Consider the following 57,399-nt stretch of genomic DNA (forward strand, 5'->3'; position numbering starts at 1 on the left):
TAGGTAAGTAGATAGACAAGTGGGTGAATGGATGGATGGATGGATGGATGGATAGATGGATGGATGGATGGGTAGGTAAGTGGATGGATGGGTAGATGGATAGACAGGTGAGTGGGTGGGTTGGTAGATGGATGGATGGATGGATGGATGGATGGATGGATGGATGGATGGATGGATGAGGAAGTAAGTAGATACATAAGTGGGTGGAGGGAAGTATGGTAGGTAGATGGATGAATGAATGAGTGACTGCTGGACTGGTGAACAGACCAGGAAATGAAGGGATAGGATGATTGCCGAATCTAAGGGAAGTACTGGACATTTCCACAGGTTTGCCTTTGGCGGTTTGGTGAATGTTTCCAGCCGAACAATGTCTGGCTGTGAAATGCCTCTTCTATTCCTGAGGAAAACAGCACTTCTTTTTTCTTTCTTGCAAGTGACACCAAACATTTCACATAGCCCCAAACAGACCTAGCACCTAAAGGTCAGGAGCTGGGAACTTCTCCAAACACGCACAATCATTAAAGTCCCCCTGCAATTAATGTTACCCCCATGTTGTGCCTGTGAATAAAGCACTAAACAAACACTGAGAGGAGAGAGCTCATTACCCAAGATCGTTAACCAACGCAGGAAGACTGTAGCTACATTTGAAGCCAATTAAGACGTCTCACACTGGCTGTCAGCAGCCCACAAGGGACTGGCGCATGCACGAGCTCAGAATAAGCACCCCATAAAACACATCATCGGGGTCAGATTAGCAGGCTCTGCCAAGGGCCCTGTCCCTAGGCCACATGCAATGTGACTTCAACACTCAGAATCCAGGACCATCCGTGAACACAGAGCAAATCGTCTGAACCGCTGATAAACACCAACATTCGGTTCTTTGTGTTTATTTCACAAACATCTTCTTGGTACTGATTAACCCAGTTCCTCACCACAGCAGCCAGTAGGGGAGGAGCGACTGCCATCCTCCCTTTACAGAAGAGGAAACTGAGGCACAGAGAAAACACAGTGAATGGCGCAGCCAAGACTAGGAACAGATCACTCAGCTCCACATCACATCCGAAGTGACCGCACGCACAGAGGCAGCCTGGAGCGTTTGCCACACCCCAGTCCTGTACGTGCGCCCTGTCTAGTCCTCCCACGCCGTGACACGGCCATCTGACCATTGAGGGCGCTGGGGGGCAGCAGCTTAGGAAACTTGCCCAGGATTCGAATCCAAGTCTCAGAAACCAGTGGGCCTTACAGCATGTGACCTCCACTCCCCGGGGCAGGTCCAGGGCCACACTGTCTGGGGCATTAGCCACCTGCGGCCACCTTGGAGCTGCACCCATGCCACAAACAAAATACATTATTAAAGTTAAACAAAATACATTAAACCAAATAAGTTAAACAAAATACATGATTAAAATTAATTTCACTGTTCCGCCTGAGTTTCCGCTTCCTTCCCACATCCCCAGCCCTGGAGGCAGGGACTCCAGCTTCCGGGTTGCTCTCATTGCCAGCCGTCGGCAGCCACCCTTGGCTCCATCCTCAGAGCTCCCACAGCCTGGGCTCCCCGCCACCCCCACCAGTGTGTGGTGTCCGGTGTCCGGGGTCTGGGCCGGCACCTGTCCCATCAGGAACCTAAGTAAGAGCGGACTATGGTCCTTCCCCGCCCCAAGGGCCTCCCAAGCTGTCCTCTCAGCCTCCACCCCTCGAAGTTTGGCCTCACTGCAGCCTCACCGTGTGGGGGGTTGGGGCAGCCTCCTGCGGACCTGTACCCCACCTGGCTCTCCCTGCCCTGCACTTCCAGCTGCCCTCCTCTCCCTCCACTCTGAGCCCTCCCTGGGCTCCCCTTCAAGTCAGCTTGTCCCACCCATCTAGCTGCCCTCGCTCTGCGCGTCTCACTGGACGGCAAGATCCACTGGCTCACCGTGCGAGTCACCTTCTCCTGGTTGGGACACAATACTCCATGCTGGAACATAAAGGACGGGAGGTTTATGTTGGCTCGTGTGTCAGTCCATGGTCTTCCGGCTCCAAGGCAGACCGGTGTGGCAGAGTCGAGGAGAGCTGCTCAAAGCGTAGTGGGCAGGAAGCAGTGCGTCAAGGGAGGAGCTGGGAAGGGAGATATACACTTCCGGGTCATACTCACACGACCCACCCCTTCCCATCAAGATCCACCTCCTAAGAGCAGTCAGCTATAAGCCCCTCATAGCCCAACAGCCTTCTATAAGTAGGAGACATCTAAATATGGGGGCTGCAGATTTAGCTCAGTGGCACAGCGCCTGCCTAGCAAGCGCAAGGTTGTGAGTTCGATTCCTGGTACCAGAAAAAAAACAAAAAAGAAAGAAAAGAAAAGAAAAGAAAAGAAAAGAAAAGAAAAAAAGAAAGGAAAGGAAAGAAAGGAAAGGAAAGAAAGAAAGAAAGAAAGAAAGAAAGAAAGAAAGAAAGAAAGAAAGAAAGAAAATAAAGAAAATCCACAACACCCCATACCGTCCTCCCGGGTTCTGCAGAGCCAGGCCTGCTGGGGAGGACAGCAGTGCCCACAGATGCGCACCTCTCACGCCCCAGTTCTGTTGACTGATAAACACAGGGGCCCAGGAGGCCCTGGCCCTGGCCTTCCCAGCTCACAGAAGCTGATGGCTCGCAGGCCCGCTGCCCTAGAGTGTGACGTGCTTGACACTTACTGACTTTCCACATTTCACCTGTGCCATGGCCGCCTCTCAGCCCAGCACTGGACACCCAGGGGCTCCTCCTGCTCCAGACAGGGAGACTGGGGAGGCAGGAGCAGAGCCTGGGGCCAGGCACATCTTGGCAGGAGAAGAGGAGAAGATGCCACAGAGCCTCTGTGCCCCTCAGGCTGACAAAGCGCAGGAATAGGGACCAAGCCCTGGGGCCTGACTCCCATGTGCGCACCTTCGTCTTCACACACGCACAGACAGCGGGGACAGGCACAGCCAGAGACCCCGCACACACGCCCCAGAGGCTCCCACAAGAATGGGCGGGCGAGGACGTCATTCCTGAAAACTCCCTGCACAAGGCTGGGCTGCACCGCGGGGCAGACAGCATTAAAAAGACACCGGGTGTCAGGACGGATCCCCGCTGCCCACAACCCCACTGGGCCCGTGCGGCCTGGAACCCACGCGGGCCTGAGCACTGCTGTGAAGCTAAGGCAGGCCTGCTCTGGCCATCAGCTTCCCTGGCTGCAAAAGCTGCAAAAGAAACCAGGTACCTTGGGGTGGCTGTAAGCAAGGCCCTGGGGCAGATGTTCATCATTCAAAACCCTAACGCCCCATTTCACAGCCTGCATGAGATCGTAGATCAAGACCACAGTCAGCAGATATTCGAGCCTCTCAGTGCGGCTGGCCCTTGGGTCAGGAGCCAGTCACAGCGTTGGAAGTGGGGATGCACAGCATCGGGCCATCACCCTGGCCTGAGACAGGAAACAGCTCTGCAAAATACGCCTGGCCCCCGGGTGTGGGCCAAGCCTCTAGGCCACAGTGAACATCTAGGAACAGGGAAGGGAGAAGAGCCCCGAGGTGCTGCGGATACCTTTTAAAATCTTCGGCCTTTTGTAAAAGGTCAGATACACAAACCTGTCTTCTACGTAAACTGCTTTCTGGAACCAGGAGGGCACCACGGGCAGGGCCGAGGGGCTGTCACACAGGTGAGAGACTGCTCAGGACGCTCCGAGGACAAGTCTGCCGGACCTGGCCAGGCACCCTGAGCCCGGAGCCCCGCCCCGAAGCCCAGGCTGTAGGTGACATGCCGAGGGAATGGGGCAGCTCGCCCGCGGCCGGCGTGCAGTGGGGGCTGGAATCGCCCTGACCTGGGATGTCTGGAAAGGACACGCTTGCTGGCAGCTGCTGAGACAGCAAATCTCTCCCCACTCAGGAGCACCAGGCTTGGCGCCCCCGCTGCCAGCACCGGCCCTGTCCAGTCAGCCTGGTTTGTTGTTTCAACAGGAAAACGGTGCCCTCCAGGGGCAGGTCCTCAGAAAGGGTGAGAGAGAGGACTGGGAGTTTCCGGGTGCTCTCCAATCCCCAGCGGGTGCCCCCAAGAGGAATCAGTCGACACTGAACCCCGACACCAAGCTCCGGGAGAGTCGCTGGGCAACAGCCCCGGCCGCCAGACATCACTGGCTGGCCACAGAGCGCCCCCACCAGGGCCTAGGTGAGAGTGATCTCACAGTCAGACGGCATGGCTGACTCCACTGAAATGAACCAACCCGCCTTCCTCTGGCAGGGAGATGTGGGAAGGAGTTGGAGGAGGCAGCTGGAAACACGGAAGCCATGGAGTGTGGTCAAGGGCAGGGTGCCCAGGTGGGATGCAGCAGGGTCCTGCTTGAGTCTTGCTGTGCGGCCTGGGATGTGGTATTGTCCTCTCTGGGCCTCGGCACCCCCATCCGTGAATGAATGAGGTGGTTGGACTAGGGGTCCCCACAGTCCCTCCCAGGCCCACGACTCAGCACAGAGGTACCGGCTGAGCTTGTGGGGGGGCCGGGCCGTGAGAGCAGTCAGAGGAGCCCCAAGGCCAGGGCTGGGCAGGGGCTGGGGCTGCAGGCATCGAGTGCAGGCCACACCTGCCTCGTCCCTCCAGACGGGCTCACCCCACGGGCATAGGAGCCACCCTTGGGCCCCCAGTGGTGCCCAGGCAGAGTGAGGCCGGGAAGTCACTGCCTCTCACCCGCGCAGCACGGCGCCTCTGGTGCCCAGCCCTGTGCCGAGCGGAGGCACACAGGCCCAGTCCAGCGAGGTTATCCAGCAGCAGACAGAGACACAGAGGGCATGGGCCGGGGTCCCGGGGACCACAGTCAGGGTGGAGCTACCAGGTGCAGTGAGTGTGACCCGGAGCCATGATGGCAGCAAAGCTCTTGACAGGGCTTGTTGGAATCGGGGTCCTAGGAGGCCACAAGAGGGGGTCTGGGACCAGAGGGCCTGGCTTGGGCCTAGCCCTGCTGGTTACCAGCCCTGTGACCCACAGCAAGCGGTTTGACCCCTGTGGGCAAAGCCTCCCCCCGGGCTGTCCAGGTAGGAGGAGTGCAAGGCAGTGCAGCCAGCCTCCCGCACTGGCCCAGCCTGGCTCTGTCCGAGCAGCTGTGCACAGGAAACCAGCGCCGGAGCTCCCTGGGGCTTTCCTCCCCTCCCCGCTTCCTTCCCTGCGGCCCGACCCTGGGGATGGACCCACGGCCACCACACAGAGCCACATCCCAGCCCTTTTTATATTTTGAGAAGAGCTTCCAGTACTAAGTCTCTAACTTGCCCAGGTCTGTCTAGAACTTGTGACCCTCCTGCCCCCATCTCCTGGGCGGGCTGACAATGCATGCACCAAGCCCCCACCGTCCTCTCCCTCCTGGGGGACACTGAGAACAGACAGCACCCCACCTGGCAGTGATCACGGTGGGAGAATAAGCACATCTCCAAAGGGGGCGCAGAGAGGGGGACAGCAAACCGAAGGGTGAGGACAGGCGAGGAAGGCAAGGACAGGTGAGGACAGGCGAGGAAGGCAAGGACAGGTGAGGACAGGCGAGGACAGGTGAGGACAGCCAAGGACAGGCGAGGACAGGCGAGGGGCTTGGCCGCCTGTAGGCCCGAGGGGCAGCTGAGATTGATCCTCACTGCGCCACCAGCTGCCTGGGCCATTCCCAGCACAGCCCTCGCCATCCCCGCACAGCCACACAGGGGCACGGGGCAGGCACGAGGCCGGCCTCAGAGCTGTGACAGGGTCGACAGAACCTTAGGAGACTGCTGCGTCCTGAGAGCTGGGCCTGAGCCCAACCCTGGGCAAAGAAGACCCCGGCTTGCCACTCTCCAGCTAGGGCTGGGTCTCCCTGCAGGGAAGGAGCCCTTGGGGCAAGTGGCACATATTCCACTTCTGCAGTGAAACAGGCGCCAGGCCGGTCTGGAAGGGCCAGGCCCACCGGACATGCCCTGGCTTGGTGGTACCGGGCACCAGAGCGGGAGGGCTCCATCGCTGCACCTGGGGCTGCGGGTGCCTCCCTCTGACCATGAGAAGATACGCGTGGGCAACTACAACCCAGTGACCTTTTTAGGGGTGCGAGTGTGCAAAGCATTCGTGCACAAGTGCGAGACCGCAGAGTCCCATGGACACGGCTGCGCAGCAGGTGCAGGCGGCTGCTGTCTGTGGAAAAGAGAAAGTGCCACATTTTGATTTAGAGAACGGAGACCTGAGGACGACACCCACTCCTCTAAAACTTCAGTCCTGGGCCCTGCAGCCGGTGGGTGCCCCGGGAGTGGGAGCCCTGGACGGGGAGAGAAGGGGGAGCCCCCCAGTCGGTGGTCCGGGATGCACAGAGGCCCTGCTCAGACGAAGCAGTTAGGCGGGGGCAGGGTGGGACAGGTGTCCTGCTGTGTGTGGCTTGGAGGTACCAGGTCAAGGCCTCCGTGATCACAGGTCAGAGACAGAGACTGAGGAGGCACAGAGCAAATGGGGCCGGGGATGTGCATCCGGGGATGTGCCCTGCTGTCCCTCTCGGCCCAGCCCTTCTCTGGGGAGGGACCCAGGCTGGCAGCCCTGGTGCCATGTGCTGCCTCTGCAGTGGCCCAGGTGGTGCCCGTGGTGCCCAAAACACAATCACAGGTTCTCAGGGCCCAGGCTGGCAGTGCTGAGGAGCCTGGACCCACAGGGGTGGTCCAGGGGACACGGAGCCTTCTCCTTCCCTGGTGGCTGCTGCCTGCCCCCCACCCACCCAGACCCCACCCAGTGCAAGAGCGCCACCTGAGAAGCCTGGGGTCTGGCCCACAGGGCCTGGACTCAAATGCTGCCTCTGGTGCACGTGAGCCCCGTGGCCCTGGGCAGGTTCCTTAACCTCCCTAGCCTCAGTTTCCCTCACTGGCCACATGCGGCTTTCTGTGATCACAGAGGACCCGCAGACAGGGCTGGGCTATGTGGTCACTGCCCACTGTAGGGTTAGGACAACAGGGGACGAGGTGGGTGGGTGGGCGTGGGTCGCCGCATGGCTGGTGGTTGTGTAGGGAGGTCAGAATTTCCGCACTCCTTGAGTTCAAGATGCCTGGGAGAACAGGAGCATCTTTCACGGACCTCCTTGGACAGCTCCTCACGCCCACTGCATGGAAGGCTTCAGACCGCGCCCTCTTGTGGCGCCTCAGCTTCCAGAGGATGCGTCAAGCCCAGGACCCCGGCGGTCTGTGACCCAGTTTGGACCATGGTGACATGACCACGTTGTTTACCAGGACACAGCCTGCAGTGTCACTCCAGGGACACAGCTGGACAGCTTTAGAATGGCAGGGCCGCACGCTCCGCACACAGCCCACGGCCACACGCCATGGTGCGCCCCCCAGGTGTGCTGCGGCCAATGACAAGTGTGACACAGCCCACTCAGCCACACAGAGGACGGAGCTCGGGCACACAGGCCCCAAGGACGAGCCTGCCATGCACGGTACGGAGTCGCAGATGCCAGGGACGCACGGCCGTGTACCACACAGGCCTGCCACAGTGGGCAGGTCACAGAGACAGAGCAGGGAGCAGAAGAGGGGGAAGGACTGCTCAATGGACGGGGTTTCCCTGTAGGAACACAAAAGTGCTCGGGGACAGACAGTGGTGATGGCTGATCCACACGTAAATACACTAAAAACCACTTAGTCATGTACTTTTGTTTTTTTTCATCTTTTTGAGACAGGGTTTCACTATGCAGTTCAGGCTGGCAATGAACTCACTTTGTAGACCAGGCTGGCCGCAAATTCACAGTGATCCTCCTGCCTCAGCCTCCCAAGTGCTGGGATTACAGGCGTGCGCCGCCACTCCTGGCAGTCATGTACTTTAAAGGGGTGAATTTTATGATATGTAAATAATATATGTGCTTTACAACTTCAACTGACAATTTTAGGCTACTTACAGTGAACCCCTTGGCTGGGTTTGGTGGCATATACTTATAATCCCAGCATTCAGTAGGCTGAGGAGGAGGATTCCCGGGAATTGGAGGCCAGCCTGGGCTCCACAGTGAGTTCAAGACCAGCCTGAACTACATAGCAAGACCTTGTCTCAAAAAGAAACAAAAAGTGAGACCCACCTGAAACACTCTAAAATGATTCCCGGCACCTCATCCAGTGACCTGCTTTCCCTTGGCGGAAGGCAGGAACACACAGAAGGTGCCCCTCCCCCAGGGCCACAGGGCTGGAGTAGGAATCCCGCCCCACCACAGGAGAATCACAGGCACCACTAAGCAGCAGCCAGTGTACAGGTTCACAGAAAACATTTATTCACTGCGCGCACACCAGAACCGTGCCCATGTCCACGCCCACACAGCTACGGCTAAGAGCCGCCAGGCAGCAGTGCTTGGGCTGAGCCCCGGGTGTGAATCCATCCTACGGGAAAATAGTGGTCATCACAGGCTCCTCCCACCAAGGCCTTTCACTGGGGATCTTGACCGCGCCTCACGTTCCTACTGATGTTCTTGCAGGTGGGTGCAAATGGTAAAGTCAAACTGGAAATGCCTGGCTGGAAGGCAGGGAGAGGAGACTGTCCCCGGGCCAGGACCCCACCCTGGGCGCACCCTTCGCAGGGAGGGCGGGACCATGCACCCCCAGGCACCAGGCTCCCCTCTGCACTCAGGGACGGGAGGCCCAGGCTGGGAAGAAGTCCAGTGGGGACCCGGGCACATCACTCAGCTGGCCATCCACTCCCTCCGCTGCAGAGGGATGAAACCCCTGCCAGGCAGAGCTGAATGGAAGGGCCCAGAGCTCAGCCTCTGTCTCAGGGCAGCACAGGGCAAGGCGAACTGGGCCAGACGAGACGGCTCTCGATGCCCAGAGGATGTCCGCACCTGTGGCTGAGCACTGGGCATGGGCAGCTACCAGCTCCAAGTCATGGGCCTGCCAGGCTGTTCTGGACAGGGTGTAGATGAGGGGGAACGGCAGGGCCGTTCCCAGGGACCAGGGCCAGGGGCAGGGGTGGGTGGACACTGCTATGCCCGTTTCCTCAGGATCAAAATGCCTGGGGAGTGAGCGATAGGCCCAGGCCACCCACGGCGCCCACTGCCCCCTGCTCACCGAACGACCGTGACGACACTTGGGCGGAGGCTCACAATGCTGAGGCTGAGGGGCTGCCCGCCCTGGGGCCCGGAGCTCATCCTGGGGAAGGGCCAGTAGCTGCCCCTTGAGCAGCTGTCCCCATCGCAGATCTGCCGGTGGCTGTGCCGGGAGCGTGAGTCCAGGGGGCGCCTAGGGGCAGCGGCACGGTGTGAGGACAGGGCCCAGGAAGCAAGGACCGCGAGGCTGGCGGGCCTCTCGCCCTGCCCACCAGGACGGAGAGCGCTGCCGGTGTATTTCCGGGCCGGAGAGCTTCACGGGAGGCTTCTCGGCCTCTCTCTCGGAGCGAAGCACGGAAGGGCTCCCAAGGGCTCCTGGAGACGCAGTGTGGAGCTGCGACTGGTGAAGGGTGAGGGAAGCTTAGATGGAACCAGACTGAGGTGTGCAGCCGCACGGTGGGCCGTGGACTGGGCCGCTGGCACTCTGCGGGGGAGCAGGCACACGCCCGCAGCGACGCTCCTCGGCAGAGGCCACACCGGCAACACCAGTCCCACAGATCACCACTGTGGCACAACACCTCCTGCGCAGCCGTGGAGAATTGGGAGCCGAGCCTCAAACCATCTGCCACACGCTCAGTTTGTCCTCAGGATTTTCCACTCTGAGCACTTTGCATCTTTAATAAAAGTCCGTGCACGGGCCAGGGATGTAGCTCCGGGTCCGGCAGAGGACAGGGCCGGAAGAGCAGTCTCATTGGCGGGGGGAGTGGGGTGGAGGGGGGCGCCGGGGACTGCCTGGCTCAAGGAAGGCAGCTAGATTAGACCTGGCTGTAGGGGGCTGGGGATTTAGCTCAGCAGCACAACACCTGCCTGGCAAGCGCAAGGTTGTGAGTTCGAGAGTTCGATTCCCAGTACGACGGGGCGGGAGTCGGGGGAGACCTGGCTTTAAACGGCCCCACCCAAAGGCCACGATCGCGTTACTCGATCGCCTCACCTCCATGGCTGGGACAGCGCTTCCTTTACACCACCAAGAGGTGCACGTCTCCCGAGAACCCTTCCCCCGCACCCCTGCGAATCCCGCTCACACCGCCTTCCCCAGAACACCAACCCCACAATAGTCACTCCTTCACAGGTGCCCTCTCAGAGGCCTTGCTGCGCAGAGCTGGCACAAGGCTCCCAGGCAAGGACAGGACACCAGGCAGAATGGGACACATCAGCCCCAGCAGAGACGCGCCTTCCAGGTGCAGCCCAGCCCACCTGTGTTAGAGAAGCCACCCCGGGGCTGGGGATTTAGCTCAGCGGCAAAGCGCCTGCCTGGCAAGTACAAGGTCGTGAGTTCGGTTCCTGGTACCGGAGAAAAACCAAAAAAAAAAAATAAAAAAATAAAAAAAATAGAGAAGCCACCCCTGGGGCGGGTGCCATGAGCGTGAAGGCCTGCGCATGGTGAGTGTACGGTCTGTATGAGTACTGTCCTCGAAGACACCAGTGCGAGCCCCAGGAAAGCCCCCAGGCTGGAGGCACCAGCCCTGGCAGATCCCAGTGGCCCTGCCCTGGAACACCGTTGTGGCAGGGCCTCCCCTCGCAGGTACCCCCTCTGCCACCTGTGCCAACCATGGAGAGGTGCAGAAGGCCATTGGGGAGGGTCAGGGCCAGGCGAGGGGGAAGGTGTGGAGAGGGCAGCCAGGTAGGGGAGCAGGGAGGAGGAAAAGGAGCCGGAGAGGAGGGCGAATAGGGCAGCAGTGCGGGTGCCAGAACAGCCCACAGCCCAGGGAACAGGGCCCAGGCAACTGTCTACCTCACGCCGGCCTTCCCGCCACACAGCACCCCACTACCGCTGTCGGCAACCCTCCTGGCTCTGTGGGGAGGGTGCCGGCCGCCTGTGCCCCACCGCCTGCGTGCCCTTCCCTGTTCAGTGCTCCCCATCCTTGGCGCCTCCTTCTTACCTTCTTCTGCGACCTCAGCCCCCGGGGGACCCAGTAGGGCATCACAGCCTGGTCCCTGGGCACCGGGAGCAGGCCCCCAAAGCGATGGCATGGGCAGAGGCAGGCCTTGGCGGGTGTGGAGACACGAGGCTGGACCATCTTCGGGGCCTACCAGAGGGAGGGAAGAGAAGGTTCAAAGGGAGTGGGGCCCGGCCTGGACCACCCCAGCTAAGTGCAGCATCAGGACGCCCCACAGGGCTCCTCTCGGGTCCCCTCCGCAGACACGCCCACCGCCCAGCTGAAGGAACACAGTCTCCCTACCATGATGGCCCAGAGGTGGGCGACACAGACCTCAGGGGTCTGCCTGGCCCAGCACCTGCAGCGTCACTGGCATGGCACCACAGCAGGCCACATGGGCTGGGCTTGGGAGCACAGGCTCTGTCCCAAGCCGAGGCTCCAGGTGCGGCCTCAGCGTGCCTGGCTCTGCAGAGCCAGGGGCCAGCAAGCCCCTTCTGGGGACACAGCCCACGAGGACACCTCTGCATCTACAAGGGGCATGACTGTCCGCAGTGCCCGAGCAGCCTGGGTGCCCATCACAAGGAGCAAGAGATCACTTCCCTCCCTCTGCACCCTCCCCACCACGGTGCCAGAGGGCCCTGCCTGGGCTCCTGTGGCCCTGACGGGATAAGGACAGCCTGGATAGCTCCGTGACCAGCACGCACTAGGCCCGCTCTCCCGGCCGCTGCTGCGCTACCGCAAACAAGACACTGTCCTGCCGTGGGACCGCACTGCCCAGCGTGTCCAGCAGAAGAATATGCAAGCACGGGGGATGGGAGAGCACCTGAGCTGAAGTTTTCCCCGAAATCATCCCTGAGCCAGATCAGAGGGAGCTGGTGTGCTAGAGAGGCCGGGAGGACGGCGCGCACCCATGTGAGACCCCCAGGATGTGGACACCAGAGCGGATATCACTGTGGGCAGGCTGTGTGTCACCCACTGGGCAGGCATTTCTTGCCCCATCCCCCCTAAAGAATGCAGTTTTGCTCAGGGGGCAAAGCGCCCCGACCCAAGTGAGAAGATGGCACATCTCAGTAAGATTCAGGAAAGATAACGCTGACAGATTCAGCATTATCAGAATGTAAAACCCCTCTTTGAAAGGCACTGATAAGATAAAAACAAGACAAGCCAAAGACATGGAAAAATAAAACCTGAACATCTGATAAAGGAACAGCATCCAGAATACTAAAGACCCCTTAAACTCCACAATAGAAAAAAAGCTACTTGTTTAATATGCTCATATTAAACAGGCACTATGGGAAGTAACCCTGACAGAAAACTTTCAGTATCATCAGTCATGACAGACATACAAACGAGAACCACAAGAAGATAGGGGCACCTCAGGAAGAAGACAGATAAAATTTAAAAGATTATTTATGGGGCTGGGGATTTAACTCAGCGGCACAGGGCCTGCCTGGCAAGCTCAAGGTCGTGAGTTCGATTCCCAGTACCGGAAGAAAAACCAAAAAAAAAAAATTTATTTATTTATTTATTTATTTATTTTGGTTTTTTAGACAAGGTCTTGTGATGTAGCCCAGGCTGACCTCAAACTCCTGATATTCCTCCTGCCTCAGCCTCTTGAGTACTGGTATTATAGGTGTGCACTACCACGCCCAGCCAAACAATTTGATTTCTTTTTTTTTTTTGAGGCAGGGTTTCACTATGTAAAAGACTGACCAAAGCAAGCCCTGGAGAAGCTGTGAAGGAAATGGAACTTTACACACTACCCATGGGCGTGTCAGATGGTGTGACCACTTTGGAAAGCAGTTGGTAGTATCTTAAAAAAAAAAAATGTCAAACATGCACAGACAATTCCACGCCTAGGTATTTACCCAAGGGAAACAAAGGCAGGTGTCCTTCCAAGACTTGTACACAAATGCTCATAGGGGCTTTTATCTACCACAGATGAAAAGTGGAGACAGTCCCGGTGCCCTCCTGCACAGACAGGTAAACGCCATCTGCTCATATAACAGAACACTGAAAAGGAGCCTCTGAGCCACATGGGTAACTCTCAAAATAATTTGCTAAGTGAAAGGAGCCATACAAAAAGAACACACAATATGTAAGACTATTTACATAACATTCTAAGAAATGCTAGATAAGCCATAGAGGCAGAGAGCAGGTTGCCTGGGAATGCCAGAGCACTGCCTGGGGGCTGAGAGAACAGATGCTGAGGTGGAGCTACAAAAAGTGGCACAAGGGAATCTTTAAGGGCCGGGCGTAGGCCCGTCATGTGGATGGTATTGTGGTTTTCCCAGGAACGTGTTTGTCAAACCGTACCATAATGTACCCTTCCATATGTACAGTTATCAATGTCAATCATGCCCCCATAAATTTTTTTTTTTGACTTGTGATTTTTTTTTTGGTACCGGGAATCGAACTCAGGACCTTGCACTTGCCAGGCAAGCACTTGTGCCACTGAGCTATATCCCTTGCTGAGCATAAATATATTTTTTAAGAAGCACAAACTGTCTCCCAGGAATTCTAAACTATCATTCACATAATGCTTGTAATTCTGACGTACACCCTGGGCCCCCGGTGAAGACCCTTGGCAAGACACCTACCTGTTTTTGGGGTCTCAAGGACAGAGGGACCCAGTAAGGCAGTGCTGCCTCGGCCTTGGGCACAGGTAGGTGGCCCCTGAACCTGGCACGGCACTTACAGCAGATGTGCTCTTGGGAGCGGCCCAGCTTAGGCAGCAGGTTGGAACACTAAGCAAGATCCAGAAAAGACAGGATTAAGTATTTTGCAGCACTTCTAGTGTAAGCCAAGGAACTGTCTGGAATCAGTGGCCACAAGGAGAAGCAGCAGAAGCCCAGCTCCTACTGTAGGTCCAGAAAAGGCAAAGCATGTGGCTGGTAGTGAGGCACACGAAGCCTGCAGGCCGGGTGGGGGGTGTTCTCAGCCACACAGTGCTGCCCTGTGTGAACAAGTCCCAGTTCCCCTCTGCCAAGGCTGGAGCTCAGCCAGTGCTGGAGGCAAGTGGGGAGCTGAAGCCCTAGGTTCACCGGTTGTTCCTCACACCGCACTTAAAAGCCGCAAAAGAACTCATCCCCTCTAGGGGGAGATGAAGATGCTCATGCCCAGACCTACACCGAGGGGCTCTGCTGCCTCCCCTGGACTCAGGTGTTCTAAGCACCTACACGGACTGGGGATCGGTGATGGCCCCTACAACCACACTTCCATGTCTGTGACCCTTTCATGAGACACAACCTCTGGTCCCACATCCTCCACGACTCCCACCCCACAGAGCTGGGACAAAGAAGCTGAGTTTGTTTCCTTACTGGACGATCTGTGAAGCACACTTCTTTCCTGAAGGTTTGAAGTGTGCTCTCCCTGGAAAAGAAGAACAGGGAGACTTAGAACACTCCCAGCTTTGTGTTTATTGGGGGCAACCTGCTGGGAGAGCAGGTCCTGCCCTGCTGGACCTGACTCTTGGCACAAAGTCCTGCGAGGCAGGGCCATCTTTCTGAGGCCCAGAGGGGCTGAGGGTGACAAGCCGGAAGAGGGCTCACACACGTGCCACAGCCGGGCTCCCAAGTACTGGCTGCTATGGACTCCTAATTCCCCAGCCAACCCCCTCCAACACACTGCAGCTAAACTTGTGCCTGGCCCATCAGGAAAGACTTGAGAGTTCTAACCTGGTGAGGGCCTTCCAAGACATGGGGCTGCCAACCACCCACCTGCGACACTTGATCAGATTCCCCCAAGTTTACTGGCATACTGGAGGGAAACGCCCTCAAGCTGCACAGAAGAAAGTCCTTCCAGTGTAAAAACCTGAGTACTTTTGTCTCTAGGATAACAAAGCGTTTGGAGCTACACAGACTTGGTCATGCATCCCCATTCCTTCCCAACAAACTGCTACATCGTTGGCCATAGAGCCCCCACCAGGTATAAAACACAAAGGAGAGCCAGCTTCCCTAAAGCGAGTTAGTAACAGGGAGACTGCAGACTTTATGACGGAGTGTTCTGTTTGGTTTTTGGTACAGGGAATCAAACTCAGGACCTTGTGCTTGGCGGGCAGGCGCTTCTGCCACTGAGCTATCTCCCCAGCTCAGCGTTCTGGTGTATCGTACTCAGTACTGCTATTTTACCTAGAGTTGCAGCTTCAGGCTGACGCTTGACTGTGACTCCCTCCCCCGCGCCCCCCGGGGCTGGGGATGGAACCCAAGGCTACATCCCTCGCCCTTGAGCTGATGCTGAAGGCCTGGGCGGAGGTGGGGGCGGTTGTCCCACACAGAGCCCCCCCGCCCCCCAATGACAGCGCGCTGTGTTCCGGGAGGCGGGGCCGCACCATCTCAGCCACACACTTTAGGTGGGGCGGCCCGGCACTCCCAGCCCGGGAGGCGAGGTCGGACCGCTCTTGGAATGGTGTCCGCGCAGTGGCCGGCCCTGCCCGCCCCTCGATCTCCCCCGCGGGGCTCTGTGCCCGAGTCACGGGGGGGAGACACGCTTGTCCCGTGTTAAGGCGCCTAATCTGACCGCGTGGAAACTCGAGAGATCGTGGCGATGCTGCCGCACAAGCGAAAGGAGCTCAGGACGGAGAGAGGCCGGGGCGCCCGCGGTGCGCAGGCCTGCTCCGGCCTCCGAGGTCGTGTAAACCCTAAGCTGCCTTTTCGTGCCTCGCTCCTGCGGGCTCAGCCGCCGCCGCGCAGGCGGCCCCGGGGCTCCCGGCGCTCGGGTCGTCCCGCGTCATGACGCGCTTCGGGGCGAGCGAATGCTACGGAGCCGAAGCGCCTCCGCAAGGGTCTGGGCCTTCGCGAACTGCATCGTGCGGACCACAGCGAAAACGAAGCCCAGCTCCCACGCGCGCCATCTCCCAGGGCTCGCAGCAACTTCCGCGCCACAGCCTTCAGCCGCCTTCCCGGCTTGCACCTCGGCCTCAAGCTTCCTCCGTACGCGCCACTGATTGGCCCGCGCTCAGCCATTCAGGTGACGCCTTGTATGGACGTGCACTTAGCTGGCAATTGATTGGTCCCTCGGGCGGGGCTCGGGGTCCGCGGGGCAGAGCGGACCGCTGGACTACGGGCCGGTCGCTCAGCGTTCTGTCGCGGTGGCCTTTCCCTAAGCTGCCTCCGCGACGGCGGCTCTGGAAGCCCCCCGCCCTCGACCTGACTGACTCACCATTTCCGACCGACGGGCCTGCGCACCGGTGGGGCGCCCCAGCCGGGGTCTTGGTCCCCTGCAAGGAGAGGAAAACATGGCAGCAGCCCTGCTCGGGCGCGAGAGGGTTGGGAGAGGAAGGGCGCGTTGGGAACGCAACTAGGTGGTCAGGTTTGTTTTGTTTTTTTTTTGTTTTGTTTTGTTTTTCTTTACATACTGAGAAACCCAAAGTTTTTGCGTTGAGCTACATTCCCAGCCCCTTAAAAAAATTTTTTAAATTACTACCTTGAGACAGGTTCTCCCTGAGTCACTTAAGTTTTCCAGGCTGGGCTCCAACTCAGGATCCTCCTCCCTCAGCCTTCTAGGGTGCTGGAATTACAAGTGTGTGCCACCAAGCCCTGCTAAGGAACACCCCTTGGGGTATCTCGGACATGAGTATATTCGGTCAGTCACTCTCTGAAATTCATTTTCATGCGCTAAATCTGACACCCCTACCAAAGGGCTTTGTGACCTTCAGGGAAATGTGTATTTCTTGAACAACGTTGGGGTTAAGGGTCGTGGAATTCAAAACAGCTGCCATCTAGTCTGGTGCTCTTTGAGCCCAGAGACCTCTAGCCGGTTTTTCCTTTGTTCCTTAGTCTCTCTCACCCCTCGTGTGTGTTTGGGCAGTTGTGAGATGGAGTCATGATGTGTATCCACATTGTAGTAAAACTCGGTGCTCTCTGCTTCTCGTTTTAGTCTTTAAATTATCTCAAATTGCACTTTATACTTCTTGGAAATGGTTGGGGTTCTAAAACTCTCCATTAATGTTGGTATTTGCCAAAACTCTTAAAAGCAACTGTGAGCAGTCCCCCCCTGCACTGTATTCCAGTCAGAAAGCCAAGAGGATGTGTCCAGGTACTGCTGGGATTTCTTGGCTCCATTATTTAAACATTAGGGTTTTGCCCTGCGTGGTGGCGCATGCCTGTAATCCCAGCACTCAGGAGGCTGAGGCAGGAGGATCGTTGTGAGTTGGAGACCAGCCTGGGCTACAAAGTGAGCTCAAAGCCAGCCTAAGCTGCATAGCGAGACCTTGTCTCAAAAAGACAAAAAAAATAATAAACATTAGCGTCATGATCTGTCAGGGCCAAGCTTCCAGCCACTGCACACAAGCATGCTTTACTGACCAACACCTGCACTGAATGGGAGGTGCCCCTGCCTTACTAGTGCTGAATATTTCAGCTGTCACCCATGGGTGTCAGGATGTGTATATGGCTTCTCTGTGTCTCCATTTTCCTCCTGAGGCCACTGAAACATCAGCCTAGATTAGCAGGGCATAGAAAACAGACTCATGTGTCTCTGGAAGCTCTGGCCCTCACCACTGAGACACCCCCTTGTTTGATGTGAAGAGTACTCTATCACTATCCTCACCCACCCAAGAATGGCTAAAATTAAAAAGAGAATGCCAAGTCTGTCAAGGATGTGGCAGCTGGAACCCTTCTTGTACATTGCTCAGTAAATTAATAAAGCCATATGGGCAGTATTTATAAAACCTAAATATGAACCAACTAAACCTAACCAACTGACTCTACACTTCACATAGGACAAATAGCTTAAATACACCAGCACATGAACAAAAATATCAACAGCAGCTTCCATAAGTTCCAAGCTGGATATCTGTCCTAGATATCTACTCTCTGGAGAGAAGATTTGTGAAAGAAACGATGGCATAGTCACACAGAAGCACGTGGTGGTGGAAGAGGACAACTGCAACCCACAGCAACATGGATGAAGAATGCAGGCGAAGAAGCAGGGCCCCAAACATGCATCCAGTATGCGTGTGTGACATTCACAACGAGGAAGGAGAACCCACACAACACAGGCTGTGCTCCGAAGGACACTCCACCCTCCCTGCCCCTGGAGGTTCCCAGTCCTCACTTTGCCTCTGAGTCTGACGCAAATATCAGGCAAGTTGCATAACTTCAGAGCCTCAGATTTGTATGTAAAATAATGATAATCCTAGAACTAATCCCAGGCACATTTTTTGTTTGTTGAATTTTGTTGCGTGCTGGGGATGGAACCCACAGCCCCCCACACACTGGGACTGGTGCTGTGCCATAGATCTACATCCCAGCCCCCAAAGCAGTTACAGAAGCTCAGAGACAGATGGAAATTGTAAAGGAAAGCCAGGACATTGTGAGGGTTCAGCACAGGTCAGTTTATCCCGTGAGTGGCAGGTGAGTTCATTCTCTCTCAACTCCTTCCTGAAGCTGGTTTACTGCCTCAGAAGAGGGAAGCAGGCTGAGAGAAGCCTGTGGCTAGCAACTGTTCCTCTTCCAGATGCTGTTTCCAAAACCCCCAGGTCAGGGGAGCAGAGAGCCAAGAGAGTCCAAGAGTCATGAGGACCCAAGCCATGTGAACAGAAGCTGCTTGAGCCCAGAGAGGAACAGTCCTAGGTATCCCCTACCACCCTCCCCAGGCACGCCGTCAGCCTGCGCTCGCCCGGAGGCAGGGCTGTTGGACACAGCTATGCAGTTCGTTCACCAACCGAGGGCCCCTGGCTGACAGCACAAGTGTAGTTCACCTTTGCCTGGTGCTCAGCTTGCCGCAGCACACACCCTGGCCCGGGCTGGGCCTGCACCCAGACCTCCCCAGAGGGACCACCGTGTCAGTCTGCACAGAAGCCCCTTGGGCTACGGGTGACCCTGCAGCAATGGCTGAACCTGCACTGTGCAGCTTCCTGGCTTGACAGGGAAGATGTGTGCCCGCCAACACGCACCTCTGCACACCCAAGGCTGCCAGCATATGTCACCGCTTTGCCCAGCCCACATCTGGATGGAGGAAGCCCTCAGCAAGGACAGGGAAGGTGGATAAATGTTCCAGCAGCTTCACACCGTGGCAGGATAACTCCAGAGCAGACGCTGCACCTGCTCCCGGTGCTCTCGTAGGACCGAGCTCCAGCTGCCCACACTGCTGCCCTTCCTGACACCTTTGCTGGCTGCTGCCGTCCTCGTCCCGTCTCTCAGATCACTTCTCCAATAAACTACTTGCAAATCTTCATCTCAAAGTCTGCTTTCAGGAGCCCAAACCCAGACACCCCCCTTCCCACCACCTGCCAAGTCACGCTTGCTGCGTGGGGCCTTGTTCAGATTTGTAAAAGCCCATGTGCCCCTCTCTGTGTGCTGCAGGCCTGTGCCAGAGGCCAGGGCTGGGGCCCCTATTCACCCACAGGAAAGAGCAGTGCCCTTTGGAGACCTGCTGGGCAGAGGTGACAGTCAGTGCCAAGGCAAGTGCTAACGAACTGTTTGGGGAAGAGCTGGACAGATGCAGTGCAGCCAGCAGGTGGGGAGGTAACAGCAGCTGCGCTGCAGTCTGCAGCAAGATTGCATCTGGAGTTCCCGAACTGCAGGAAGAGGAAGACAAGGGACATTCCTTCCCCAGCCCTTGTTTCAGACAGGATACTTCTGAAGCATTTGAAGCTTCCCGGGGGAAAGGCAAGGACTGCCATCCACTGCAAATGAAGACTGCCCTCCGAGCAGAGCCGTGGGTAACGCCCTCTGCTGGGTTTGGGCGTCTACCAGGAAGGCACAGTGTCGACTCCATACTACCATTCGCCAAAACAGAAGGCCCCAGCTCAGCCGCAAGGCCCTATGGGTAGACAAGCGCAGGGAAGAGACACCCACCCTCGGGAAGGGCACCCTCTTCAGGGCGGCCTGCAGCAGGTGCCTAGACCCCTCCACTTGCACAGAGCAGGAGACCTGAGGTGGAGGCAGCCAGAGCACGCGGCCCTGCACCGGAGCCTGACTACCACATCACGTGTCTGCACGGGGCAAGCAAGCTTCGGAAACATGCAGACACCCCATCGCTAAGCAGCAGAGAACTCAACCTCTGTGGTTTTGTTCTGAAGCTAGTTTATCACTCCAGGATAGCCTTGCCTAGGGCTGGGGATATAGCTCAGCAGCACAGGCACCTGCCTGGGAAGCACAAGGTCCTGAGTTCAATTCCCAGTTAAAAAAAAAAAAAAAAAGATGACCTTGCCTAATCTGACCAGTGATGAGTGTAGAAAATGAGCTAACTTAGCCCAAGAGCTCTAACTTTTTAAATTCCATTTCCCTCATGGGAGACAGTGTTTGGGTTTCCCCGGGTGGGGTTTTGAGCATTCTACTTGGGACCACAGGCGTCACTGACCTGTGTGGGTTTGCGTTCCCTGTCAACTGCCCCCCCCACCTGATCCACTTTCATCCAGACTGCCCTGTGCGTTACACGCCTGCCCCCGCTAACAGCAGCTCTGCTGGCTTACGCCCTTACCCTCTCCTTTCGGGATCTCTGACGTCATCTTCTCCCCTTATTCTCTCCGTGTCTCCAACAGTGACATTTTACAGTTCTCTTCTTACAGTCGTAAGACACGGCACATCCTGGTCGTCCTTCACTTTGTCCTGCTGCAGCCTGCGCCCGCGGGGACACTATGCCATCCTTCTCCTCCTACCTCAGAGCAGTAAGAAAAGGGTGCAGCCTGCCACGCCAACCAGGGTCTAGGACAGTGTGCTGCCTCCCCGTGCTTGTCACCCCACCCCCTTCACAGCCCCGAGAACCACGTCCCAGTGCTCTCTGAAACCGTGAGACGCACCCTGGGAGGAGAGGCTGCCCACCGGCCGAGTGCCCTGTACCCACGGCACCCTGCACACGCTTGCCTCCCAACAGAACTGCGGAACTCTGGCAACAGAGACAAGTTCCATGGCAATTAGGACACCCGCCGTGCTCAGGCAGGTCAGTCTTGAAGGGGAGTAGAGACCCAGGAGCCTGAGGAGAGGACAGAAATTAGGTCTAGTTCTGTGCCAGGCTTCCTGGATCCACAGTCATGCAGCTGCAGCTTCGGGGGGCCGTGCACCATGGGGCTCAGAACACGTTTACCCAGGTGGGGACAGCATCAGCCCTGAGCTGGTCTCAGCACTGTCACGATGACTTCGCAAGGCAGGCTCCCCCTGGGACAGACACTCTGCCATTCACGGTGGCAAGTGGGCACCTGGAAGGAGGCGTGGCCACCCACAGGGAGTTTCTGCCACACACCGGCCGGAGGGGCTCAGAGAGAGCACACGGCTGGTGAGGCCTGGGCCAGCAGGAACTCTGCTCCTCTGCGGGTGGGGAAGCAGGGCAGGAGCACGGGAAGTCTCTCGTGCCCGTGCACGCACCACACACACGCAGTCCTGCAGAAGCTGCCTGTGGGTGCTTTTACGGCTGTGTCTAGACGTCCCCCCGAAGCCTCGGGAGTCTCAGGGTGGGCTTTTCAGAGGCGGCTGATGCTGGACTGAGGGCGTGTGACTAGTGGTCAGCCCACTCAATGGCCTGGCATAGTGTGGCTAGGGTCAGGGCAGGGGCCGCGCCTGCGCGAGGGTGGGTAGCTGCGCACAACCTAAGGGGCCGAGTCCTGTCTGCCTCACTTGTTGCTTTTGCTGCCTTGCGGTCACCATGAACTGTTCTCTGTGAGGTCCCTCTACCAAGCCGCCCTGCCTTGGAGCAGCCCGCTATGGACGGAACCTCTACACACTGTGAGCCCAAGAAACCTTCCCCCTTTAACTCGGGGTGTCAGGTATTGCACCCCAGCAATGACAGAAAAATAACACAGATATTGGTAAGGACTTGGCTCATAAAACGTCCAATGGAAGAAGTTGGTGCCCACGGCCAGGACCGTGGTAAGCACACTGGTGCTGCACGCCGCGGAGCACTAGCCAGCAGCGGAGGAGAGCCCCACACACGTACACACGGCAAGCCCCGGCTCATGGACGGGGCGACACAGACCTTGCCGTTTTCCAGTACAAAGCACAGGACACAGACAGGAGGTAACAGTGTGCCCGCGGTGTCAAAGTTTCAAGGGGTAGGAGGCAGGGAACTATCCCTTGGAAAGGGTGATCGTGAAAAGACGGCTGAGAAACTTGCTGCAAGAAGCCAGGCAGCGCTCGCTCTGTGGGTCTCCAGGCTGGACCTGTGTAAGAGGGGAGCTCCGAGATGGAGGTCGAGGAGGAGTGGGGCATTCTGTGTCTGCCCTGTGTGCCGGCTTACACTGCATCAGCTCAGAAAACTACACAAAGGTCAGCTTCCCTGGCTGTAGACTATACATCAAAACCAAGCAATGTTTTTTTAAAACTCCCTGGCTGTGTGACCTTGGGCATATTACTTGACCTCTCTGAGCTGCTGTTTGCCACCTCTAACGCGGGCTGATCTTAGCCAACCTGCACCTCCCAAGGTGTTACAGGAGAACACCCCACAAATGCTTCCCTGGTGGTGTTCAGCACAGATGGAAAGCCGGGAGCCTCTCCGGGGCCTGGGGACTCTCCGGGGCACGCAGGCCGTGGCTGCTCAGAGGCCGTCACGGCGGACACACTGGGATCAGACTAGGTCGAGGTGAAGCGTGAAACACGTGAGCCATCGTTCCTTCCAAGGCGGCAGAACAGGTGCCCACAGGACAGCCGCTTCCCAGGGAGGATGGAGACAGGCGCTTTCAAGCCAGAACAAGAGGCTCTGCAAACCATCCAAATGGCTTTTCTTTGCCTATTGCAGGCTGGGTAGAGTCCTATGCAGAGGTCCTGCATGCCCGCTAGAGGTCACACTACAAAGAGACGCTCCAGGGAGACAAAGGGAAGGTGCAGGGCACACAGCGCTTGAGTCGAGTTGGCAGAACACAGAGGAGCCAGGCTGCGTGTGGCAGGTGACCGGCCGTGACCCCACCTCAGCTCCACTCTGCAGTACAAGCTTCAGCCCACGGAGGTTGGACGCATGGCCCCGGGGCACCCCCAGCACTGTCCCCATCAGAGCGCAGTAGATGGAGAAGGAGGCCTGTTCAGACTCACTAGCCTTAGGACAGATCCCAGGAATGAGGCCACCTGCCCAGCTGCAGCAGGATGGGGGCGGGGACGGCAGCACGGGCCCGCCCTGCCTCCCCAAATGCGTCAGTCACCGGACACACTCCCAGGGTGACACAACACAGCCACTCATCCTGCCGTCAGCCTGCTGCTACTCCCAGCTGTGGCCCACGTGTAGTCAGGTGACTTTCCAGTCCCTGGTCATCAGGACAACACGCACATTTCAAAGATCACCCCAGAGCCCCACAGAAAGGCCCAGAACCCTGGAACCTGGAGCTGACCTGATGGTAGAGAGGCAGGCACCACTGCCGAGGGCCGGGAAAAGCCCAGAGACCGTCCTCCATCGGCCCACCGCCTCCCCGGGCAGGAACCACAGGGCCCCAAGATCCCAAGCTGCACCACCAGGGCTCTTCCTCGGAACCTGTAAGACCCAACGTCGTCAGCCATCTGGATTTTTGCTTTTCACTATAGGAGGCTGAGTCCGGAGCCCTCACACTGAGCTACATCCACAGCCCTTCTTTATTTCTTCAGACTTGGTCAGGCTAAGTCACTCAGCTGCCCAGGCTGGGCTCAAAATTTGCAATCCTCCTGTCTCAGCCCCCCAGAGTGCTGGGGTTACAGGTGCGCACTCCCACACCTGGCTTCACGTGCCGTGCTGGAACCTCACCTGTAGCAAGTGGCAGGGTTTGGCTGGGGGCCACTGGTGTTCAGCTGGCATATACAGAATCTGCCCCGTGTAACTGCAGGAAGTGGCAAAGACACACAAGAATGGAAAAAACAAGCTGCGTTCTCCAAGGGACGGCAGCACCCTCGCGGCCAGCAGGGCCGGGCTGTGTAGACGGCCAGACCTCCCCTCCGGACTGCTGGCACTGCCTGGTAGCATCCAGGTCTCGCACACAGTAGGACAGGCCCACACCGCCCCACGGACTCACCAGAGCCTTGGTTATTTTGGAAATTATTAGTAGAAACCATTTAAATGCCCAAACACTAGAAGCAGGCTGCGCAGTTTAGATTTGAGCATTTTTTTTAATCAGAAGTACTTCTCTTCAATGTGCTCTGTACAACGCTGAAGGGATTCCTCCGATGGAGAAAGGTCCCTTAGAGCAAGCCGCAGGCTCTGAGTAGAAAATGCGTTCTCCTGAATTTCTTCCAATAGTGGTGAAACTTACAAAACCATACCCTATGCTCCCAACTGTCCTTGGTCTCCACTGTCCTTGCAGCTTCGTGGTCAGGGTAACCAGCGTTCTTGGGCTGCCTCATCTGGCAAGGAAGTGACAAAGATGTCAGGCTCAACCCTGCAAAACCTGCTAGAAACTGGGGCCAAGCCCTCGAAGCTCGCGGGAGGTCCCTCCAGAAGCACCCCGGAGGGAGAGCCCGGGGTGTCTCTCCTCGCAGGTGATGGACCCTGCTCTGCCCAACAGGGTGCCCGCCTTCTCCACCTGCCTCTCTGCCTCTCCACCCATCTCACAGCGCCTGCCAGGGCGGTGTGCACACAGGGACCCTGGCACCGAGCTGCTCAGCTCTGCCTCTGGGAGTGAACGGAGTTGCCAGTGAACAGAAGTTAGGACCGTGGAACTTTTGTTTAAGGCCAGTTAGGGAGAGATTAATTAGAAAACATTTCACAGGACGTCACCTGTTGATCTCTAGGCAGAGGCATCACGTGACTGCCAGGGGCTCTCTCACCAGCAGGTAAATCCTGAGCGCCCAGAGGAGGGCTCAGAGCAGCCACCAAGGGCCAGCAACCAAAAGGGGGAGGTGCACACCGCAAGTCCACTGAGGGCTGAACAAGCTACAGGGCAGAAAGCGTGACAGACGCCAGGAGGTCGGTCCTTCCAGAGAGCACTGTTGGGAAGATCTTAGCTGGGGGTCTGCAAATGCAGGGTTAACCGCAAGGGCACGATGCCCGAAGACACAGTGGCACTCGAGATCTCCATGCCGCAGGGTCCTCAACAATCCCGGCCTCTGCAGTGCACACAGCCCTGTCTGGAAGGCTGTGCTCTCACCTGCAAACGGCTTCCCAGGGGACCTGTGTGGCCACACTGGAGAGCTACACCTGTGCGCGCTATGCAACGAGAGGAAAGCAGCATCGGGCCCGCCCTGTGCCCCGGAGACTGGCACCCCGTGAATGCCAGGCAGCTGGGTGTGGAGCAGGTGCAGAAGACGGGCAGGTGGGGTGTGTGCACAAAACAGCACGCACCAGGAGCCAGCCCCGAGGGGCAGTCGTGTCAGGAGCCTCGGCTCTGAAGCGCAAGCGTGGCCGTGCAGACAGCTGCCAGGGAGCCGCACTGGTGTCGGGTGTGTGTCTGCAGGGACATCCCTACTGCCTGTACCGCCAGCCTGATCTCACTGACAGGGAAAGGATCAGGGTGAGATGCCTCTGCCCGAACCCTGAGAGAGTCATGGGAGAACTGGGAATTCTATCCAAGGTCTTGACCCCAAGCCTCAGGTTCTGCCGACTCCCAGGAGCTCTGTTCTGTGCACACCGTCCTCTCCACACCTGCCTAGGCGGGACCTTTTCCTCACCACCTCCTGGGCCCTCAGAGCCCATGGGCGCTTCTGTTCCACGAGTCCAGGGGGACAGCTGGAGCAGGGCTCCTCACACATGCTCATTTTACCTGCTCAGGGGAAGATGCCTGGCTATTGCACCATAATCCCCTGCAGGAGGGTCCTGCTTTGCTGGAAGACAGCCAACTCGCCAGGGCCAGCTCCCCGCTTCTGTCCCCACAAGCCCAGAGCCGCCACTCTAGTTCAGATTCACGTTGCTCACTCACTCACTCCTTCCTTCTCTGTTTTACATGCTCAGCTCTTTCCTTCATGGCTACCAACTATGTACAGGAACACGTTACACGCGATACAGAAAGTGTCTCGGGGGCCGGGCCAGGAGCCTGACAAGGCGGTGCGCTCCAGGAAGAAGGCTGCGTTTCCAAGTGCATGCTGCTTCCGTTCGCAGAGGCAGGGCCCGACCCGACCGGGGCACCGGGCGAGCCCGTGGCAGGCATGGCAGTCAGGACGTGAGGGACTGGATGTTCTTGAGCATCTCATCGAAGGCCTGCGGTGATGGCGCGTCTGCATTCCGGAAGGCAGCCTGCACCCGGCTGTACAGGCTGAAGGACTTCAGCTCCAGCCAGATGAACCCGAAGCGGTCCTCGTCGAACAAGACAAAGACGCCCGGGGTACGCTCGGGGCTGGTGAAGCCATGGCCGGCAATGAGGCCTGTGCCATAAAAGCTGGGGAGATAAAGAGGGACAGCATGAGGGGAGGGAGGCCTCGGGCATGGGCAGGTGCCCTCAGGGCATCCCGGAGCACACTTCTTGCCAGGCTGGTCACTACTGTGTGTGCCAGGTGCATGCCAGCAGCGTCCGAAGAGGACCTGTCTCTGCAGGGGTAGCTGGAGGCCTGTTGCCCTTCACTGAAGACCAGCTCGGCCAGCGCCCTGCAGGCAGAGGCCTGGGGATCTGCACCACCTGGGGAGCTCATGGGCCACAGCCCAGGGTTTGCTCAGATCTGGGCCCTTGCTGACCACCATGTTCCCGCCTCCCCCAGCTGCAATAAGAGCCCTGGGCAGGCACACGGGAATGCTGCTCCAGGAACACAGCAGGCCATGGAAACGAAGATCTAAACTTCTGGGATCATTATATCCCCTGTGAACAACACAGACATGTGAGAGATGGCGGCTGCAGCTGACACTTACAGAGACCCACTGACAGCTGAGACCAGGGTTAGTTTAAACTAGAGCTCTGTCCCTCTTGCGAGACCTGCATGGCCCTGACAGAAGAGGGGTCGGGGCTCCCACTGATGCCACAGCTGAGGCTCTGCAAGACAGGGGAGGGGAGCACAGCCCTCTGGTTCAGAGGCTTCTCAGCTGGGGAAGGAGATGCCCCGCCCATGCAGGCCAGGCAGTGGCCACTGGCACAGAGAAAACAGGCCACGGGTATTCCCTGCACAGGTCGCAAAGCAGTGGAGGGGACCGGGCACATCTTTCTCCCAGGCTGGAGAACCACCCTGCACCCCACGAGGGAGGCGCCTGGCAGCCAGGCGGCCACAGCATGCGTGGGACCTGCCAATACTGGCCTTGGGTCCTGTGAGTTGTGAAGTGTTTATAGAAATAGCAAGGCTCTTTGCCTTTGCAGTCACTCAAGTTTTTCAACAGCTGGAATCACACTGGACACTCTTTACAGGCCTCCCTCTGCAGAATCCAAAGTCAGCCCCATCCTCCTTGGTAAAGAAAATGATATTCCCCATAAAGCCCCATCCAGCTGCCTAGATCCTCTCTGAGATCGGCATGGGCACACTGCGCTGTAACACAGGCCTTCCTGGGAAATGCCCCACAAACCACTGCAGGCCTGGGATAGCAGCCACCCAGAGGCAAAAGGAGAGGGACAGATAACAAAGGCAGAGGCCAGGGCCCAGGACTCCAGGAGACGGATGGACGGCCCTGACTGGGCCGCAGTGCCACGGTGCCCACTGTCCCACACAGCAGCCACAGGCGAGCCAGCCAGTCAGCACTGAAACGTGGCCAGCGTAGCACAGGAACTGGGGTTTTCATTCCGCTCCATTTCCACAAACCTTAGCCAGCCCCAGAGTGCAGGGAACCGGGGAACCAGAGCAGGGGAGCAGGGCCCAAGGCAGCAGCTGAGGCCGGAGCACAAGAGCGACGTCGAAGGAGGGCAGCTGGCCTCTGGCAGGTCATCCACCCAGCCCTGAGCCCGCATGGAGGGCAGGGTGCCAGCAAGGAAAGTGAAAACTAGCAGAGTCGGGTGGAGGAGGAGCAGCAAGGGTGGAGGGGACTCACGGGCCACGTCTGGGTGCACCAGCACCAGCAGACGGCGGACACACAGAGAACGGGACAAGCTGCAGACAGAGCTGCCGCGGGAAGGGCCCCGCCCCTCGCTGTCCACCTGCCCAGCTGAGGGTGTTTCAGCTCGTCTGCCTTTACCTGGCTAACTCTGTAGTTGCCTTGGAAGTAACACTGTGCTGTCACATGAGGGATCCGGAGGAGCCACGGCTCCGAGCCAGCTGTGAAGCCCAGGGCCCAGCACAGCCGCTTAGGTGCTAGGGCACTTGCACCGTGCCAATGACGCCCTGTGGCCTCAGGCCCACCCCGCCCTCACGGCCCTCACCACATCCGGCAGGTGCGGGGGTAGTCCTCGTTCCTGGAGCTCACGCCCATGGGCAACACGAATGGCTGCCCCTTGCCAGACTGCGCTGCCTGCTCAGCTGCAGCCGCTCCATCTTCAGGCTTCCTGCTGTCCTCGGCAGGCACCGCCTCTGCCTCCCGGGCCGGCTGTTCCTGGGCCAGGGCGGGGCCCTCGTCAGCCTCCTGCTGCTGCTCCTGTCGCACCTGCTCACCAACCTCCAGGACGATACGTGAGAGCTCGTTGAAGTTGCGGAGATTCTCAACGTCAGGCAGCGGGATGCGGTACCTCAGGTCAATCTCCACAGTCTGCTGCCCAGCGGGGATGTTGGGGTCACCCTGCAGAGCAGGCAGGCAACAGTGAGAGGCCCTCAGACACCCAGAGGCACCGCACAGCCTCCGGGCCAAACGCGCCCGGCCCCATGAGCACACACTGGCGCTGCCTCGGACGCGCAGCGATGCCTGTACAATCAAGTTTCAGGCGCCCTTCCCTTGGTGGCCCCACCTGTGGTCTGTGAAGATAGAATGGCAGTGCCGATGAGCAACACCAACAGCGACCAGGCAGCCTGCTGGGCTCTGGGTGCCACGCATGTTCACACCTGTGCTCACCTGTGCTCAAACCCTCGGGTGGGAACCAGGGACTTGCCAGGGTCTGGCAGCAGGGCAGCCGGCAGCTGGCCCACAGCCAGCCCAGACTTGTGTGCCTGGCAAGTGCAGCTCCCGAGCAGCCCTGCCACAGGGACACCCAGCCCTGCAGCTTCATGGGGAGAAGTAGCCAAAACCTGGACCGGGAAACACCATACCAGGCCCAGCCCCGGCTCCAGCCACGTCCCACTAGGACGGTCAGCTGCCCAAGCGGCACAGAGCCCCACCACGCCTGCATGCATCACCTAGGCAGAGTGGGAACCTCTCAGGGGCCAGCAGGAGCCCGTATTCAAGGCGCTCGCGAGGAGGAGCTTGGGTGGGGGCCGCCTACGCATCCACACTGAGCTCAGGCCTTGCTGGGCGGCCGGACTGAGCTCAGCCTGCAGCCAGTGCACACGCAAACCCAGAACCCTACGATCGACGGTTCCCACCACCAGGGCTGGAGGGGCCTAACCACTGCATTTTCAAGCCCCCCGGCAGAGCTGCAGGCTGTAGTGACCCGCAAGGCTGACTCCGGGGACTGTACAGTGAGACAGGGCCCGCACAGCGGCGCCCAGCGGCCACACAGAAGCACTCACCGTGATCTTGGTGCCCCGGGCGCGGTGGCCGTGAAAGCTAAGCATCACGATCTCCAGGCCGTGGCTGCCGTAGGTGCCCTTGAAGAGGCCGGGCTTGATGAGGTCGCCAGGGCGGCTGGGCGGGAGGTAGATCCGGCGGTAGGTCAGGCAGTTGCTGTGGGAACAGGCAGACGGATATGGGGTTCCACTCAGCCAAGGAGGCATCCACAGTCCTGGGGTGCAGGCCTGGCCACCGGGCCCTCAGCCCCTAGCACGGCACCCCCAGGGCTTAAGGAGGCCTCGGAGAGGGGAGGGGATGACACCCCACTGGCCGAGGCCCCACAGAGAGGAGCCCATGCACGGCGAAGGGCTTGATGGGACAGGTCGAACTCACTCGTACTGACTGGTGTAGATGAATTTCATCAGGATGAGCTCCTGCATGTGCTCGTGGAAGATGTCCTCCAGCGTGCGGCCCCACTCCTCCCGCAGCCACGTCCGGAACTCCTGCCGAGAGGGCACATGGTCACCAGGACAGGAGCAGGAGGTGGCTGCTGCCAGACACCACGTGCCCGTCCATCAGTGGGCACAGTTGTGCCTAAGGGGCCTGCTGCAGGGAGGCGCACCCGCTGGGAAGCCAACGGCCAGGCCACCCCTTCCCAGGCGTGCAGGTGCACATTCCCAGGAGGCCCCTGGCCAGGCTGGGCAGCAGTCATGGGTGTTACATCCATGCCCACTGAGGATAGGAGGTGGCTACAGGGACCCAGCACCACACCGCACAGCTCGAGCCCGGCGCTCAGGCTCCAGGGAGGGCGTGGGCACAGTGGGACCCTTGTGGGTAAGCCCTGTCTGCAAGCCTGCCATGGCCACGACCTGGAGCTGCCAGGAGCAGTGCAGCCTCACATGGCCCAAGAGGCTGGCACAGTCTCCTTGCCCAGGGCCTCCAGGGCCACGGCCCATGCTCGGTCAGATCGCACACTTGCGCAGTGGGAGCGAGGGCTTAGATGCTCGGGAACTCTCGCGTGCGCTGCAGTCACACGGCACTCAGTGTGCCCAGCGTCTGATGACGTGACGGCACGATTAACGTGTCTTTCCAAACCTCTGCGTGCCTGACCCGGTGTGGTGGCTCTGACTCCCTGGCATGAGCAGCTCACAAAGAAAAAGAAGCAAACCACACTGTCAGCTGTCTGAAAGTGTTGCTGCCCCACGCCAGGAGAGCAGGAGCCACTACGGGCTGAACCACCGAGAGCCACAAGGTCAGCGGACGGAACCAGCTTGGTTTTCATGCACTGCCAGCCACACTGGGGGAATGAAATGTTTAAAAATTCCTTTACACATCCCAAAAGCTTGAGACAGGAATGAACATTACCAAGTGCAAGGAAAGTAAGACTTCCGCTCTGAAAGTCACAGGGCAGTGCTGGAGGCACACAGGCGGCCTCGGGGCAGTCAGGCGTGGGAACAAAGGGCAGGGCCCAGCTGGGCCAGAACTCGGGGCCTGTGGCCCGCTAAACATATGGCACGAGTTCTTCCTATTCTGCACTCTCCCAAAAGAGGGTGCCTCCACATCACAGAAGCAGCAGCAGGCGTTGGTCAGCTTTCCGTCACCGGGACAAAGGACCAGGCACACACGACTGAGGAGAGGGATCTGGCTCACAGTTTCAAAGGCTTTGGTCCATGGTCAGCTGAATGCAAACAGGAATACCAGGGAGGAAGGGTGTGGACGAGGATAGCTACACCCCTCACGACACGCAGGAAGCAGACAACAGGAAGAGCCAGGGAGCAGGGCCAGATCCAGGTGTGCCCAAGGTTGCGTCCTCAGATCCCCACACACACGCCCAGCAGTGTGCTTTGCTAATCCCCACGCATCTCTTACGCCAGTCCAATTGGCAGTCAGTGTACTGGTCACCCCACTGCTGTCTTGCAGTCATCCTGGCAGCCAGCGTGGTGAGCAGCAGACGGACAGCGGTCAGCCCTGATGACCCGGCTGGGTTAAGCCGGGGGCCCAAGCTCTCCCCCGGGGAAAGGGAAGTCTCCACCCAGCGACACTCAGCCAACTGGACACCACGTGGAGACGAGGACACCGTGACCCCTGCCTCTCACCACACAGCGCGTGGCTGCACCCACACGACCAGACAGAAAGCAGCCTCAGGGAGGCTGCCGGCCCTCTGCTTCGAGGGGGAGACCACCTTTGGGAACTGGGGGCGAAGTCTTTCACAACACAGAAAACCACCACAAAGGCAAAGAATGTAACAAATCAGACCATCAAAATTAAACCTTCCATTACAGAGACTGAACCTAGGCGGGGAGAGTCTAAAACTCAAACATGAAAATTAACGGACTGAGCGAAGACTCTGAGGCCACCCGGAGCTGCCTGCAGGTGAGTGCCAACCGGGGTGCCCTATGCACAGTGAAAACCTCACTTGCCTGGCATGAAAGGTCAAAGTCACCAGGAATACCAGCCATACCCAACCATGACTCAGAACAGAGGTCTCTGAAGTCCTCCACTACAAATCCTCTCATAGGAGGAAGCATATATTCAAAAGGAACACCAAAGGCCAGGCATGGCGATGCATGCCTGTGATCCCAGCACTTCAGAGGCTAAGGCAGGAGGGTTACTTTGAGTTTGAGGCCAGCCTAGGATACATACTGAGACCCTGTCTCTAAAAGGGGCGGGGCCAGGCATAGTGGCACATACCTGTAATCCCAGCACTCAGGAGGCAGAGGCAGGAGGATTGCTGTGAGTTCAAGACCAGCCTGGGCTACGAAGTGAGCTCAAGGTCAACTTGAACTGCACAGTGAGACCCTGCCTCAAAAAGACAATAAATAAATAAATGATAGAAGGGGGAAGGGGGCATCTAGAGCCTGGACACGTAGACCAGAATGACTTTATCCACTACTGGGGACGAAACCCAGACCCTCGCAGTGAGCAACATCCCCAGCCCTTGTTTCATCTGTTTTGAGACAGGGTCTTGCTAAGTTGCTAAATTCCCCAGGCTGGAATCCAATTTGTGACCTTCCTGCCTCAGCGCCCCCTAGTGCTGGGATGACACGTGTGCCGCTTTGGCAGGGGTACCTCACATCTGGCAGGGCTGCCCTCCACGCAAGCACTTGGTGACCCTCACCTCATCTCATTTCATCTTCCCAGTGCCCTGGGAGATGGTGAGCGTGAGGGGGGTGCCTGGCGCTGCTCAGGAAACACCGCAGCGTACCCTATCCTTCCATCTCCACCTCAGGGTCAGGGTTAGACAACCCCAAGCCTCACGCACTCACAGGCAGGGTCTTTGCAAGGTGACTGGACCATGGGGTGCTGGAACTGACTTCCCCTCAAGAGAAGAGTTCCGGTCAGAAGAGGTGGTCCCCAAGGGTGTGACCCGGAAGTGTTTATCTCCCCGGCTCCTCCCTTGGCCCTCCGCTTCCTATCCACCATGCCAGCACCTTCCTCCGCCACGCCTGCTGCCATGCCACCCTGCCTTGCAGCCAACTGACGATGGACTGAAATCACTACAGGCTGACAGGCAAAGTGAACCCCTCTTGCTTTCAGCTGTGGGTGTTGGGTATCTGTCTCAGGGAGAAAAGGAACTAAGACCCCATCTCTGCTCTTCCTGGCAGGCACCAGACCTCCAAAGGCTTCAGTCTGCACAAGGGGCTGGTCAGGAAGGGCCAGGGGAGGAAGATGACGGCTCAGCCTTCCAGGGCACCTATGAAGAAAACCCAGGCAGCATGTGCACCAGGGCTCTGGGGTGGGCCTGGGGTCAGCACTTCTCACAAGGAAACGCAGGGCAGGAAACGCAGGACACTATTCTCGGCCTCACTCGTAACAGGAGAAACATCAATAATCTCAACCAACTGACAAACTCAGCAAAGCACTTGCTTCCACTACAGCTTTTAGGTGTTCCTGGTTTCTACCAGGAGCGCGTGGTGCTACATGTCACCAGGGAAAATACTTCACCTCAAAACCAGCGAGCCCACGTGGAAGAGCCGCCACACGGGAAGTTTTTGTTTTGTTTAACAGTACTGGGGATTGCACCTAGGGCCTTCACACCATGCTCTAATCCCCTGGCCTTTTCATTTTTTGAGTTGAGACCTCTCACAAAGTTGCCTGGGCTGGGCTCCAATTCGTGAAACTTCTGCCTCAGGCTCCCAAGTAGCCAGGATTACTGGCCTTTACCACCATGCCTGGTTTACAAGAACCTTTTCCCACCCCAAAGTCAGCATTACCAGAAATACAAAATACTTTAAAGTCTCAACAACTGAGGAATTTCTTGTTTACACTTTTCATTTAAATGTGAACTACCACAATTACATATATGCTATTATACACAGCTATATAAAATTACAATTACACTTACAAGGTTTCCATGAAAAACCATCTCTGCTGTTTTCCTTCTTCACCTGCCACCTACTCGGGAAAACTGGGGCATCATTTACCTTCAAAGGCCTCCAAGAAGCACATGAACCGTTCACCTCAGCCCCCCGAGTTCTCTGGCTTTAGAACCACCAGCAACTGGTTTAAGAAATGTGGGAAACGGAAGCTAGCAGGAGCACCCTGTGCCTGCCAAGTCCAGGTTCCTCCTGGAGCGGCTGAGACAGCAGTAAGCCTTGCACCCTCCAAACTCTCCAGAGTGAGAGCAGCGTGGAGTCACTTCCCCGACAGGAACCGGGCACCCAGGCTTCCACCGCACAGCCACGGTCTAGAAAGCTGGACCGCGAGGTCTGCCCAGGAGGGGAGAACACAGGACCCTGCACACAGCCTTAGGGGCCTCCCTGCACCTCACCCTGGGAGCAGCCAGGGCTGTCCCTGGGGATGGGTGCGCCCCCCAGGCAGAGCACAGCGGGGTAACAGAGTGCTTCCAGATGCCTCGTGCAGCTCGCTCTGAGGGGCCCCGGGTGCGCACCCACAGACACTGTCTCCACAAGTCTGTGGGGCTGTTTTCTGAGGGCAGGAGCTGAGCCATGTGACTGGAGCGGAGCTGCTCACACAGCAGCAATCAGAAACCAGGCGGCGTCACAGGTCTACTGTCCACCTGCCAGAGGCCGCCCCAGCGCTCTGTGGAACAACCACCACCCACAGGCCGCGCCCCGGGGCGGGCTCACCTCCTGCCGCCCGCCCGCCATCCGGTGGTGGTCCGTCTGGTTGCACTTGGTGGAGAACTCGTCCTTCTTCACTACCTGCGTGCCACGGTGGGGGGAAAGGCACAGGGGGAGCAGCAGGTTAGGCACCGCCCATCCGTACCCTCACACACCCAAGACGGCTCCACCAGGCTGTCCGAGGAGGCGCTCAGAACCGGCCGGCAGGCCTCGCCAGTCTGTACAGAGTGGGCCTGCAGCGGAGAATGCCCCAGCACACTCGGCTAGCCCCTGCCCAGGACGGCAGGGGACTGTGGTGACCAGAAGGAGCCACCCCTCGCCCGCATACCCTGCGGTGTCTCAGGGAAACGCACCTGGATGTGGCCATTGTGGGGCCCCTTGTGGCCGTACATACACTCCACTGTGGCCGACTTCCGCTCCATCAGGTGGATTCGAAACAAAGGCTTGAATCGCATGGGGTCATCCACGTGAGGGTCGTGGGGCGGCAGGTACATCCAACCGATGATGAACAGGCCGTCCACCTGCAGGGAGACAGGTAAAAGCCACGCATCACCTTCCACCTCCCTCGGCTCACTGACGCCAATCTGGAGCCACAGCTGACAGCATCCCGAGCCCAGGTCCTGGGGGTATGAGCACGAAGGCTGGTGGCCTAGGGGACCCAGGTGTGAGGACCCAGAGCCACCCCGCCCTCCCAAAGCCCGGGGACACAGGGCAAAGTCTGCAGAGGAACATACAAATAAAGCCTGGCCACTGAAGTCACATGACGGGAAGTTCTGAATTCTCCCCGCTGTCACGTAGGAACTGGGGGGTTGTGCCCTGCAGAAAAGGCACCGCAGTTCCTGCCCCACACAGGTCTCCCCAACTCACCACCACGTTCAGGAGCCCTCCGTACGGCCCGATGTCTGGCTGCCACAATCCCAGAATATGTCGGTATCGATGAAGCACTGTGAGGAGAGGGGATGGGCATCCACTCAGACCCACAGGGAGGGAAGGAGCCCAGAGGAGGGCGGTGTCCACCCACCCCCAAGCCCTAAGCCCAGGAGTGCTGCAGGGAAGGATGGGGACGGAGATGACGGTCATGTCCCGCAGAGTCACGGTGCAGTAGGCACTGGTCACCCCACCCACAAAGTCCGCATGCATACTGAGCGATGACGCAGGGGCACAGCCCCAGGGCACAGCCGCTCGCAAGAAGCCTGCCTGCCCGCTGCAGAGCTGGGGTCTCTGCGGACTGCGGGAGCCACGCCTGGTTTCTGCACACTGACTGCAGCAGAGGGCAAGAAGGGCGGTCCACTCGGCAGGCCAGGAAGGGCATGGGGAAAGGCAGAGCCAGAAGGTCACTGCCTTGTCTGGGGGAAGGGAAGGGAAGGAATCCAACCTTTGGGGGTGCACACAGCTCAGGGACACAGCCTACCACCCCAGGCCCAGCCCAGCACTGTCACTCAGGAGGGTTCAGAAGGACGCAGGATGCCAGCCATCCAACCCATGCAGGGTCCCCTTATCGGATCCTCATTCCCCACAGCCACACACCCGTGGGTTCACTGCTGTTAACACGCAGGGTCCCACGCCATGAATACACGCTGAACCCCAGACAACGCGATGCTCGCAGAAGCGGCCAGCGTGAAACACCCTGACGATGTCTGTGACTTGTGACACAATGTGAGTCAGCAGAGGGATGATGAAGGATGGGCGGGATGGATGGACAGACGGACAGCCACATGACGAAAAGCATGGCAGAGTGCTTACAGCAGAACGCAAGGGGTAATGGGTGTGCACAGTGTAATTCTTTCATAAAGCACTGGAAAAACCACACGAGACAGCATGACTCTCCTCCCTCTCCGTGCCCCTCAACTTCACTGCCAGCAACGTCTGGTTCTTTGCAAAACTCATCATGATGTCAGAGTCTCTAGAAAGCCCGTGAAAAGGACACACCAATCACCTGTGCTAATTCCAAAACCAGAGTCCCTGTCTTCCTGAAAAGCAGCATTAAAAATAAAAACACAGCCTCAAACAGAACCCGCAAGCCACCTGGCTGCCAGGCCAATGGGAGCCCCACACAGGCGTTAAGAATCAGGAAGCCTTGTGCCTGAGGCTGGCTAGCCCACCACCTGGGAAGCCCCTGCCAGCGTGGTGTGCCATGGCCAAGAGCACACTGACCAGGAGGGACACGGCTTCCTGACAGGCATGGTGTGAAGCCTGCTTTAAAAAGTTCAGTCAAACCAGAAAGAATCCCTCAAAAACCAAGGCTGTCCCACAAGCAAACACAGTGGTTCAAAGACACGAGGCCAGGCATCTGGCTGGAACTCGCTGCCGCTGCAGTGGACAAGCGCACCAGGTGTGAAGTGCGGCTGCACTGGCCACTTCTGTGAGCACCCCCCACTGGGCACAGGGACGACGCTCGCCACGCCCGTGTCAGGGTCCAGAGCGGTGAGGGCACCGGCCGCTCACTCCCCAGAGAGCAGCCCTCCCACCAGCACCTGTCAATGGGAAACGGAAGAAGAGTTTGCTGTTAAGGACATAAAAAGAGAACTGTAACGTTTTGTTGCCGTTTACAGTTGAAAATGGCAGTTAAAGAAACTGCATCTCAGCATTATTTTTTAAAAATGCGCGTCACATAAACTGATGACCACATGCTATGATGAGGAAAATGTCTTTCACAGGTGAATTTTAACTCCATCTGACGGTGCATTCAATTACAAATAATCCATGAGCAGGAAGCCCATCCCCGTCACATCCAACTGACGTAACAAGCAGCAGAGTACTCGACTTGGGGAGGAGCAGGCTGGGAAGAAACCAGCCTGCGAGCTGAGGAGCGGACTGCCCTCGCCACACGCCTATGGGGGACACTTGTCCTGCCTCAGGACCCAACTGGTGCTGCACTCCAAGGCAGCAACAAGAAGTCCCAACAGCTGGCCTGCAGCCACCGAGGTCACCACCAGATCTGTGTGCCTTCCCCTCTGGGGCACACCCAGCCCCGAGACAGAGCCACCCTCCGAACCAGCCGGGGACCCCCAACCTGGAGCCAGCAGGCACCTGTCCCAGGTCCACCACTCGCTCTGTCTGCAACACTCACCGAGAGAGCCGGCGTGACCCTCCAGCACACTGGCAAAAGCAGTTGGCTGGGCAGAATCCAGTTTACGTGCTGAAGACGGTCAATAACCGAAGCATCGCCCAAGGGTGGCCCCCACTTCACTCAAGCAAAACTGCAGTGGATGGAGGCTCCATGTGTGTGCTGCCTGCCGGGGCCCTGCTCACCACAGGCGGGGCTGGCGGCTCTCGAGGCAGTGTGGAGCATGGCTACGGGACGCGTGGAGACCTAGTGCTCGGTCATCCACCGAGGGATTTCAAGTTTGAAACGCTCTTGCAGTCGCCGTCCACACACACAAGGTGGCTGTCACAAGCACAGCCTGCTTCTCTGTAAAGCTCTCACACCCCACCGGTGCCATCACCAGGAAAACCAACCACTGACACAAGCCACAGGAGAAATCCACGCAGCACCCAGAACAGCTGACCGGGGTCCCGGCGCTGCCCCAGAGGTCACCCCAGCTTGCACGGCGCCAGCCTGCTTCCCCTGACCACGCTCCACATCGAGTCTTTGGCTGCGGCTGTTCTGTCCTTTCTCACGTGAACATGAGCCTGGAGACTAGGAGGCCCACAGCCAGTCCTGGCTGGCTGTGTCCGGGGAAGCAGAACCCACTGGGGATTCTCCTGAGATTTTCTCAACCTCCCAAGTGTCCTGCAGTGCGTTTTTAAAACTGCACCAAAGCCTTGGGAGCCGCAAGGTCTCCAGTCCCACCAGGCTGCAGCAGGTGCAGTGACCCGCAGTGTGGGCGGACTTGCACACAGGCGCCTCCTCCTGTGCTTCATTAAGACCCAGCCACCCCTCTCCCTTGTTCCTGCAGACAAGAATGCACCCTGCACAACTCAGGGACTTCTACGTTTCAGTGGCCAGGACTCCCTGACGATGCGCTAAAATTCCACTGCAGCTCCACACCATCACCCCTGGGGCGGCTGTTGTCCCAGAAGAACTGAGGGGCGGAGATGGGCACCACTGCCCATCCATCCAGAGGCAGGGATGGCACACAGAAGGCTCCTGCTGCTTGTCCACCTGGGCCTCACGGCCTGGCCGTTCCCAGTGGCACAGCGGGATCCCCCGTTCCCGTCAGTTCTCATCATGCCAGACGTGCTCCCCCACAGGGCTCGGGGAGGCACTGAGCAGGAAGGGCCTGGCGGGCCAGGAGAGGACATTCTGGAGAGGCCGTCTCCTCCCAGGTGTGGAGAGCAGCACTCAACCTCCAAACTGCCCACACCCTGCCAGACTTGCTACCTTCCTGCCTCAGCCTCACAAGGAGCTGGGATTACAGGTGTGTGCCACCATGCCCAGCTAGAAACTGGGCACGTCCAAAGCTCACCAGGGCATCTGCTCAAGCAGCATGGCTGGACTGTGGGCACCGGGTGGGCTGGGTCGAGCAGGAGGGCTCCAGTGCTCCTGGAAACTGAATTTGGCTCTTAGTGCGAGCTGGGCGTTGTCCGTGTCTTTCTTGACAACCGAGATCCACTCTCTCCACCTCACCACTGAGCTAACAAAAACTGGGAAGGGCCTTAATTTGCTGTAACTCCAGCTCAGTCAGAAGAGGGTTCCATCCTACAGGGTCCCCTGTAGCTGCCTGTGTTTGGCTGTGTGTGCACATGATTTCTCTTAAACTCGCATGTGCTCCTCAGACAGGACCAAGAAGCTGAGAAGCTTGCCTTCTGCCCTCTGCTCTCCGGCCTGCCTGACCTTTGGCAGGAACACCCTTCATATTTTTTTTTGTCTTTTTGAGACAGGGTCTCACTATGCAGTTCAGGCTGGCCTTGAGCTCACTTTGTAGCCCAGGCTGGTCTTGAACTCACAACGATCTTCCTACCTCAGCCTCCCGAGCGCTGGGATTACAGGTGTGCGCCACCACGCCTGGCCTAGGAACACCCTTCACGAACACCCTTCATTGCCAGAATGACCTCCACCAGCGCTGCCAAGACCCCAGAGCTGCTGTGGGAACTGGAAACAGCTGCCCGGGTTGCCCTCAGAGTGGTCATTGTCACCGCACACCATGAGCCACGCTGCAGCACAGGAAGGGCGGTGGAAGCTCCAAGCTAGCCATCGGGCGGAAGCGGTCAGTGTGTGAGGCCCAGGCCCCCCATGCACCGCAGCCGTGCTACCCGTAGCCGAAGCAGCGGGGTACGTACGGCAGGTGTACACGTCCCTGTACTCCATGTGCTCGTAGTCAGGAAGGATTCTCATGAAGCGCCCGGACTTCACGCGCGGATTTATACCTGAACAGACACAGCGGGTAAGGGCTGAGGGCGGCGCCTCCTCCTCACTGTGACGTGCACCGCGGGACACCACCCCCTCCTGGCCACGCAAACCCCCGCAATGTGCGCCCAAACCAGCAGAGCTGCCTGGCAGAACACACAAGACGGGAGGGCTCCCCCGGAAACTCTTGACAGCCTGCAAGCTCAGGAGACCTCTCCGGGCTGCTGCACTCCCCCAGGGGCCTGTGAGCACCCTCAGGTGCCGGGCTGAGGCTCACTGGGCCCTCAGGTAGAGCAGGGGGTAGGGGGCCCTGCGGCAGCCTAGGGCAACCCTGCCCCACTCGGACCTCCCGCCAGAGCAGCCCAGGGCTCCTGAGTCAGGACCATTCCCAGCCTCCTAGCTCCAGTCAGGCCTGGCACTGCAGCAGGCCAGGCCACTGGGCCCCTACACAGCAGCAAAGGCTGGTCATCTCCATCGGCCTATCTGTCCTCACAGCTCAGAGTTTTCTCCTAGAGAAGGGTTTCAGAGCAAACGCCCAGGCACAGAGTTCCTACAAGATACAGGTGAAACCCAACGTGCTGGGCCAGGAACAGAACGCAGGAATCACTGCATTACGCAGGTCCTGAAGGCCTGGGCGGAGCAGAAAGAGGAAGTCCCTGCTGGCCTCCCTTGCCCGTCAGCGCTGCTCGGCCTGGGGCCACAGGTGTCCCGGCCATCCCCACACCGCTACCCCAGGAAGGCAGGAGCGCCCAGCTGTGCCCTGCCGGATGTGACCGCAGTGCTTAGAACTCAGACCTGTCCCGCAGTGCTCCGCTGTGACGTGGGGCAGACGCCTAACAACCCTGACAGCAGCCAGGAGGAGGAGCCTGCTGACCTCCCAGAGGGAGGACCAGACGGGGCCGGCGGTGAGGGGCCAAATGGGAAGGCAGGCGGGGCAGAGGGGGCCTGAGCATGTGAATGCCGGGGTGACTTGGGGAACAAGCAGCAGGGGGCTTGGGGGCTCAGCCTGCTTAAAGAAAACACGAAGGACAACAGAGCTACAGGAGGAAGTGAGGCACTGCAGGGCGGCCTGAGGGCTGAGGGAGTCCTCGGGAGCTGCCGGGCTCTGGGTTTCTCTTGGCTGGCTGTCCGCAGGGAAACGCGGCTCTGGAATCGCCAGCGTGGGCTCCCACACAGCCCCGGAGGCTGAGACCTACGGGTCCTTGAAGGTGGGGGCAGGCTGCAGCTGGAGCATGAATGACCCCCAACGTGCTGAGAGTTCACTGCATGTTCCAAAACAGTGGAGAGGGTTTTCAACACTCCCAGATGCTAGAGGTGACAGACACGCTAACTACCCTCATCTGATCGACACGCTGCACGTATGTGCTGAAATGTCACAATGTTCCCCGTGAATATGCACAGTTACTATGAGTCAGTTAAAAACAAAATGCAAACTGGGTATGATGGCCCATGCCTGCAGTCCAGCACTTGGGAGGCTGAGGCAGGAAGATTCCTGAGAGTTCAAGGGCAGCATGAACTGCATAGCAAGACCCTGTCTCAAAAAAAACACAAAACAAAACACAAAATGTAAGGGCTGGAGGTGTAGACCAGGGGTCAGTGCTTGTCTAGCATGCACAAGGCCCTAGGCCGGGTCCCCAGCACCCACAAAAACTAAAGATAAAATAAATACTAAAATTCTTCATGCCATACAAAAGAATGCCTTTAACCGAGATGGACTGAAAAATGAGGTTGATGACCAGCCCGGGAGAAGGCAGAGCCGCACCCCACTCCGTGCTGCAGCCCCCGCACTGCGCGTGGAACACAGCTGGGGCTGTAACTGGCGTCCAAGCAAACACCACAGCACCCCATCATCAGCCCATAATGCACCGGAGGCTCGGCTCTCACGACAAAGCCAGCAAGGATGGCAACGAGATGAACTCACGCTTGGCATAGACGTCCCGGCAGGACACACCCGTGATCTCCAGCTTCCTCAAGTTCTCACAGACGCCGTACTCTGCAACAGAGACACGTGTGCAAGGTTAGACATCATAAAAGGCGGGACAGACAGACCTGTGGTGCGGGAAGGGGGACAGGCGGCGTGGGCAGAAGCCTCGGCCGGGTGGCAGGTCTGGTCCCGGCTTCCCCTGCAGCTTCGCTCTTAGCCACCAGCGCAGCCACTTTTCTATCCTCACCAGTTCCGCCCTGAGTGAGGCGATGACCCACACGGCCTCAGTCTCCCACACAAACAGAACCCAGCAGTCTGGTCCCAGGTTAAGAAGGGGGGCAGAAGTCCAGCTGTTTGCACAGGATGCCTGGTTCCTACGGAAACCAGGGGTCCGGGGTCTGGGGTCCGGGGTCCAGGTGGCCCTGGGGCCAAATCAGCCCCAGTGCGTCTCAGCACTGCCGGCTCTGCACCACTCAGCCACAAAGCTGGGAAGGGTCCGTGGCAGGACAGCACAGCCTGCTTCAGCCTCGGTGGCTCCTTCACCACTGCTCCACCCCAACCACATCCATAGGTCCCACCAACCCAAGACTCAGCTCGCTCAGGTCTCACCTGGGCAAGGGACGAAGAGCCCGAACCGTCCCAACCCACAGTGCACATGTCGGCCACCATACGGCCACCGCCAGCACCAACACCAGCGCTCCCTGTGCAGGGCCTGCCGCACCTCACGCTGCCGCCAGCCAGAAGACGCCAGCCTCACGTGCAGAAGCAGGAGCTGAGCGCGGCGGTGTGATCTCCCACAGAAGGCCGCAAGGGGCAGCTGGCCAAGGACCCAAACCTGAGGCCGGTCACAATGCGCCCTCAGCGGTGAGCACATGGAGTGACAGGGGCAGTGGGGTCCTGGGCTCCGAGGTGCCCTCCCCGGACCACCCCAAGGGCAGCACCAGGCCAGCAAATCCTGACAGTGACCCTTAAGGCAAAGAGGGAAACCGAGGCCCCACAAGGCCAGTGATCTGCGCTCCCTCCTCGGGCGCCGGCAGTATGGCCACGGTGCAGCCTGGTGACAGAACTCCAAGCGCTAGCCCTCGCGTGTCGCTTCTGGAAGTACCCCCAGAGGCCTTGCCTGGGCAGAGGCCACCAGCCCTGACGCTCTGGGCACCGGAGGATCCCGGCAGAACCCACAGCTAGTCCCAGCTGCAGACAGGCAGAGGCTGGAGACAAGGAGCTGATCCTGAACAAAACTCCTGGGGGCCCTCGGCATCCTGCGTCTCCCGCACGCTCCTGCCCTCCTATAGACACCAGTCCCAAGGGCCGCATCCCGGCCAGCAAGGCGGGTCCTTGACCACAGAGCTCGATGAGGGTGGCCCAGGGTGGCAGCACACTTGAGCCCACTTGGCAGACACTGGCGTATGAAGACAGAGACCTGGGTGCACAGAGGGCATCATGAAGACTGGGCACAGCCCCATCCAGTGGCCGAGCCTGCGTCTAGACCAGAGCTGTCCACAAAAATAACGTGTGCCTCAGGTGTAACTCGGATGTCCCAGGGGCCACACCGTACCCAGCAAACCCAGACAGGTAGGGCGAGGCAGAGGCTCAGCAGCAGAGTGCTGGCCTCGCACGGGCAAGGCCCTGGGCTCCAGCCCAGCACCACAAGAAGAAAACAGCCAGGCGCGGTGGCACACACCTGTAATCCCAGCACTCGGGAGGCTGAGGCGGAAGCCTGCACATTCAAGGCCAGCCTGCGCTACGTGGTGGGGCCACCTGCACTGAGTAGCTTTGCTCTGAAGCCCAAATCCTAGAAATCTAGTGTGCCCCACACACGCCGGGGGGCCAGCCACATCACAGGGCCAACACCACACACGGTGATGGCTGTGGACGGCCCCCACGCCTGCTGCTGCTCCGTGTCACAAAGAGCTCCCAACCACTGCACAGCAGCATCCTGAACTGGAACAAGTGACCTGAGTCCGTTCTTCCCACGCCTGAGTGAAAAGGATTGTCGGCAGGCCACCTGCCGGGGCAGGAGCAGGGCACACAGCCCATAGAAGCGTCCTCCAAACCTGAGCAAGAACCGCGTGGCACTGGGCCCTGCCCGCCCCGTCAGGGTCACGGTCACAGAGCCCTGTCCCTGCACCGTCACCCCTGCAGAGCTCTGCAGAATGAACCGTTCTTTCGTTTTATGTTTTCCATCAATTGTTTTACACACACACACACACACACACACACACACACACGTTCTGAAAGTCCTCTTGAGTCCTTGCTGCACTGTCCTGGCTGCCTCAATGTCCTGAATCCTCTCCTCACACAGCCCCGTCACGGCCACTCTGGCTTTGGGAAGAACCGGAATCTCGGGCGCAGGACCTGGGAGCCGGTTTCACGAGCCTTCCGCTGCGCGGCACTTGGCAGCAGCATTCCCTGAATTTCTGATCACACTCTGTAAGACCCAGAGGACTTCCACAGCTGCTTCAGAGAGGCAGAATAATGGCTGAGCGTGTCCAAAGCCAGGGGGAGGGGTGTGAGGGAGATCAGTGGCAATGTGTCTGCACTGCAGTGCACTCTTTAAAATTTTTAAACATTCACTGTATTTTTCAGTCATGCCGTGTGTACTTATGTGTGTTTGTGGTTTTACTTTATTTTCCTTTGTAGTTCTGAGGACTGAACTCCGGGGCCTTCACACTGAGCTACAAGCCCAGTCCTTTTCATTTTTAGACAGGGTCTCACTAAGCTATTAAGTTTCCCAAGCTGGGCTTGAACTTGCAATTTTCCTGCATAGACAGCTGAGTGCCGCGGTAACAGTCAAAATACGTTGTTATTAATTACACGTGCATTATGCCTGTAATCCCAGCATTCAGGAGGCTGAGGCAGGAGGACTACTGTGAGTTTGAGATCACTCTGGGCTACACAGTTAGCTCAAGGCCAGCCTGCACTGCGTAGCAAGACCCTGTCTCAAAAAGACAAAAAAGAAACTACACACTGCATTTAGATTTGTTTTCCCTTTGTCTTAGTCCATTTCCTGCTGCTAATTACACAGTATCACAGCCTGGACAAGTTATAAAGAAGCGAGGCTTGCTCTGGCTCGTGGTTCTGATCCAGGGTTTTGGGGCCCCTTGGTGATGGCGCCTCTGCTGGCAGAGTTTGAGGAGCTGCAGGGCATCGCTGGCACCAGACCCAGGCAGGCCACCTCCACAGCGGCCCACTGGAGACGACCCCGAGCCCACTCACTCAGGCAGGAGGCCGAGCCCTGACGGCTCTCGAGGCGCCACTGCTCACACCTCGGGGTAACACAAAATGTCAGTGTGCCTTTCAGGGAGACAAGCCACATTCAACCCCTTCTGTCCCAGGACCCCGCCGGGAGCTCTCAGTACTCTGCCCCCTTGTCTCCTTGGGCTGCTCTGGGCTGAGACAGCAGCTCCAACTCCCCTGGTCGTCAGGGATCATGGCAGTGCCTAGGGTGCCCCTCAGGCTCTTTGGTGTCCTCACCTGCCTACTCCCAAGGAGTCAGGCTGGGTCATGGTGAAGAAGACCCAGGGAAGCCGCAGTGTAGAGCCCTGTGGCAACAGGCGGTCCTGCCAAGCTTGGGCCTGGGCCAGGGGGTCAGGGCCAGGGACCAGGGCCAGGGCCAGGGATCAGCATCAGTGTCAGGCTCCACAGCCTGGCCAGGCATTGTTCTGAGTCCTCACTGCATCCCCCTGCAGAGGCAGAAGACCTAGAAACCTGGTTTGCATTGGCAGTTTTATCCCACATGGCCAACTGAGAACCAAGTTCGCCAAGAACCCTGACAGAGATTGTTCAGATGCTCCCACTGTTGCAACAGGGCTGTGATGCTGCTGTGCCCCAACTCCGGGGACACCGCCCCGCACAGCCTCCCCAGCAGCCTGAGCATCCTGCTAGAATGCAGATCCTGACCGAGCAGGTATGGACAGGCTGGGAGGCTGCGCGGGGCCTCACACACTTCAGTGATATCCCATTAAAAGGCAACGAATTAGGAGAGCACTTTTTTTTTTTGTACCGGGACTTGAACTCAGGACCTTGTACTTGCCAGGGAGGTGCTTGTGCCACTGAGCTATATCCCCGGTGAGAGCTTCTAATGTGATAGATAGAGACAACTGACTAAAAAGGCTATGCTATGTCAATATGGAAATTTCAGTGTGTTGTAAGAATGTCATCATGACTGTCATGCTAAAATATTATGGATGGCTTTTTGTGGAGGACCACCTGGGTGACCCTCCTTGAAGGAGGAGCAATTGTCTCCATTTTAGCTGAACCTGGCCCTGTTTCCATGTATTGATACGTACAGAGCTGGCTAGGACTTTTCTTTATCCCTTCAGTTGGCTTTAAGCAATGCATATCGGTCTAGTTGAGGTGCTGATGTGTAGTCTTTGAGTCAAAGATGGCAGGCAGTGTCTCCCCAGACCCCTCTTGTTCCCACATGTGAGCCAGGACAAGGCGGGATGAAAAGCCAGCGCTCCTCGTTGTGAGCTGGGATTGAGCCTCACCATAGAGGCTATGACTTCCTGACCCCAAAACACTAGATACTATCTCAATTGTGCTATGCAGATTACTCTTTCTGCATACCCTTCTCTCCATCTGCAGGGGTGATTTCAGGCCTCCTACCCAGCCCAGCTCAGGGCACTCACCTACTTCCCAGGGTTCTCATCCTCAAGCCACTCCCTTCTTCATGAATTAATAACACCCAGGTTCAGTCCTGTGTTGAGGCTTTTGTTCCTGAAAGCCATCATCGTGGCTGGACTCATGGCCCTAGGCTCACCATAATTACAAATATGCTTTAGTGTCTTTATTCTCACCATGGGTTGTGTTAGAAGTAGTAGATTGAAATTAACTAACTAGAATTCCAGTAACTTTTCCACGGGATTACAAGTGTAAATTTCCTGGACGGTGATGAGGACCAGGAAGGGCTCTCTACTGCTTTTGATCTCAATTTTTCTGTGTAGAACTGTGTAACTGTTGCCTGTTAACATTCTACAGGGATTGAACTATTAGAACTTCCATGTTTGTGGGAAATAGCAGTACTACTTTATATTTCAAGGGGCTTGATATTCAGATAAAATTATAATATTAAGTTCGCTTCTCCCACTACAATGTAATGTCACTAACCTTCTCTTCTGGGTGGTCATCAACTGAGGTTTGGAGACCAAAACTAGAAAGAAAGATGGGCCAGGAAGACAGCCAACATTCAGGCCCCAGCCTTCCAAAGTCAGTGAGGACCCAGGACACGAGGGAGCATCTGCCTCGACATTCCATAACTTGGTGGGACCCAGGCTTCTGACCAAGGAGACTGTCGGGCCACAGAGAAAGGCGATCAATGGTGTACAGTGTGCCTAAGGAGAGTCACCAGGACAGAAACATCTCCCAAGCTTTCACAGAATGCAATTTGGTCAAGCAACGGCCATGACTAATCCAGACGGCTAACACTGACAGAAGAACCGAGAGATATTACACATGGTTCAAGGTAAATCCTGAGGAGACTTAACTAACCTTGATAGGTGGCAAAAAATTAATTTTAATTAGTACATGTCTCATTTTAACTTGGTCTTGAATATCCAACAGAGAAGTATAACCACAAGATGTATAAAACAATGCCACAGTAACATTATAGCAATTTTACAGCATGCTAGTTATAAAAGAGGCTCAAATCACTGATGCTGTCCAACCATTTCCAGCTACACTGGTAACTGACGACTGTTATGAGTTAACGGGCTTCATAGGCTAAACTGCTGAACGCGGGGACCTGACATCCTTGGACTGGGAATCTTTAGCCTCAGTGAGTAAGTTCACTCAGAATGGAAAGTGTTCAAGAAGGAGAAGGCTTTCACATGAAGCAGCTTGGCTGAGGATGCCTGGGAAAGAGTGGAGAAGAGAAGCCTTCCACAAAAAAAGGTCTTCTGAAGAGTCCTCCAAACACAGCTCCCCCAACTCCAACAGACACTCATCACCGGCAACTATGAAACAGCAAAGGGGGGCATGCGGGGAGCAGCTGAGCTGGAGACTGATCACAGCTGCAGGGTTAGAGCAAGGTCAGCCCTGAGAACACAGAGCACCCAAGGAGAGACACACAAATACGTTGTTGCACAGGTCCATTCTCCCAGTAGGAGAGGGGTTTCACCTGTTATCAACCTCTTGCTGATCGTGCGTTTACTTAAAACGCACTGCAAGGCCAGGGATATAGCTCAGCGGCACAAGCGCCTGCCTAGCAAGCACAAGGTCCTGAGTTCAATTCCGGGTACCAAAACAAAGCAAAACAAAACAAATAAAACGCACTGCAGTCGCTGGGCAGTGCTTTCTGCCATCAGGAGAGGGGCCCCAGCTGACCTCAGCTTTCTGCATTCTCACTCTTGTCTTGATTTCTTCATCCTCCACTGTCCTCCCCTCAGGAACTTCAAGAGCTGCACTGCATGCAGCAAGAAAGAGCTCACTTGCTCCCCCTCTCTCCTCTCTTGTTCCTTTTGCTGTCTTCTACCACCGTGAACTGTTAACTCTTCTGCCATGCCACCCTGCTTTGGAGCCAGCCAATTATGGACTGAAACCTCGACAAACTGACATAAATAAACCTTTCCTCCTTTAACCTTAGGTGTCAGGTACTTTGTCTCAGCAACGAGAGAAATGACCAACACACACGTTATCTCAGGAAACCTGTGGGTGGGTGGCTGGGTGGCACAGTGGTCTGGACAGGCAGCTGGCTGGGACCTGACTGGACCCAGCACCAATCAAACCTGCAGGTTCCGCAGCTCTGAGGTCAGGCAGGAAAGCCCCACTGGCGGGGCCAATAGGATGTCTCTGGGGAGCCCCAGGGAGGGGCTGCTACACTCCCAGGAGCCCAGCTAAAAGCGTGGAAGGAAATGGCGGCGGAGGGAAGGGTGGCTCAGACCCTGCCAACCACGGGTGGTGGTGTTAGACCAGCTTTGTCGCCAGCCCTAGTGCCCCTCTGGGCCACTGCTGTGGACGGGGAGTATGTGGCTTTTTAGATTCTGTAGATCTAGAAACTTGATCCTACAGCCAACATGTGCAGACAGCATGCCACAGGAAAGGAGAATGTGAAACCCAAACCTGGACACAAACCACCGTTGGCCAGAAGATTAGGGCATGGCAAAGCTGGCTGGGGAGGTAGACGTGGCTTGTTAACTACAATATCCTGGACACATGCACGGAACAGTTCCCAGAGCCCTGCACATGGACTTACAGAGCAGGCTTTCAACAAGATGGCCCAGACCTGACCCCCACCTGCAGTGTGGGATCCCACTACCACCTCTGCAGACCCGGGTGTAGAAGTCCCCTTGGGTTTCTTGGAGACTTGGACAAAAGAAAGGCAGCCATGAGGAGCTCGTGCTGGTGTCACGTTCCACAACAGCCCACGCTGTCCCCCAGACCAGCGTGCCCTTATCTTTGTCCTCCCTTCCTCCCTTCACATCTGCTCAGCCCAAGCTCACTCTGCAGAGCCCGTTTCTCTCCCAATCTTTACTTTCACTTTCTTTTTTTTTTTTTTTTTTTTTTGTTTTTTTTTTTGATTGGTTTTTCTCCAGTACCGGGAACCGAACTCACGACCTTGCGCTTGCCAGGCAGGCGCTTTTGCCGCTGAGCTAAATCCCCAGCCCCCTTCACTTTCACTTTCGAGAATAACCTTTGCCACTGCTCTTTGCTCATTTCATTCCATTCTTTGTTCGAGGTGAGAAGAACCTGGAATCCAACTCTAGAAGCAACTCCAAGCCACATCTGAGAAACAATCTATCTGATAACCCTAGACCTCCCCATCAGACACCGGGCATCCTCGGGTGCTGTCCCGCGGGACAGCTACTCCACACACAAAGCAACACGGCTTATTCTCAATCAGCCGCTCCTGCAAGGACAGTCTCAGTGGGGACAGGAGCCTGGGAAAGCCGCACTCTTCTTGCCTCACCCTGGACTTCCCCGCAAGGTCTGGACCCAGGCCTAGGAAGCCCTCACCACTGTGCACAGTGCCAGAAGCAGGTCCTAGGGGGCTACAGACACCCAAGGACACAGAGAGCCAGAGTCCTGATGTTCTTCTGGAAGGGGACTCTCCTTCCCAACAGTAACCACCTTCCCCTTCATCCTCCCCTCCTGCAAGCCAAGGATGTCAACTTGAATGGTGAGTACAGTATGGAATTGTTGTTTCTGGGGAACTAGGCGCATTTTATAACTTTTTGGTGAATACACCAGGAGAATTATTGGTGTCTGTGGTAAGTTACACACACTATGCAGCGTCTTTACTATGAAAAGGTTAGTTAAGGGGTGCTTCGGGAGGTTCGGAACACATGGCAATTTCCGTTATTTTTTATGGGAAAAATAATCTTGACTTACAACTAACTTGAGTTACAACTTGCAAATGAACTGAGTTTGTAAGTCAAGGGTCCACTGTGATTCTAACTATTTCCAGGCTGGGGGAGCACAGGCCAGGTCTGGGTGTAGAAAGAGGCCAGGTGGCACTCTCTGGAGCTCAGTATGGATCCCAAACACTGCAGGAAGAAGGCCTGCGCAGGCCCCAACCCGCCTGCTGCAGATGTCCAGGCCCAACCCGCCTGCTGCAGATGTCCACCTGGGACAGTTTTTCCCTCGCTGTGAACAGAAACAGAGGAAAGAAGGCGGCCCGTCTCTCTCCCGCCCCGTGCCCCACCTGAGGCATCCCTCAGTCTTAGCCCCGCTCAGCCAGCGCAGTGGACTGGAGATGCGAGGACGTGGCCAGCACCCTTGTGATCCTGTGACCCTGAGCATACTCAGCTGCAGGCTTTCCTTTTTCAGAATCTCAAGCGAGTGCATCTCTGAGAATGGTGGCCTGGCCAGCCTGGCATGATGTCCTGGAGAGAAATCCCGACAAGACAGAATTAGCCCTTGGGGACGGAGGCCATGACGATCTTTAATACCTGTTTTTCTCTGCGCTGCGGAGGAGTTTGTTGGAATGTAGCCAGCGAGGTGACATCTTTTAGCAAGGCATCTCTTTCTCTCTCAAAGAGAAAATGATTAGTGAACAGTGTGTCATCTACCTATTGCAGGACTGTGACTTAGGAAAATTTAAAACAGGCCGAGCCACGGGAGAGAACTTGTCCAAAAAGACGAGGACTGTCTGTCAGTGCGGAGCAAGTGTGAACATAAGGTCATCTCACCATTTTCCGCATCTCTTATGGTACAGCCCTAGTTGCAAAACGGTGTAACAACACACGCTCCCTCTGCATTCTACTTCATCTCTAGGGGGCAGGCAGGCCATGCACGGGTACGAAAGAACGTTACACCACTCCTTCTCAATATATGAGGGGCAAACAAATTCCTGTGCTGAAGAGTACATCCCAAGGGGATGGGAATTAACACTGAGTTTCCCAAAATAACATGGAGAAAAACAGGCATCCCTTTTAATCTCTACTTGGTTTTTATGTGCCTTCAAGGCATTCCCGAGGTGACCTGTGGCAGGGCAGGGAGCAGCTATCTGGAGAGTGACCACAGCATAGGTCGGGCTAGACTATCCACCCTCACCAACGCACACCCCTTCCTTCACCTGAAGCTCAAATTCCGGACTCCAAAGCGTGTTTTCAAAAGCACAAGCTGTAACAGCCATGTTTAAAGAAGGCAGTAAAAATTAAATCAACCATCAAGAGACATGAACACCTGGTTACCAACTCTTTGAAAGAGGAGCCTAAGAGGAAAGGAAGGGCAGACTGGAAGCGGGCTACAAGAGAGATGACCTCCAGAGGCAGAGGCAAGTAACGGCTCCCAAAACTCCTGCCCTGGGCCCTCGGGCCAAGAAGTCTCAGAGACATTTCTCCTGTCCACTAACCACCTAGGCCCGAGGCGATCTCCCTTAGCAGCAAGACAAGGTTATGTTTTACTCAAAACCCACTCCACAGATCTCTACCTCTCTGGACCTGTAAATGAAATGCGAAGGTTAAAAACTGTACTCACGGTGCAGCAACTCACACATTAGCAAATGTCCGTCCTCCCCTGCACACCAAAGTGATGAGAAGCAGGGGTCACAGCCTGGAGGCAGGGCCTTCCTGAGAGTGCGACTGCGACAAAAGAGCCATTTAGAAATTCTCTCCTGAACTGAGTGTTTTGGTCCTCTAAGTATAACTCTTAGGAGACAGCTCCTTCTGACATCACCAGAAGTCCCTTCTTTCCCCCGGGGTCTCGGGTTTCACTTTCCCAGATCTGCTGGACAGGAAAACGTGCCCATAACACTAGACAGGGCATCACCTTCAGATGGCAAAATTCATCTGGCCCAGAGACGAAGTATGCCTTTCTTGTGTAAGACGACTTCCTGTAGGAGACTGTAGCTGACGTCCACTGTATATTAGTAGTCGTCTTAAGCATTAAGTTTCTGTTATCCTGCCTACTTCTCCAAAGAGACGCACCTTTCCCTTTAAGTCAGGACTGCCCACCGTTGCCTAGCTACTCCCGCCCTTGTCGGGTTACTTGGTTACTCCCGGCTTAAGAACTTCCGTATTTCCCCGCGCCCTATATATTCGCAACACTCCCCGCCAATAAAAGAGGCTTGATCAGAATCCTGTCTTGCCTCCATTCTTCGTGTCTCTTGTCCCTTTATAATCCCCACTCCCCTTCTAGGGTCCTCGTTGACTATACCCGCGGGTCGGGTCAACTTCCCCGTCTTCGGTGTTAACAAATGCTCATTTTCTGCGGGCTCAATCTGGAAGCTCTTAGTTGCTGGACAGGAGACAGAGGCTGAGACAGATTAGGACTAAACCTTACCAGAATCTCTCTTTCTGATCTTTAGAAGAAACACACCTCAAAAAAGGCGGGAAGGAGTACAAAAGTAACAGAAAAAGATCAGAAATGAGATCAGAGAAAAGAAAGTCTTCTCACACTTACAGGGGGCAGCTGAGACAAGCTGCCCATGACTTGCACTCTCAGCCTGGAAAGGTGAGAATGGGGAATCTTTGCCAGATAGGGTTTTTTTTTTTTGGTACCAGGACTTGAACTCAGGACACTGTGCTTGCCAGGCAGGTGCTTGAACCACTGAGCTATATCCCTAGCCCTGAGAATGGGAAATATTAAGTGCTAAGATTGCCTCCTCACTAGCAGAAGATCAGACCAGAAAGCAAACTGAGGCAGAACAGACTCAACCAGCCAAGCAAGGAATACCAGTAAATTCAGCACCTACTAAGTCCACACACAAAACAGAAATATAGGACCCTGCCTACAAAAATAAAATGTCCCAAAAGAAGAAAAAAATGGGAACAAAGCTTTTGTAAATGGGAAGGGGAGGGAGGACTGAAGGGAGGGTAGAGGAATGGAGAAAACCAAGTTATATCATTTACAGGTACAAATTCTCTATGATGAATGTGATCATGTGTCCCTAAAATGTACTAATAAAATCTGACTGGGGAAAATTTTTAAATAAATTAAAAATAAAATAAAATGCCACAACAAAGAAACATAATCTTCCTATGTTCTCAACTTAGATTTATCATCACTTGACAAAAAACAAGGCATAGTGCCAGGGATATAGGTCAGTGGCATAGCGCCTGCCTGGCAAGCACAAGGTCCTGAGTTCAATTACGGGTATAAAAAAAAACACAAGGCATAAGCAACTGGCAAACAAGAATGACAATTTCTGATTATATAAATGAGTCACAGTCTAGAACCCATACACAGAAAGAAGACTCTTACCTCCTTCCAGTTATCTCAGTGGGACCTCCAAAATGATACTGGAGAAAAACTTAACTCTGAACCTGCTAGATGTCAAAATATAACAATTTCATGTTCCTGGAAAACAAAGAATGAATTCTAAGGAACAAGAGAGGTAAGAGCAGGAAAACTCATCAAGGAATAGGAATAGCTCCCAGGAGACAGGCAGAGTCCCGAGTGGGTTGCCAAGGAACCTACTTCTCCGAGAAAGTTTCACAGAGCAACATCACCAGGTAGGTACAATTACTACAGACAACTAAGTTAGGTAGAAACGTTTTAGGCAGTCAGGTAGGGCTGGGCCCTCCAGGAAGTCAGTCCTGAAGACAGGAACTAATCAAGACTGTGGCTGGAGGCGCACCTGAAGATTACAGTCATAAAGGCCAGATTTACATTCTTCCTGAGGGATACATGGAAGCTTGAGATCACTGGCCTCACCCCTCTGAGATTTCCCCTTGTCTCACTGGGGAGGACCATCTTTTCCCACCCACTGAGACTAAGACTGAAACCACTAAGACTAAGCCTGAACTAGTAGTGAGACCCAGTCCAGAGAAACAGGACAGAAGCCATGTGCTATGGTGACACCTGTAATCCCAGCACTCAGGAGGGTGAGGCAGGAAGGAGGATCACTGTGTTCCAGGCCAGCCTGAGCTACAGGGAGACCCTATCTCAAAACACAAAAGGAAAAACCCAAATGCCACCTACTGTTGTCTGACTTCTCACAACTTTTTGAGCCACTATTCACCAAGATTCTGCTTTTCATTGCTGGTCCCTCGTGTTTAACATGGTTATAAAATAAAGCCTAAACATCAGGGACCTGCCAATACCCTTGTCTTCCTTCCACACTACCAGGGGATGATGTTTCATCACACCACAGAACCTGTCTTCCACCGTCTCCTTCGGGTCACCAGGGTCACACCTCTGATCCCTGCCTGGACCAAGTTGACACTGCTCCGCCCCGGGTACCCACAGCCCCTCCGCATCCTGTAGTTGAGAGCAAGAGAGCAAAGTCTCAAGGGAAGGCGTGTGAGGTAGAACAGAAGAAATAAAGAAGGTAGGAAGGTCTTTAAAGTATCACGTACAAAGTGTGATTTTCCTTGTCTCTTTTTTACGTAATACTTTAAAGAAGACTACAGCTTCAAGACGCACAGTCACTCAAGGTATCCACATCTATATTCCCTAGGTTTGTTTATGCTTTCCTTCCAGGCCCATCACATTAAAATCCCTGAAAAATATTAGAAGTCTATCCTACAAATTACCTTAGTTGATAAAGAAAAAGGTAGAATCTTAAGATAAAGGAACAGCCTGAGAGTTCAGAGAATTTTTTAAGCAAAACATGTTAGATCACCCACCTCAAATAAATGGTGGTGGTGGTGGGCTGGATTCTGCCTTTCTCCTCTGCACTAGGCCGTTGTCTTTCTGTGGATGGCCCATCCTCCCCCTCCAAACCAAGACCAAGAAGGAACTTCCTACAGAATCACAAATTCCACAGACTTCCACCCACCCAAAACACAACTATTTCCAGCCCAGTTTTCTTCTTTTCTCTTTCCTTTTTTTTTTTTTTCTTCCAGTTTTATGACAGGACCTTGCTGTGCACAGTAGCCCAGGCTGGCTTTGAGCTCATGGCAATCCTCCTGCCTCAGCCTCCTGCCTATAATGCTAGGATTACAGGAATGATTGAGCTAGCCTCACATGCTGCTCTCCTGAGGCTCTACATGTTATTTGTGTGTGCACTTTAAAAATTTTGCCTAATAAATCCCTTTATGCCTCTTAAAAAAAAATTCCCCTGAGCAGCATCATCCCCCACCCCACCCCACCCCACCCGCTGCTCTGCTGAGTGAGGACCATGTTTCTCCACAAAATCTGAGATTCAGTTAACAAAAACACCAAACCCCACACTCCTTCCAAGGAGCGAAATGGGAGAAAAAGCTGGCACTCTGTGGCAGAGGCTGCCGACCGGGGCCGGTGCGCTGCCCCCCACACATGTCCACCGAGCAGCCAAGCGCAGACCCCTCCAGCGCCAGCAACGGAGCAACAGCTGCATCTCACAGGTCACATCAGCAAGTCAGAAAAAACAGAAACAGCACTTCCTGCTGCACTCAAGGGCAACATCAACCCTTGGATTTTAATTTCCATTTCTGTCACGGAGATCCACCATTAGAGACAGAAGGCATCTCTACTCAGGATGAATTTCACACCCACTTTTGACTTACAGCAAATCAAGACATGGTACACATTTTACCCCAGATCGACGCTGAAGTACTGATTTTCCAGGGCAGAAACCGGCAAGTAGTAAATTACAGGCGCTGACGGGTAGGGTGGCAGGTTAGAAGCCAAATGACAGGAAACACCCGGGTCCCACCCACCTGGAGGAAAAGTGAATGTATGCGTACTTCTGCTTTTTGGACTCTTATCTCTGGCAGTTTTGAGTTAGGATCAAGGCCTGAGTTTCCTGAACCCATTAGCTTTAGACAGACCTCCTGGAACTGAGTAAGTCAGCAGTGTCAACGTCAGTTCCCACTCAGAGCCCACTAAGCAGAGCACCACACTAACCAGACCGCCGGGCAGGGCGGAGCGGGCACACTCTCGCTCACAGGTTGCCACTGGGGCTCAGGGAATCGATGTCTTATTTATAGCCCTTTGCACACACAGCTGCAGGGGCCGAGGCCAGGCCTCAATTCGTCACACCTTGGCCGTTGGCCACTTGATTTGCTTAGTCACAGGGTGACGTCCCACAGGGCGATGTCCCCAGCCCGTCAGATATCTGGCCCCGCGTCAGGTCAGGCCAGGCTTCACAGGAGGAGCTTGCTTCTCCCTGCCTCATGCGAGGGCCTCAACGTGTGGGGCAGGCTACTGTGGCTAGTGGGACACTCAGGCAGCGAGCCACTCACCACACTCTGTTTAAGTAACCACCTGGTCCCAAGTGTCTACAGGACCCCCCACCCCAGCTTCTGCCCTTTCCAAGGGAAATGTGTGGGCCAGCACACCGCACAGCTGGGACCAGCACCCGTTTCCACCTACCCAAGTGGACTTGGCTATCGGTACCCACGGTCCCCAGTGCCAGGTTCAGCGAAGATGAGGCAGTGCGCACACCCCATTCCCAGACAGGGAAAACAATTTCGAAAATGCAGCTGTGGGCCGTGTCCCCAACCTCGGGCGGAAAAGCGATCACCTCACCACAACTTTAAAAATCCATAACTCTGATTACATTTGACTCCTGAAAATTTCACGAGTCACTGTAGATGATGTCAAGACACAAGTGCCTACCAAAAAAGTACTGCCGTGAGAAAAACACTTTGCAATGTATTAAGCAGAAATGTACCCGGATTACATGAATAAAGACCATAACACAAAGAAAAATAATACACAACAGGACAAAGCCTAAACCACCACACAGGACAAATTCCAACGCCCAGTAAACCCAGCTGTTAAATGTGCACACACTCGCCACTGCGTGAGTGAAAAGGAAGTGCTGCCTTTCACCCGCACCGGCACTGGCCTTGAAGGACGGATCATTAAAGCTCGAGAGACCAAAGCAGAGACTGGACTGCGTGGGAAAGCCTGCAACCCAGGGCAGCTACTGCACTTTGCTATGGTGCACCCTGCCACTGCCCACCTTTGCAGACAGGCATGCAAAGAGGTGAAATCACTCCGGGAAACAACCATGCAGCCTCTCAGAAAACCACACCAAGGCCCAAGGCCCCAGCTATACCACTTGGGAGTTTTCCTTGGCGGAACTGTGAAACATTCATGCACCCAAAGACAGAGGAGTCCACTGGCACACTGCATGTAATAAGAAAAGGAAAAAGAGCAAAGTGAGCACCTCCAGTTGGGAACCACCACACAGCACTTAAAAGGACGGAGCCATACATCACCCAAGACAAGTGCAGCAGTGTGCACCTGTGGTTCCGGCTTCGCCGGAGGCTGAGGAGGGAGGGTCACTTGGGCCCAAGAGGAATCACCTTCTCCAAGACACAGGATGATACAGCAGGAACTACAGTGACTCCAGACACCGAGACCCCCTCAGGCAATGTCACAGATTGGCCATTACACAGCTGTACACACACACAAGTAGTTTTAAATGGCCTGGAAAATGCACACTATGAACAGAAGCTGCTTTAGCAGGAAAGAGAAAGCAATCAAAGGCGTCTTTAGTATTAGCTAATTTCTTAAAAATGTAGAGGTTCCAGGTGCAGTGGTGCACACCT

At 56.4% G+C, this 57,399-nt stretch overlaps 2 protein-coding genes across 5 annotated transcripts; both read right to left on the reverse strand.

The window, feature by feature from the left end:
• Positions 1-8,195: 8,195 nt before the first annotated feature.
• Positions 8,196-20,765, reverse strand: LOC102025174 (chromosome unknown open reading frame, human C16orf95). 3 transcript variants are annotated; one of them, XM_005411000.2, is made up of 8 exons: positions 20,669-20,765; positions 20,350-20,523; positions 16,084-16,141; positions 14,244-14,295; positions 13,524-13,670; positions 10,927-11,073; positions 9,009-9,179; positions 8,196-8,453 (listed from the first exon to the last, which is right to left on the reverse strand). In XM_005411000.2, exons 2-8 carry the CDS (start codon positions 20,375-20,377, stop codon positions 8,439-8,441), a joined length of 618 nt encoding a protein of 205 aa, XP_005411057.1. In that variant the 5' UTR covers positions 20,378-20,523; positions 20,669-20,765; the 3' UTR covers positions 8,196-8,438. The 3 variants fall into 3 exon arrangements, with proteins under 3 accessions (XP_005411057.1, XP_005411055.1, XP_005411056.1); XM_005410998.2 differs by having other exon boundaries at positions 8,196-8,457; XM_005410999.2 differs by lacking the exons at positions 16,084-16,141; positions 20,350-20,523; positions 20,669-20,765 and adding an exon at positions 15,582-15,857 and having other exon boundaries at positions 8,196-8,457.
• A 3,139-nt stretch (positions 20,766-23,904) lies between these two features.
• Positions 23,905-41,629, reverse strand: Fbxo31 (F-box protein 31). 2 transcript variants are annotated; one of them, XM_005411001.2, is made up of 9 exons: positions 41,531-41,629; positions 39,543-39,629; positions 35,187-35,263; positions 34,673-34,840; positions 34,326-34,400; positions 29,629-29,738; positions 29,256-29,409; positions 28,019-28,371; positions 23,905-26,125 (listed from the first exon to the last, which is right to left on the reverse strand). In XM_005411001.2, exons 2-9 carry the CDS (start codon positions 39,595-39,597, stop codon positions 25,903-25,905), a joined length of 1,215 nt encoding a protein of 404 aa, XP_005411058.1. In that variant the 5' UTR covers positions 39,598-39,629; positions 41,531-41,629; the 3' UTR covers positions 23,905-25,902. The 2 variants fall into 2 exon arrangements, with proteins under 2 accessions (XP_005411058.1, XP_013363437.1); XM_013507983.1 differs by lacking the exon at positions 39,543-39,629 and having other exon boundaries at positions 41,531-41,619.
• Between the last annotated feature and the right edge of the window lie 15,770 nt (positions 41,630-57,399).

Source organism: Chinchilla lanigera, unplaced genomic scaffold (genome assembly GCF_000276665.1).
Source record: "Chinchilla lanigera isolate Chin_1 unplaced genomic scaffold, ChiLan1.0 scaffold00140, whole genome shotgun sequence".
NCBI lineage: Eukaryota > Metazoa > Chordata > Mammalia > Rodentia > Chinchillidae > Chinchilla > Chinchilla lanigera.

Coding starts and splice junctions, on each gene's coding strand:
- LOC102025174 (XM_005410998.2), bottom strand. CDS start 20,377: ATGACGTCAGAGATCCCGAAAGGAGAGG. Junction 14,296..16,083: donor AGGCCCGTCGGTCGGAAATG/GTGAGTCAGTCA, acceptor CTTCTTTTCCAG/GGAGAGCACACTTCAAACCT. Junction 13,671..14,243: donor TGTGCTTCACAGATCGTCCA/GTAAGGAAACAA, acceptor GATCTTGCTTAG/TGTTCCAACCTGCTGCCTAA.
- Fbxo31 (XM_005411001.2), bottom strand. CDS start 39,597: ATGAGAATCCTTCCTGACTACGAGCACATGGAGTACAGGGACGTGTAC. Junction 29,739..34,325: donor TGGCGGGCGGGCGGCAGGAG/GTGAGCCCGCCC, acceptor CCCTCTCGGCAG/GAGTTCCGGACGTGGCTGCG. Junction 26,126..28,018: donor CCCCGCACCTGCCGGATGTG/GTGAGGGCCGTG, acceptor TTATCTCCCCAG/CTTTTATGGCACAGGCCTCA.